Raw genomic sequence first — 72,089 nt, forward strand, 5'->3', positions numbered from 1 at the left:
CCTTCCGTTCTCAATGATGCAAATGCCCAGCTCCTATGGGAGCATCACCACAGTCTTCACCTCTTTGCCTCATCTCCTCTCATTGTCCCTCCCCACATCCTATGCCTGGGACCTGTGTCTGCAGCTCCCCTTGCCTGCTCTGGCCTGGGGCCTGAACTCATTCTTCCCCAGTTTCCCTCCTTTATCATGATTCAACCCACTTCTGTGGAAGCCACCCTGAGCATTACTCCCAATCCCACACATATTTCCATTGTTAAGAGAGCCTGGATACCAGAAGCCCTTGGAGATGAGATCCATCAGAGGAGGACGTGATGAGGATCGTGACCCAAATGTCAAGTCAACCCACTTGCTTCCATCTGCTTCTTCACCGAGAGACTTTCTAGGATGTTTCCCAGCACCTGCTGACTGGCTGCCGTTCCCGCTGGGTTTCCTCCTCTCCCTGGAAGGTAAGAGACCGTGGAATGGAGCTTTGGTGGCTTGGGCAGGGATCTGATCAACCGTCTGCCATTTCCTTGTCCTCGCTCACCTCTGGTCATCAGTCAGGAGCATCGTGGGGCAAATGGTCACAGATACGGAGAGGGTCTTGATCCCCGAGTCTCTGTATATCTCAATGCTTACCAGAAGCATCACCCAGGCCATTACCTGTCACCTGACCCATTTTCAGTAGAAAACTTATTTCAGCTGAATGAATTATTGGGGTCTTTGCTGTTGGCTTTGGAGCTGGTTTGGGGAGGACGCTTTGTTAAGAAAAGAGAGGCAGCACAGAGTATTACCTAAGAGTGGAGAATCTGGAGTCAGAGTGCTTGTTTCCGATCCAGGCTCAGCTTCCACGTGGCACCACTGTTGGAGGAGGATTGGGATGCAATCTAGAGCCAAATAAACCACCTGAGCATTGCTCATCGCTGGTGAGGAGTCTGCCCTAGAGATGTCACACAGAGAATGCTGGTCCATCTTGCCCTTGCCTTGAATCTAGGCTTAGCACACTGCCACCCACTCTTGCCTCTCTCGTCCCCCATGCAACACGACACGCAAACACACACACAACCTCGACTTACAAAGCATTTAAAAAGAAATTTAAAAATTGTAAATAGTGGTAAAATACACGTAATGTAAAACTTAGCATAATAGCATCCAGGTCAGTGATGTTAAGCACATCCACGTGGCTGTGCAACTCTGCGTTGTTGTTCCATGTCCAGAACTCTTTTTTTATCTTGTGAAACTGAAACTCTGTGTACCCTTTAAACAACGACTCCCCATTCTTCCCCCACCTCCACTTTAACCTCTGGCAACCACCAATCTACTTTCTGTTTCTATGGATTTGAATATTCTAGGTACCTCAAATAAGTGGAATCTTGCAATATTTGTCTTGTTGTGACTGCCTCATTTCACTTACCATGACATCCTTAAGCTTCATCCATGTCGCGGCATGTGTTAGAATTTCTTTCTTTTTAAGACTGAATAATACACAGCATATGGATAGACTGCATTTTGTTTATCTGTTCGCCCACGGATGGACCTTCACATTGTTTCCACCTTTTGGCCATGTGCTATGAATGTCGGTGTGCAAATGTCTCCTTTTGATTCTGCTTTCAATCCTTTTAGGTATGTACCAGTGGAATTGCTGGACCATAAGGTAATTCCTTGTTCAATTTTTTGAAAAGTTGTCATACTGTTTTCCATAACAGCAATACCACTTTATATTCCTGACACAAGTGAACAAGGGTTCCCAATTTCCCCACATTTTGATACATTTTGTAGACTTTTACCAACCTATTTCAGTATTGGAGATTGGAGGAAGGTGGTTACATTCCATATTATACCACAAATGTTTCTAATAATTTTCTTTTTTAAAATTAATTTTTATCAAAGTATGATTGATTTGCAATGTTGTGTTAGTTTCTGCTATACAGCAAAGTGAATCAGTTACACGTATACATATATCTATTCTTTCTTATATTCTTTTCCCATATAGATCATTACAGAATATTGAGTAGAATTCTTGTTACTATACAGTAGATTCCTTAGTTGTCTATTTTATATACAGTAGTCTCAAAATGCTCTTTAAGCATATCCCTCTTTCCCTGGGATTCTCTTTTTCACTAGTTGGAACTGACTCCTGAAGTCTTATCATTCTTTTCATTATTTACTTTTCCAAGTATTTTCTTCTGACTTAAAAAAGACTCTTTTTTTTTTTAGAGCAATTTGAGGTTCATGGCAAAATTGTGAAGGATGTACAGATTCTCCTGCCCCTCCCTGCCCCCCACAACCACAGCCTGCCTCATTATCAACATGCCCCACCAGATGGTACATTTGTTACAAGAGATGAACCTTCAGTGACTTACCACAATCCCCGAGTTCATAGTTGACACTCATGGTGTTGTATATATTTTACCATGCTATGCTCATGCTAAGTTGCTTTAGTCACGTCCAACTCTTTGTGACCCCATGGTCTGTAGCCCACCAGGCTCCTCTGTTCATGGGATTCTCCAGGCAAGAATACTGGAGTAGGTTGCCATTTCCTTCTCCTTGATTTGAACAAATATAAAATGACACGTATCCATCATTATAATATTATACAGAGTATTTTTACAGCCCTGAAATTCCTCTGTGCTTCTTGATTAGGTATTTCCTCATGTGGTTTAACATTAAAACATTCAAAAGTCTCCCTTCCAGACAGTCCCATAGCCACCCAATTCCATTCCACCCAGAGACCACCTATGTGTTACTTTCTTGAATACACATTTGGAGATATTTTATACACATAATATGGGAGAGCAAATTGATGAGAGGTAAAGTGAAGCATGGAATATAAAAGTAATAACAGGTTGGCACCAAAAACAGAACTGAAAGACACACACAGGGAAAAATCAGATAGGTTTGCTTAATGCCAGCTGAGCTCAGGAGATATAATGTAAAGCAACCACCTGGCTCTTTGCATGATTTGGGTCACAGATGCACAAGGTAGGCTGCACACATCTGGAAGGAAAGCAGTTTGCATCAGAGCCATCACCAAGGTAGGGCCATGGCCTGTGTGTGGGTGGGAGGTCCAGGATCCCTAAAGGAGATCTTGAGTAGTATTTTGGGGCAGACTCAACAGAGAGAGTGAAGATGATGGGAGGGATGGTATTTGGACAAATACATAAATTCAAGAATGTGTATTTGGGCATCTGGGGTATTGAGGTTTTCAATCAGTTGACAATGTGGACATTCTGGCTTTGGAAGTATCATGTGTTTCCCTGCATTACCCCCTGGTCTCTTGGTCCCATCTAGGGGATGGGCTGCAGCCAGGGCAGGAGTGGGCCCCCTCCTTTGGTTGTGTTTGTGAATATCTGTTCCCCTCTTCTCCTCTGGTGCATGGCCTGTCCCTCCATTAAGTGGAGGGAGTGATACTGCCGTGCACAGAGTGTACTTTATTCCAGTGAAGCCAACCTCCGCTCAGAAAGAGCCCCGTCCTTAACCTCTATACTCTACTGCCTTCTCTCGGTTGCCTCTATGCATATATTCATCATTAAAGAATAAGTATTTATTCTTCAGTCCATCATTGAGGATATTTTTTTAAAATGCCCTCAAAATGCCATTGAGGATATTAAAAAAAAAACTGATGGGATGATGGCTCCATCCATGGTGTAGGACTGTAGCTTGAGCTGTGTCTTGAACCCTCTTAAATCTATTTAAAGACACTTCTCTCCTCTTCCAAGAGACCATGCAAATAGTCATTATTCACATTAGCAGATGGAACGCCAGTTCCTGGTGGGTCTTCAGAAGTACCGGTAGCCTATACTAATTTAGGATTAAACAACATTTTGCAACTCTGAATTGACAAGTGTGTGTCTGTGCTGATTCACTTCAGTCGTGTCCAACTCTTTGCAGCTCTATGGACTATAGCCCACCAGGCTCCTCTGTCCATGGACTTTTCCAGGCCAGAATACTGGAGTGGGTTGCCATGCCCTCCTCCAGGGGATCTTCCTGACCCGGGGATCAAATGAGCGTTTCTTATACCTCCTGCACTGGCAGGTAGGTTCTTTACCATTAGTGCCACCCGGGAAGCCCCTGAATTGACATATTATCACATAAAATCTTCACTAAATATTGACTCCAGCTGTAGGGCGATGGAGTCTTGAGTTGCCATGCTGTGTGATTGGCTCACAGCATCTCATCCTCTCCACCCCACTCCCACCCTCTGCTCCCATCCCAGCCTCCTCTCCGCATCCCTTGCCCAGCAGTCAGATGAGACCCATCTTATTGTAGGTCGTTATCATTATCACATCTGTGATGAACAACAATCAAAACCCAAATAGAATTTCTCAGATCTTCCCTCTGGTTAAAAAAAAAAAACCTCTAATGATGTTTCAAGGTCAGGGCTAATAGTAGTACAAAAGTACTGTATTCGTTAACGTGTATGCATGTATTGAATGTACATGCTTTGTTCTGACTGTCAAATTTAACAAAATGGGTAAAACTGTGAATATAAATATGCTTTTCATGAATTCAGGCTTCTGGCAAAGTATTTAAAGGGTAGAAACACTAAGGATTGTTCTTTCAGCACGTGAAGGACAGAATAAGTAATCCCCTTGGGGGCAGGGTATTGGGGCAAGTGCGTGTGTGTTTTCTAGATGATTAGAGAGTCCTTCTGAAGCTGAAATCATGCGAATGAACCTTTCTTGGTATCTTCAGATGATATTGGGTTGATTTGTCTTCACAACACCCTTTCACCTGTCTTGTTCCTACTGTGAAGTTCTGCAGGTCGGTTTCATGCCCTGGGTGACCTCTTCCTGCACTCTGCAGAAACAGGGGACCACGGTTGACATTGCTCTCTATTTCCTTGCAATTAAGCACCAATCAAAAGTTGTCAGTGAGGTTATAAAACTGATACAGGTAGGATTCCAGAAAGAAAATCCATGTGAGTAAAGCAAAGATTCTTGAAGTGACACTTTGACAAGCCTGGTTCATTTGTCGCAAAATGTCCAGGATCCCTTTTTAAGCTTCCCATGAAAACCTGTGTACTTTGAGATTCAAAGTCCCATGAATCTTTGCCTGGCAGAAATGTAAATGTTTTGAGAAGGCTGAGTCTTTGCAAGTTTGAGCCACAGCAGATGCTGAGGGACCTGCGGATGAAGGATGGATGATGTAGGCTGGTGTTCTGGGCAGTTTCTATCTCTGACAAGACACAGGTCCCTCTCTCACGCCCCTACCCCCATATCTCCTGTCACCTTCAGTAGACACCCGGGTTTGGGACTGTGGAGAGAACGGTCCCTTCTCCCAGATTTGGGCCCATTATGACAAGAGGATGAGGGCTAAGGAGACCCCGAATTTAAACCCAAGCCATAGTTTATACCATGATTATTCCTTTGCCATTTTCACGTGTAGATGGGGAGCATTGGAGCTGACCCAGGCTGCTTTGTGAATTTTAAACTCTGTGTCTGACACCAATGGGCAGCCTGGAAGTGTCCTCAGAACAGAGCAGCCATCGGATGCCTGAGACTAAGAAGGAAGAAAAGAATGGAGAGAACCGAGCCTAACTGTGGCTGCCCTGTGTTGGATGTCAATGCAATCTGGCTGAACCCCTGTTCAGCAAAACGGAGGAGAAACAGTACTTCTTTATAACCAAATCACTGTGCTGTACCCCTGAAATGAACACAATATTTAAATCAACTATATTTCAATAAAAACAGGAAAAGAGAAAAACAAGGGCTTCCTGCCTTTCTTTCTCTCTCTTTTTTGAAGTACAGTTAATTTACAATGTTGTGTTCATTTCAGGTGTACAACAAAGTGATTCAGTTACACAGATACTTGCATCCACTCTTTTTTAGATTATTTTCCTATATAGGTCATTCCAGGGTATTGAGTAGAGTTCCCTGTGCTATATTCTACTGCAGGTCCTTGTTGGTTATCTATTTTATGTACAGTAGCATGTATATGTTAGGACTCACTGACACCAGCAGGTTGAAATTCTACCCTTGGCCGCTGTTATTCAGTGCCCTGTAGCTGCACCTTGGGGGTGAGGTGGAGCTGCTGAATGGACCCCTGGGCTTAGTATCAGGAGACTGGGTCCAGTTCAGCTACTTGTTAGTCCTGTGGCCTCTAGAAAGCTGTTTGTTTTCTTCTAGGGCTGGTTGTCATATGGGGACCTGTCATCGAGGTGTGGGGATGTAGAGAGATTCGAGTGAGGATGAAAGTGAAGGTGTTAGTCGCTCACTCAAGTCCGACTCTTTGCGACCCCACAAACTGTAGCCTGCCAGGCTCCTCTGTCCATGGGATTCTCCAGACAAGAATACTTGAGTGGGTAGCCATTCCCTTCTCCAGCGGATCTTCCTGACCCAGGGATCAAACCCAGGCCTCCTGCACTGCAGGCAGATTCTTTACCATCTGTGTCCTCAGGGAAGCCCTGGTTGAGTGAGGATGGTGACTGGTAACTGAAGACCAGCCACACGCAAGTGAGGTTGGTTCTGAGGCTGTGGTATGAAGAGTTGAGCAGAAATGTGCAGGTCCAGCTAATCACAGACTTTTAGTAAGTTAGAGCTGGATGGGAATGGAGCAAATATTTCCTCTAGCTCTTCCACTGGACAGATAAGAAAACTGAATCTTGGAGATAGAGAATCACTGGGAGGGTTTTCTTGGGCTATTTGAATAGCCTCAGAGGTCTGTAGCCATACCACCTCCCACCCAGTGAGATACTGCTAGGGTCCCAGGGAGTCTTAACAATTCCTAGATGAGGAGCAGCTCACCAGGCCAAAGCCATGGAGACTCTTGCCTGTTCAAATAGTAGAACTGATGATCTGAAAGACAGACATAGGACTAACCTTACATAATGAACAAAGGCCAAGGGCGTGATCAAGGCAAGAACCAGAGGGTTTTTTAAATTTTTAAATATTTTCTTTAAAACAATTTTATTGAAGTGATTTACAATGTTGTATTATTTTCAGGTGTACCGCAAAGTGATTAAGTTGTCCATATACTCATTCTTTTTCAGATTCTTTCCTCATACAGGTTATCACAGAATATTGAGTAGTGTTCTCTGTGCTATACAATAGGTCCTTGTTGGCTTTCTGTCTTATATTTAGTAGTGTGTCTCTGTTAAGCTGAAGCTCCTGATTTATCCCTTCCCCCGCTACATTTCTCCTTTGGTAGCCATAAATTTGTTTTCAGTAAGTCTTTTCTGTTTTGTAAATAAGTTCCTTTGTATCCTTTTAAAAATTGGATTCCACTGATGAGTGATATCATATGATGTCTTTCTCTGCCTGACTTACTTCACTTAGCATGGTCATCTCTGGCCCTATCTATGTTGCTGCAAATGGCATTATTTCATTCTTTTTTATGGCTGAGTAATATTCCATTGTATTTATGGACCACATCTTCTCTATCCATTCCCACTGACACAAAGTTCTACTGCTTCCATTCATTGTGAAAAGTCCCTTGACCTTAGGAACATGGATAAGCTCAGTCACCTCTTCCACATCCCACAGAATCAAACACGCCTGTTCACTGAGGTCCCTCTTGGGTGGGCAGGGCCACGAGAAGCTGTGACTCATGGCTGCTTCCTCGAGGGCTCTTTCTCCACAGCAAATTGCTCTGATGGAGAATCGTAGGTGTGGACGAGAGTAACGTTAAAGGCTATAGCTTTATAGGGCATGAATAAAGGTTGATGCATGATGCCGACTAACAAAATAAGGGGCCATGTAAGCTCTTGACCACACCCAGAGAGGCCTTGACTTGCTCTCTGGGGCCAGGGCCGCTGGTTCACTCAAAATGGAGAAGGCAGAACATGGGAGCAAAGGAGAAACCCAGGCGCCAGTCCAGGAGAACACAGCCTTCTTCTTTACAGAGATTTGCATACAAGCGGGGCCCAGGGCAATCTTTGCTTTGAGACAACCAACCTCTGCAACTCCAGTCACACAGGGAAATGGAGGAGGGACAGCTGCATCCTTGCTACCTCTGGAATGTTGGAAACACTGCCCAGGGAAGTGAAACAGTCTCCCACACTCTCCTGTTCTCTATCTCCACCTTCCTTCAAAACCTGCCAGGCTCATGATCCACTCTAGCAAGAAGTCTGTACTTGCTCTCTTTTCCTTGACGCTGCTGATGTGGTGAAACCTACAGATAAATGACAGCAGGGCAGGGGCTCTAGTGTCTTCACTGGGAGATAAGCATTTCTCTCTCTGTTTCTCTGGGCCACTGGATATAGCATGGGCCTGATGCAGAAAGACGGAGAAATGCCCGACACAGGTGGCAGGGGAGACCAGGGCTCCAGGAGCAGCGAGCATCATTTACGCATTTGCTGGGGACCTGGGCACCCAAGAGATGTGGTGCAGAGGGTTCTGAGGTCTGTTCCTCAGAACAGACTGTGAAGGGGATGGTTGCACTCTTTCCAGAAGCAGGGCTTGTAAGGGTTTGGACTTTCTCTAGAGCTTTTCCCTAAGGACGGCCTGCAGCTCTTGCAGTGAGGGGGGACCCCCGTGATCCTCTGAACCGAGTCGATTTGGGGAGCTGAGGGACTGGCATTGCTCCCCCTGGAGTGTGGCCAGGGCATGAGGGGGACTTTTCTAAAAACAAGCCATTCATGTTTGGACGCTGTGCTTCTGTTTCCACAGCAATCAGACACATAGTGCCAGGCTACATGCCCTGTGATGCCCTGTGCCAGTGGAGGCCAGGACTGAGTTGGGAAAGAGATTCTCTGGTCTATTTTTCTGCCAAGTAGGGTGTGATGGATGGAACCTGTGGAATATGCTCAGGCTTGAGCCCCTCCAAGGTTATCAGTGGGGTCTGCTTTCCCCAGGGGCTGTCTCTCTGGGCCTCTCTTAGGAAACCCCCCTCCCAGAAGCCAGGCTGACCCATGGCATGGGTCCCACCAAACACCAACGCTCCTTTCCAGCTATCAGTGGGGGTGGGGGAGGCAAGCAGCTTTACCCAAGATGAAAAAACACTATTATTAGTTTTAAATGAAAAAGTAAGGTGTAGTCATTATTTTTTTTTAATCAAGCATAAAAATAAAAGTAGAAAGAAGAAATGAAGGCATCACCTATGATCTCCCTCTTCCATAACTTTCTAGAGGAAATGTATGTATTTTTCTATACAAATATGCACATTAAGCTGAATATTTTTTCCTTTTATAAGAATGGGGTGAAATCAACCTTTGCCAACTGATTTTCTTACTTAGTCATATATTATAACAATTTTCCAGAGCCATAATTATAGATTTATGTAGTCATTTTAATAGTTGCATATAACTGCATATAGAAGAATCATAATTTAACTTAGGGGTCAGCAAACTTTCTGCAAAGGACTGGACAATAAATATTGTTGGTCTTGTGGACCAGATGGACTCTGTTGCAACTACTCGAGTCTGCAATTAGGGCTCCCAAGTGGTCAAAGATAATATGTAAAATATATAAGTGAAATGGCTATATTCCAATAAAACTTTGTTGACAAAACCAGCCAGGTCCTGGGCTGGTTTTGGCATGTGCATGCATGCACGCACATATATGCACACAAAATCCAGAGGTAGATATATATGTGTACACACACATACATACACACGCATATATATACACACACACACAAACCTAGATAGTGTGTTGAAAAGCAGAGACATTACTCTGCCGACAAGGGTCCATATAGTCAAAGCTATGTGGTCTTCCCAGCAGTGTGAGATCTGGACTATAAAGAAGGAAGAATGCAAAAGAATTGATGCCTTTGAATTGTGGTGCTGGAGAAGCCCCCTGAAAGTCCCTTGGATAGCAACGGGAGCAAAGCAGTCAATCTTAAGGGAAATCAACCTTGAATACTCATTGGAAGGACTGATGCTGAGGCTGAAGCTCCTCAACCTCAGCTCCTCAGTATTTTGGTCATCTGATGTGAATAGCAGATTCATTGGAAAAGTCCCTAATGCTGGATGGCATCACTGATGCAATGGATATGAACTTGGGCAAACTTAGGGAGATGGTGAGGGACAGGGAGGCCTGGCATGCTGCAGTCCATGGCGTTGTAAAGAGCTGGACACGACTGGGTGACTGAACAACAATAAATACACACATATGCCTGTGTGTGCATGTACCTGTGTGCACGCACAAGAACAAAGTGTGCACGCATATGCCACATGCATGTGTGTGCATACATGTAATCATGTGTACATGCAAGCATATGCCTGTGTGTATACAAAAACATAGTTCTCCTATTTGCAGGGCAGGAATAGAGACACAAACCTAGAGAACAGACTTGTGGACACAGCGGGGGAAGGAGAAGTTGGGACAATTTGAGAGAGTAGTGTTGAAACATACGCATCACCGTGTGTAAAACAGCGAGCCAGTGGGAAGATTCTGTATAACACAGGGAGCTCCGCCAGGGGCTCTGTTATGACCTAGAGGGGTGGAGTGAGGTATGGGTGGGAGGGAAGCTCAAGAGGGAAGGGACATATATATACATACCTAAAGCTGAATCACATCGTTATACAGCAGAAACCTCAACAACATTGTAAAAAAATTATCCTCTAATTGAAAATAAATAAAAAACCATAGTTCTCTAGGTGTATGATCAATAGGCATGAGGCATGCACGCCAGTCCCTGTGCGTGGGACTGTTCCTGTGTGTCTGTTCTCTGTCCAACACACCTGTGATGGCCTGGGACATGAGACAGGTGCTGGGTGGCGTGGGGCTGAGGCCAGAAAGGGGATGTAGGGCTGAAAGGGTCTCTGTGGTTCAGTTCACCCTGGGAACCGGTGGGCCCAGCTTTGAAGGCTTCCAGGGCCCATTCCAGATAAAACTCAGTCCCAGGAGGGAGAAAGGCAGACCAGGGACCGCACATGCAGACAGAGGAGCAGGTGGCCTTGGACCCACCCCATGGCTCACACACTGGGAGTGGGAAGCGCTGGAGGTGGGGGCTGGGGGACGAGGCTACAGAGAGACAGGACCAACAGACTGGGCTCATGTCTCGGAAAGGTGTTGTCTGTTCAAGGGCACATCGCAGTCCATTTTCTGGGCCTCTGGAAGGGCCGCCAGAGACATGCCAGCGGCACAGCCCCTGAGGAGCCCTCCAAATGAGGCAGAAAGACGAAGGGGCAGTGACTTAGTCTGGAGCTAATCTCAGCATCCGCAGGTGCTGTTTAGAGAAACATAGCGTATGCTGACGCAGGGCCATGCTCCGAAGGGAAGCAGCCCTTTGGAGAGGGGATTCAGTGGGTGCGCCCTTGCTCATATCACGGATGATTTCGCTGGCATGAATTCACAGCTGTGCCCGTCACCTCAGGCTTCCGTGTGGGGAATGTGGACACAGGTGTGGGGGAGAGTGGTCAGGAGGGTCCGCCCAGGCTCCAGGGCAGAGGTGATGGGGTGCATGAGTAGAAGATTCTGAAGCTGCTGGAGCCGCCCTAGGTGACATGAGGCACGAAGGGGAGGAAGCCAGTCCATGATGATGGGCCTGCTTTTCCCTGAAGAGGAGACTCATTTTGAGGAATGGGGGTGTCTGAGTCTGAAGCTCCGGGCGTGAGGTTGAGGCTGGAGAGACAAACTTGAAGATCATCAGGGAAACATGACATTTAAGACCCCAGAGTGAAAGCATTTGGCCCCAAGATTGCTCCCAAGGCTCATTTGAGGGCTTTTGCTACAAAGGCAAGCTGATTCAACATTGCTAATCATCAGAGAAATGCAAAGCAAAACCCCAGTGAGATATTACCTCACACCTGTCAGAATGGCTATCATCAAAAAAGACTGCAAATAACAAATGTTGTCAAGGAGCAGGAGAAATCGGAACCCTTGTAGGCAGCTGATGCGAATGTAAATTGCTGTCGCCACTGTGAAGAACTGTCTGCTGCTGCAGCTGCTGCTAAGTCGCTTCAGTCGTGTCCGACTCTGTGCAACCCCAGAGATGGCAGCCCACCAGGCTCCCCCGTCCCTGGGATTCTCCAGGCAAGAACACGAGTGGGTTGCCATTTCCTTCTCCAATGCATGAAAGTGAAAAGTGAAAGTGAAGTCGCTCAGTCATGTCCGACTCCTAGTGACCCCATGGACTGCAGCCTACCAGGGTCCTCCGTCCATGGGATTTTCCAGGCAAGAGTACTGGAGTGGGGTGCCATTGCCTTCTCCGGAAGAACTGTATGGACGGTGCTCAAAAAACTGAAAAAATAGAACTACCATATGATCCAGCAATTCCACTGCTGGGGATATATCTGAAAAGAAAAAAGATTGGAAAAGATACATGGACCTCAGTGTTCATAGCAGCATTATTTACAGTGGGCAAGACATGTAAGCAATCAAGCACCCATCAACAGACAAGTGAATTAAGAAGATATGGCAGAGATACACAATGGAATATTACTCAACCACGGTAAAGAATGAAATACCACCATCTGTGGCAATGTGGATGGATCCAGAGAATATTATGCTTGGAGAAAGAAGTTAGAGAAAGATAAATACTCTATTTTATCACTTATATGTGGAATCTAAAAAATAAAACGAATGAATAAAACAGAAACAGAATCACAGGTATAGAGAACGAGCTAGTGGTTACCAGTGGGGAGAGAGAAAATGGGAGGGACAAAAGGGGGTAAAGGATTAAGAATTACAAATTAGTGTGATTAAATAACCATCAAGGATATAACGTACAGCACAGGGAAATATAGCCATCAATTTGTAATAACTTTAAATGGAGATGGTGAAGGACAGAGAAGCCTCGTGTGCTGCAGTCCATGGCATTGCAAAGAGTTGGACACGACCGAGCAACTGAACAACAACTTTAAATGGAGCATAATCTGTAAAAATATTGAATCACTATGTTGTATACCTGAAACTAATACAGTATTGTTAATCAACCATACTTTAATTGAAAAAAAAAAGGGAAAGCAGAGAAATGCTTTCTCCCCGGCTCCCGACCCCACCTACCTGCCCAGCACTCAGCTGGATATACTGCCTCCCTGAGGGCGGGGGCACTGGGGCGCCCCTCCCTGCTCCGCCCATGCTCACAACTTCTGCTGTCTCTGCACTTTTCACCCTGTTTTGGGATTTCTTCCTGGAATGCCTGCATCTTGCAACCCCCACTGCCCAAGGCACTGGAATGGATCAGGATTCGGGATGATGAGCCAGAAGGGAGCACAGCCATGGAGGGGCTCTGTGAACATGCTTTAAATACATGAATGCCAAGTCCTCCTGGATTGTTTTTGTCTGCCATGGCACTGGTTTCAGAACCCATTTTAGAAAATCAGTCCTGGCATGATCCCATCTCTCCACAGACCAGGGTCAGTCTTGTCTCTTGGTTACTCAACACTGTAATCCGGAGATATGTCACCAGGAGTTTTAATCAGGGGCAGACCCTGTGAGCTGTGTAACCTCAAGCCAGCTATGGAACCTCCACGACCCTTGGTTTTTACATCAGTCAAAGAGCTGCTCTTTTTCTGCCTCATGGATGTGTGGTATCTCCTGCTCAGTTCTGAAGCAGAAACATGGGTGTGTGGATTCACGACTCTATATGGGCTCCAAAATAAAGGCACAATCAATGAGTTTCTCAGAGAAGAGCTGGTTAGTATGTGTATACGGAGGGGAATACAGATTTAGTCTCTCAATAGTCTTTATTCAGAACTGTGAATTAAAAAAAACTTAATGAAAAGTATGCTTAAGTTGTGGCTCAGATGGTAAAGAATCCGCCTCCAAGGCAGGAGACCTGGGTTCAGTCCCTGGGTTGGGAAGATCCTCTGGAGGAGGGAATGGTAACCCACTTTAGTAATCTTGCCTGGGAATTCCCATGGACAGTGAAGCCTGGCAGGTCTATGGGGGTGTAAAGACTCGGACATGAGTGAGCAACTTTCACATGCTTAGGTTGTGGCAAAATATACATAACATAAAATTTACCATCTTAGCCATTTCTATTTTTTTGGTGGGTTTGCTGACTTTTTAAATTGAAATATAGTTGATTTACAATGTTGTGAGTATGGTTTCAGTGTGTCTGCCCTCTGATGCCCTCTTGCAACATCTAGCGTCTTACTTGGGTTTCTCTTACCTTGGACGAGGGGAATCTCCTCACTGATGCCCCTCCTGACCTTGAACGTGGAGTAGCTCCTCTTGGCCCACCTGCACACACATGTACATCACTGGATGGTCAACATCAAAATCAGATTGATTATATTCTTTGCACCCAAAGATGGAGAAGCTCTATACAGTCAGCAAAAACAAGACCAGGAGCTGACTGTGGCTCAGATCATGAACTCCTTATTGCCAAATTCAGACTTAAATTGAAGAAAGTAGGGAAAACCACTAGACCATTCAGGTATGACCTAAATCAAATCCCTTATGATTATACAGTGGAAGTGAGAAATAGATTTAAGGGCCTAGATCTGATAGAGTGCCTGATGAACTATGGATGGAGGTTTGTGACATTGTACAGGAGACAGGGATCAAGACCATCGCCATGGAAAAGAAATGCAAAAAGGCAAAATGACTGTCTGGGGAGGCCTTACAAATAGCTGTGAAAAGAAGAGAAGCAAAAAGCAAAAGAGAAAAGGAAAGATATAAGAATCTGAATGCAGAGTTCCAAAGAATAGCAAGAACAGACAAGAAAGCCTTCCTCAGTGATCAATGCAAAGAAATAGAGGAAAACAACAGAATGGGAAAGACTAGAGATTTCTTCAAGAAATTAGAGATACAAGGGAACATTTCATGCAAAGATGGGCTCAATAAAGGACAGAAATTGTATGGACCTAACAGAAGCAGAAGATATTAAGAAAAGGTGGTAAGAATACACAGAAGAACTGTACAAAAAAGAGCTTCATGACCCAGATAATCACGATGGTGTGATAACTCACCTAGAGCCAGACATCTTGGGATGTGAAGTCAGTGGGCCCTTAGAAAGCATCACTACCTACAAAGCTAGTGGAGGTGATGGAATTCCAGTGGAGCTGTTTCAAATTCTGAAAGATTATGCTGTGAAAGTGCTGCACTCAGTATGCCAGCAAATTTGGAAAACTCAGCAGTGGCCACAAGACTGGAAAAGGTCAGTTTTCATTCCAATCCCAAAGACAGGCAATGCCAAAGAATGCTCAAACTACCGCACAATTGCACTCATCTCACACTCTAGTAAAGTAATGCTCAAAATTCTCCAAGCCAGGCTTTGGCAGTACGTGAACCATGAACTTCCAGATGTTCAAGCTGGTTTTAGAAAAGGCAGAGGAACCAGAGATCAAATTGCCAACATCCGCTGGATCATGGAAAAAGCAAGAGAGTTCCAGAAAAACATCTATTTCTGCTTTATTGACTATGCCAAAGTCTTTGACTGTGTGGATCACAATAAACTGTGGAAAATTCTGAGAGAGATGGGAATACCAGACCACCTAACCTGCCTCTTGAGAAACCTATATGCAGGTCAGGAAGCAACAGTTAGAACTGGACATGGAACAACAGACTGGTTCCAAATAGGAAAAGGAGTACGTCAAGGCTGTCTATTGTCACCTGCAGAGTACATCATGAGAAACACTGGGCTGGAAGAAGCACAAGCTGGAATCAAGATTGCCAGGAGAAATATCAATCATCTCAGATATGCAGATGACACCACTCTTATGGCAGAAAGTGAAGAAGAACTAAAGAGCATCTTGATGAAAGTGAAAGAGGAGAGTGAAAAAGTTGGCTTAAAGCTCAACATTCAGAAAACGAAGATCATGGTATCTGGTCCCATCACTTCATGGGGAAATAGATGGGGAAACAGTGGAAACAGTGTCAGACTTTATTTTTTTGGGCTTCAAAATCACTGTAGAAGGTGATTGCAGCCATGAAATTAAGACGCTTACTCCTTGGAAGAAAAGTTATGACCAATCTAGATAGCATATTGCAAAGCAGAGACATTACTTTGCTCACAAAGGTCCATCTAGTCATGTATGGATGCGAGAGTTGGACTGTGAAGGAAGGTAAGTGCCGAAGAATGGATGCTTTTGAACTGTGGTGTTGGAGAAGACTCTTGAGAGTCCCTTGGACTGCAAGGAGATCCAACCAGTCCATTCTGAAGGAGATCAGCCCTGGGATTTCTTTGGAAGGAATGATGCTAAAGCTGAAGCTCCAGTACTTTGGCCCCCTCATGCGAAGAGTTGACTCATTGGAAAAGACTCTGATGCTGGGAGGGATTGGGGGCAGGAGGAGAAGGGGACGACAGAGGATGAGATGGATGGCATCATGGACTCGATGGACGTGAGTCTGAATGATCTCCGGAAGATGGTGATGGACAGGGAGGCCTGGCGTGCTGCAATTTATGGGGTCGCAAAGAGTTGGACATGACTGAGCAACTGAACTGAACTGAACTACAATGTTGTATTAATTTCTGTTGTTCAGCAAAGTGATCCAGCTTTATATATATATATATATACATACACACACACATACATGTATCGGAGAAGGCAATGGCACCCCACTCCAGTACTCTTGCCTGGAAAATCTCATGGACGGAGGGGCCTGGTAGGCTGCAGTCCATGGGGTCACTAAGGGTCGGACACGACTGAACGACTTCACTTTCACTTTTCACTTTCATGCATTGGAGAAGGAAATGGCACCCCACTCCAGTGTTCTTGCCTGGAGAATCCCAGGGACGGGGGAGCCTTGTGGGCTGCCGTCTATGGGGTGACACAGAGTCGGACACGACTGCAGCAGCTTAGCACCAGCAGCAGCAGGGACCTCGAGGACTCAGACAGTCCTTGGTCTTCTTTTGACTGGTTCAGTTCATGTAGCGTTTATTGTTGTTTTTTATTTGCTAAGTTGTTTATTTGCTTTGTTGTATTTGGCTACGTCTGACTCTTTGTGACCTGATCGTCTGTAGCCCACCAAGTTCCTCTGTCTGTGGAATTCTCCAGGCAAGAATCCTGGAGTGAGTTGCCATTCCCATCTCCAGGGGATCTTTCCCGACCCAGGGATTGAACTCAGGTCTCCTGCACTACAGGAAGATTCTATACCATCTGAGTCACCAGGGAAGCCCTCATCTACATAATGTCCTCGAAATTCACCCATGTTGTAGGCTGTGTCAGAACTTTCCTTGTTTTAAGGGTTGAATAATATTCCATTTATATTCCAAGTCGTTTTTCTCTTTTCACCTCCTGATGGACACGTGGGTTGCTTCTGCGTGTGTGCGTGCTAAGTCGCTTCAGTCCTGTCCTACTGTTTGTGACCCTCAGGACTATAGCCCTCCAGGCTCCTCTGTTCATGGATTCTCCAGGCAAGAATTCTGGAGCAGGCTGCCACGCCCTTCTCCATGAGCTGCTTCTACTCCTTGGCTAATAAGAATAATGCTGTTATGAATATGGGTGTACTAGCAGAACTCTGAATTGTATATTATAGCTTGACTCACATTCATTCTATCACCATCCTTGGTTTTCTTGGTCCAGTGGTTGATTAATCTAAAGCTATAAGAAACCTGAAATCATTTGAGCTGTTGTTCCTGCATAGTCTGTTTTAAACTAATAAAAAAAAAAAAATTCCACGAGGTTTTTGTTGAGGGAGTTAAACATTAGATAACTTACAGTTTTATGGTTTGGGAGACAGTTACTTTTTTTTTTTTTTTCCTGAAGAATCATCTGTTTTATCTCCACTTGACTTTTTTAAAATGCTGGAACAGTTTTTTGATTGAACATGAAGCTTTTCTTTCTTTCTTTTTCCTGTGACGTTTCTATGACCAAAGGTGGAAAAATAAGACCTTTGCTTATTAACAGAATGAATCAATCTCTTTCCCTCCTGGGAAATTGAAAACAATTTGGAGAAGAGAGTAAACTTCAGATTTCCTGTGATATGAATTGGGTGGACCTTTCCTCGAGGTAGGATTTAAGGTGGACCTAGCTGGGCTTGACAGACACTGATGGAACCAGGTGTTACCATATTACATTCCAACTGGATCATTCTTTTCAACTGGAACCACCTGGCTCTCAACACTGGTACAGCCTCTTACAGCATCCCCAGAGAGAGCACAGACAGAGACTGTCACTTTGTTAGCAAAGGTCACCCAGGGAGATATCTCAGCCCAGAGCCTTTCATGAGGCTACGGTGGACACCTGCTCCCACAGCAAATTCTTGAAGGCAGTGGTGGTTTACTGTTTGGTTCTTTCTTCCTTTTTTCTTTGTATGTGTTAGATGTGTTTGGGGAAACTCCCCCCAAGACTGGCACATGGTTCACACATCCTTTGACTGTTTCACACGTTCTCCCTCTGGAGCTGGTGGCTGGGAGTTTCCAGCCAGCCTGAACTGGAGCCATTGGCCAGGGCATGCTGTCCATGGCTGGAGTTGTATCTAGTAGCATCTGGTACTTGCCCAGAAGTGGGACACAAAGAATAAACAAAGCAAAGAGACTGCCTTGGAAACTGGACTGCAGAACTGAGAAGATACTTAGAAAAGTGGCTTCAGGCCAACTCCTACTCTCTCCAAATATGCCAGGAATGCAGGGCCCAGAGGAAGGGGACAAAACAGTGGAAAGAAGGAAAAACCACAGCCCATCACCAAGGGCACCCTTCCAGCTCCTTGTCTAGCTGTCCAAACAAAGCAAAAGGATGCGCCTCACCCCAAATAAAAGTGTATCGGAACTGAAAAACAATTGTTAGTACAGTTTGCATTTATATTGGGCAAGCATCTCCCCAAACAGATCTCTGAATCTTTTTAGCATCCCCTTTTTGGGTGAGGACCAGTAAGAGTGAGGATTTATAGAAGAACCTACAGGGAGCGAGCAGGGCTGAGATAGAAAATTTTAGTTGCCAGGGAACTGCTTGGAGCTGGAGATTCTTTCTCAGTTTGAAATGAAGATCAAGACAAAGGACAAAAGGCCAAAGGGGGGTTGGTTAGAGAACAAAACAAAAACAGGAAGTGGCCGACTCAGGGATTTTCCATGGAAGGTTAGGAAGCATATCCGGATATAAAGAGAAAAAGGAAGGAAAAGGGCACCTCTGAATCTCCTGGAAGCCACTTGAGATGTTGGGAAATTGGGTTTTCAGCAGACCCCAGCTTGATGGAGGCACAGCTGGCGATCAGGACACCAGACGGGAAGCCAGAGCCCTAGACTCAGAGCCGGCTCATCCTTGGCATGTCCCCAGGTCTCTGACTGCCTTTGTTCTTCTCTTCTAAGGAGGCTTCTTCACCTCTTGAGTTCCTTAGAGCTGTTCCTGTGTGTCCTAATGAAGTGTGAAAACAGTCTAGAATAACCCAGAAGCACATCCTCACCTCTAAGCAAGCATTCCCAAAGGATATTTGGCACACAGATGGAAAAACATACGTGTTACCTGCCTGTTGCTGTTAGGACTATATGACTCAGTCCTTTTGCTACCACATTTAGAAGAGGCTGTGTGATGTGGGGGGAGGGGAGGTGCAGTCTGCTGTCCTTTTCATCTTGAACTCTGCCCTTCCCTTCCTCCCTAGTCAGGGCAGAAGCAGGCTTCTTAGACCTGGCTCTTTCTCCATCTCTGCTTTCTCAGAAGTCAATGGGCGAGGGTCTGTGGGGCAGGGGAATGACCCATCTTGACTGAGGGTCCAATAGAGAAAATGTCTCTGTTGCTGTCAGTAAATCTCATCTTTTGTACAAGAGCAGGGATGTCCTGGATCCAGACTGTCCTCTGGGCAGTGGTCCTTGAAGGGCCCCACTTAGCACCATGAGGGAGATGTTGATTTGAGTTGAAGAGGGTTTTTTTTTTTTTTTTTTTTGGCCAAGACGGGAGGAGACAGGGAATCTCCGGTTCCCGCCTGGGCTTGTTTTGTCTTGAGATCTTGTTTCACTCCCTAGTAGATCAAGGAAGTCAGAATTTTATCTGAGAAGAGAAGAAGGTGCCAGAGGGTTTCTAACACCCTTTATGCAAATGAGCCAGGAAAGTAGATTGCAGGCAGCCATCAGAGGTCAAAGGTCACGCTCCACAATTCAACAATTATTTTGCTCCAAATGAAGGAGGGCAGGAGAACTGCAGGAAATGAGTTGCAACTACCTCAATTCATGTGTGAAAGTTTCCAATTAGGAATTCAAAGGACTTGTTGTTTAATGAAAAAGTGAAGCAAATTCCTTTTATGTGTTTCCCAACTTCCTTGGTGGTCTCTGTTGAAGAGCTGGATCCCACTGCAGGAATCCTTTGGTTCCTGACCAGAAGCAGAATCTGAAATAAAGGAAAGGTCATTGATTACTTGGATTCTGTTGCGAGCAGGGTGGGGTGGGGGTGGGAGGTGGGTAGGCATGGTGTTGGCACCCTACTGCCTGGGCCAAATCTGTCCCACAGCCTGATTTTGTCAATAAAGTTTTATTGGAACTCAACTTCACCCATTTGTTGGTAGATGATCTGTGATTGGTTTCAGAGTACAAGGGCAGAGTTGAGTAGCTGGGACAGAGTTCATACAGTCTGCAGAGTCAAAATATTTACTTTCTGTAAAGCTAGCTTGGAATGCTCAAACTACTGCACAATTACACTCATCTCACATGCTAGTAAAGTAATGCTCAAAATTCTCCAAGAAAGGCTTCAGCAATACGTGAACCATGAACTTCCTGATGTTCAAGCTGGTTTTAGAAAAGGCAGAGGAAACAGAGATCAAATTGCCAACATCCGCTGGATCATGGAAAAAGCAAGAAAGTTCCAGAAAAACATCTATTTCTGCTTTATTGACTATGCCAAAGCCTTTGACTGTGTGGATCACAATAAACTGTGGAAAATTCTGAAAGAGATGGGAATACCAGACCACCTGACCTGCCTCTTAAGAAATCTGTATGTAGGTCAGGAAGCAACAGTTAGAACTGGACATGGAACAACAGACTGGTTCCAAATAGGAAAAGGAGTACATCAAGGCTGTCTATTGTCACCCTGCTTATTTAACTTATGTGCAGAGTACATCATGAGAAACGCTGGACTGGAAGAAACACAAGCTGGAATCAAGATTGCCGGGAGAAATATCAATCACCTCAGATATGCAGATGACGCCACCCTTATGGCAGAAAGTGAAGAGGAACTCAAAAGCCTCTTGATGAAAGTGAAAGAGAAGAGTGAAAAGGTTGGCTTAAAGCTCAACATTCAGAAAACAAAGATCATGGCATCTGGTCCCATCACTTCTTGGGAAATAGATGGGGAAACAGTGGAAAGAGTGTCAGACTTTATTTTGGGGGGCTCCAAAATCACTGCAGATGGTGATTGCAGCCATGAAATTAAAAGACACTTACTCCTTGGAAGAAAAGTTATGACCAACCTAGATAGTATATTCAAAAGCAGAGACATTACTTTGCCGACTAAGGTCCGTCTAGTCAAGGCTATGGTTTTTCCTGTGGTCATGTATGGATGTGAGAGTTGGACTGTGAAGAAAGCTGAGCGCCGAAGAATTGATGCTTTTGAACTGTGGTGTTGGAGAAGACTCTTGAGAGTCCCTGGGACTGCAAGGAGATCCAACCAGTCCATTCTGAAGGAAATCAGCCCTGGGATTTCTTTGGAAGGAATGATGCTAAAGCTGAAACTCCAGTACTTTGGCCACCTCATGTGAAGAATTGACTCATTGGAAAAGACTGATGCTGGGAGGGATTGTGGGCAGGAGGAGAAGGGGACGACAGAGGATGAGATGGCTGGATGGCATCACGGACTCGATGGACGTGAGTCTGAGTGAACTCCAGGAGTTGGTGATGGACAGGGAGGCCTGGCGGGCTGTGATTCATGGGGTTGCAAAGAGTTGGACACGACTGAGCGACTGAACTGAACTGAACTGAAAGCTAGTTTACAACCCATATTCTCATTCACTGGTTCTTCTAGCCACCCCCTCCCCGTCATTCACTGGCTCTTAATTTTTGATCTGCAATGGGTCCCTTTGGAAATATATGAAAGTTCTATAATCCCATTTTAGAAAAATATTAATACATGATCTCTTGGTTAAAAATACCTAGATGTGGGACTTCTCTGGTGGTCAGTAGTTGGGACTCTGTGCTTCCACTGCAGAGGGCACAGGTTCGATCCCTGGTGGGGAACTCAGATCCCTCATACTGCATGGCATGGCCAAAACAAAAAAAAGGTAACATGGGGGACCCAGTTCAACTCTTCAGAATTCAAGAGAAACAATTCAGAGCCCAAAGCCCCCTGGCAGAATGGTGCACAGTCCACCTTCTACCAGAAAGAGGACATGCAATTTATCTTGGCCAGATACAGCTTGTCAGGGACATAGGCTTACTTTTGGGCTTACTTACTTTTATCTTACTTTCAGTTTTAAAATGAAAACAGATACATAATTTTCTCTGATCATAAAAATGCTTTGTGTTTCTTAGCAACAATTTTAAGAAGTACAGAAAATATGGAAAAGGTAAAAATCACCTTGAAATCCACCTCCACAGAGATGAGCAGTGCTAACAACTTGATAAACCTTTCAGGTGTCTCTTTTAGGCCTACACTCCATCAACAAGTCCACAGATGGGCTGCACATATTCTGTTTCCTGCTGCTACTTCTATCAAAATCATCCAGGCGAATATTATTATTATTAGGGACTTCCTAGGTGGTGCTAGTGGCAAAGAACCTGCCTGCCAATGCAGGTAAACTTAAGAGACCCAGGTAGAGACCTGGGTTCGATCCCTGGGTCAGGAAGATCCCCTGGAAGAGGGCCTGGCAACCCACTCCAGTATTCTTGCCTATCCTATGACAGAGGAAGCTGGGGAGTCCGTAGGGTCACACAGAGTCGGACAAGACTGATGATCCATGCGAATATTGTTCTATGGCTTTGCATGTACACGTCCAACAACAAAGTTGCACAGTACTTTTATTTATTTATTTATTTACAATAAATATTTATTTATTTGGTTTTGCTGGGTCTTAGTTGCGGCACACAGACTCTTTTAGTTGTGGCATGTGGGATCTAGTTCCCTGACCAGGGACTGAATCCAGCTTCCCTGCTTTGGGAGCATGGAGTCTTAGCATCTTAGTCTTAGTCTCCCGTTGGGAGGTCCCAACGATTACATAGCATTAATAGTTTATTAAGTGGGGTATAATTCACTGGCTCAATCACATCTAGGTTGTTTCCTGTTTTCTTGGTTTTGTTTTGTATTTATTTACCACACAGTCATGTGACTTTCTTTGTACTTACATTTTTGTGCATTTTCCTGATCGTTCAGCTGAGGCTAAATGTCTAGCCTTGAAATGAAGGAGTCAATGTTACTCATTAATAATGGTAATACACAGGATCAAACTGCCTCCAGAAAATGTGTAACACTCCACATCCACCAACAGTATAGGGCAGTGCTCGTTTCTCACTCTCTGGCCACTGTTAATATTTAAGGTTTTAGTCAATCTGATAGGTTAAAACTGACGCAGTATTGTCATATTGATTTGCGTTTCTTAGGTTGTTTTACATTTTTTTTAGCCGTGCCTCTCGGCACTCAGGATCTTAGTTCCCTGACCAGGGACCAAGCCTGCACTTCCTGCAGCGGGAGCTCAGAATTGTAACCACTAGGATCTCCAGGGAAGTCCTAAGATTGCTTTACTTTCAAGTAGCATTGTCTATGATTGAATAGAGGCAAAAATAATGACTTCAAATTAGGTTCTCCTTATTACACGAGAACACTGGCACAAAAGCAGAGTTACTATTCAGAGGGGCCAGTTGCCTAGCACAGGACAGTTTGAAGCTCTTTGAGGACGATACTCTTTCATTGATTGATTTATTCATAGGATCACTGGTGACTACTTTCGGGTGCTTACTGAATGGCATCTGGAAGGCCACATGGTGTCGGTCAACAAGAGGCTTGGATGACAGGGATGACCTTTGTAACATTCTTGCAAGACTGCTTGCAGGCAGAGAGCCGACTCCATGTTCACTCCACTCTGCTGCATCCCTATTTCAGCTTCCCCGACTTGTTTGGCTGCTCAGGCACTTTGTTTCAGCACAAGGACTTTGTCAGTTGCAGCGCACAGGCTTAGTTGCCCTGCAGCATGTGGGATCCTACTTTCCAGACCAGGGATCGAATCCGGGTCCCCTGCACTGGAAGGTGGATTCTTAACTACTGGACCACCAGGGAAGTCCCAGCTCCCTGGGTCTTGAATGGATCTGCCCATTTCTCTCCCTCCCAGCACGGGAAGATGACAGCTTCACGTTAGCCAACACAACCAAGAAAGCCGTAAGAACAAAGTCAGAAATGCTGCCTGGAACTCAGGGCAAGGGTGGATCAGAGAGTGGAGGACAGCCGTGGCAGACAATGGAGGAGAATGAGTCCCCAGAGTGGCAGCTCCGTCCCCTAGTCTTTATGGTGGCCTCGGGATGCCCAGGCGCACCAGAGTCAGCTGCAGGATTGCGGTTCCTTCTAGGTCTGCCCCTCCGTGGTTTCCTGCCCGGCTGAATGGCCGTTGCTCCGTGGTGATGATTCACGGCATTTGGAAAGTGTGGCTGTGTTCTGAACAGGGAAGTGAAAAATAACCCAGCCAAGGGCAGCACAGGACAGGAACGGGGCTGTCACAAGACGTGAAGCTTTACTTTGGAAAACGCAGCGGGCGGGGTGGGGGGCGCACCTCGGGGAAGTGGGTCTTGGTGGTTCGGCCCTGCTAGCCCTTCTGCAGAGCCTCAGCTTTTCCGAGCACTGGTCACCGAGCTGCCCCTTGGAAGTGGCTGCTGGTCTTGGCCCAGCGGCTGTGGGTAGAAGGAAGTGGACGGGTGATTCAGTGACTGTCGGCTTCCTCTCTGACTCAAGATTGGATCCGTTTTTTAGGGTGGTGCCGGGGCCCTGGGCTGCTTTAGCTAAAATCTTTGGAGTCAGAACAGAGGCGCTGACCCCTGTGGTTGCTGGCTTTCCTCCGACCCTTTGGGATGGGTAAGGGGATTAGGCTGAACTCTCTGCCTCCCTCCTCGTTGGGTAAGCCCTTCTGACTTGAGGCCTGCCTGTGCTTCCAGCTGAGAGAGACGAGTGAGCTGGGGAGCAGAAGCCACTCTAGGTCTGTGGCCATCTAGGGAGCTTCCTTGATTTGGGGGTCATATTTGGAAGAACATTTGGGCTCCGAGGGGCTCGGCTTTGGCAGGTGTCAGACGTGCTGAACTAACTTGCATGGAGTCCATCTGTCCATCATGGTACACAGGGGCCTTGCCGTGAGCAGAGTCATAATCACCTCCATCCTCTGTGTGCTGCTTACACACCATCACCACCATCACTGAATCCTGTACTAAGAAACACTTTAGCTATCCAGATAATGACCTCTGCCTGAGAGTGTCCAATCCTGAAAGTACTGACTTGATAAAGACGTGAAATCCTCTCAAGAGTAGCAACAGGGGTTCTGTATTTCAGCGTCCTAAACAAACTTGGATGATGGTCCCTTCTCTCCTTTCCCTCCTGTTCCCATGGCCAAAGCTGAGGACAGCTGGTCTTGCTTGGGCAGGATGGCCAGAGTCCACTCACTGGTGAGTTTCATGGGGAAGCTATTATTCAGTTCAGTTCAGTTCAGTCACTCAGTCGTGTCTGACTCTTTGTGACCCCGTGAATTGCAGCACGCCAGGCCTCCCTGTCCATCACCAACTCCTGGAGTTCACTCAGACTCACGTCCATCGAGTCTGTGATGCCATCCAGCCATCTCATCCTCTGTCGTCCCCTTCTCCTCCTGCCCCCAATCTCTCCCAGCATCAGAGTCTTTTCCAATGAGTCAACTCTTCGCATGAGGTGGCCAAAGTACTGGAGTTTCAGCTTTAGCATCATTCCTTCCAAAGAAATCCCAGGGCTGATTAGCCACACGAAAGAGAAATGTGACCCAGATCACTCAGGGCTTCAAAAAGGGACTCTTAAGTATGCCTGAAATGGGACCTGACCCTGCCAGGCGCTCTCATCACTTACTCAATCTTGGTCTCATCTACCCCGATATGGATGTCAATCTCTTTGATAAGCTTTCTCTACATGGCAGGGAATGTACAGGACAGCAGCTTCTGCTTATCACACCTCCCAGCTTCACTGCTGGAGAGGGGGCCGAGAGTTCAAAAGTTCCACCTGATGGCCTTTGCGGGGGTCAGACGATAGTTCCCGGTTCCATCTCTGTGGTCAGGGGACGATCTCTGAGCAGGAGGCTGCCCACATTTGGTTGCTATGATCAGTTCAGGGGTGGCAGTATTTTTCAAAGAAGGGGGCGCCCATCTTAGGTAGACAAACAGTAGGTCCGCTAACCCTGGGCACTGTAGGCTGGGGTCCTGGCCGCCTCACTTCTGCTTGTGGGGGCTGCAGTGAGTGGCCTGGCCAAGGGGAGGAGGTGCCTTTTGAACCCTCAGAAACCATCATTTTACTGCTTGAAAATCCATAAAAGATGGGGGTTTCCTCAACCATCTTTTTTTGGGGGGATACATGTTTGAGACCACAGCTGTGTGTGATCTTCTGAGGGGACGGCCTTGGAGGCTCAGAGCAGAGTGAAAAGAACAAAGGAAATGTTCTGAGAAGCATGGCAAAAATGAAACCAAATAAAAACCCCATAAAAATCCCTCTGAGGGCAGAGGAAATACCAACCCAAGGCTTCTGAGCCACAGATTCAGTAGTAAAAATTGAAGGACAGGCTACTCGGAGGCGATCCCTTTGGGGCCAAAGGGAGAATGTACTGGAACACAATGAAAGGGAATCATCCGAGCAGAGAAGGACCGCTGAGGTGTGTGTCTGTGTGCTGTAATTCAGGAACTAACTGATGACCAGGGTTCACGGGGAGCCTGACAGACATAGGCCACAGGAACAGGTTCAAACTGTGCTTGCAGCGGCCTCGATTGGGTGATGGACAGCTGGCCTGCCCCCTGCAGGCTCTGACTGATGGTCCTGGGAACTCTGACCTCTACTAGGCCACAAAAAGACCTGTTTAGAAATCTCTTTGAAGACTGATTAAGTAAACAGCCACAGGGCAGATAATAATAATAATTGTGTGACGTGGCTGGTGTGCTTGCAGTCAGGAGCAACACGTGTTAATAATGACTGGGGCAGGAATCTTGCCTTTCTGTTCCTCTTCATTGACTTCCTGGCTCCTGGTGTCAGTTCTAGGCTCAGAGTATTTGCAGGGGATGGAGTTGAGGGTGTGGACACTTTCACTCATTTCACGGGTGTCGACATCCCAGGGATGGTACCCCACCTGTCACTGCATGGCAGCTGGTGGGCAGGTGGTCCTCCTTCCTGCCCTGGCTAACCTGAGATGCTGCTCCTGGTGCCTTTCCATCTGATTTGTGGCCCTGGGGCCACTGGAATCATAGCAGGAATGTCTCCCCAGGTCTCCACCGGAGTAGTAGGCTAAGCATGAAGAAAAGTCTGGTTTTCATCTGCAAGCATCTCCGAGCACACTGATCCTGTTTAGTTTTAGCCAAGAGCTGGTCAGACTCCCCTGGACAGGGAATAGAAACCCCTTTGCCACTTTGCTTCTCTAATGATCTCTGAGATCCCTTTGTAGATGGAGGTGGGAGTGGGCTGCTGGCTCTGGACTCAGCTATGCTCTGGACTCAGTATGGTTATGTCTAATCAGCTCTCTGGGCTCCAGCAGCAGTTTTGATGTTTGTTCATCCCATTCATTCATCATCGATCCATCCACTGACTCACTTGCTAGGACTGTCATTTTAGTCATTCAGCCACAATGAGACTGTATCTTCTTATCTTTGGTCTCTGCTGTCTGGCATGGCTCCAAGCCCATGGTACCGGCTCTGTGCATTTGCTAACTTCCTTCCTGGCCTCAGTTTTGTGGAAATTCTAACTTTTGGGACCTCAGAATGTGGCTGTATTTGGATGCAGTGTCTTTAAAGAGGGGATTAAGTAAAAATGAGGCTGCTTTCAGTTAAAAATGAGGCTCTGATTCAATCTGGTTGGTGTCTGTATACAAAGAAGAGATTAAGGGACTCCCCTGGTGGTTGGATGGCATCACTGACTCAACAGACATGAGTTTGAGCAAACTCTGGGAGACAATGAAGGACAAGGAAGCCTGGTGTGCTGCAGTCCATGGGATTGCAAAGAGTTGGACATGACTGAGTGACTGAACAACCACAATAACCTGGTGGTCTAGTGGTTAAGACTCTGCCTTCTACTGCAGGGGATGCAGGTTCGGTTCCTGATCGGGAAAGTAAGATCCCACATGCTGCAGGGCAGCTAAGCCCATGTGCCACAACTAGGGAGGACCCCGAAGAGCCCATGCATTGAAACTAAGACCTGACACAGCCGAAAATAAATAAAAACTTTTTTTAAAAGAAGAGATTTAGACCCAGACACACACAGCGGAAAGACGGTGTGAAGACACAGAATACAGCTGTCTACAAGCCCAGGAGAGAGGCCTGGCACAGATCCTTCCTTCATGGTCTCTAGAAGGAACCAACCTTGCTGACTCCTCGATCGTGGACTTCCAGCATCCAGCCCTGGGAAGACATACATGTTTTCTGTTTAAGCTACCAGGCTGTGGTTCTTTGTTCTGGCAGCCCCAGCAAACTGGTACAAGCTTTCAACACATTCACCAAGCACAGGACCACATGCAAGGTGTTCTAGGAGGTCTGGAGACAAAGCAGAGAAATAGATACAGGGAAAGAGGAACAGCTAGGGATCCATCTTCTCTATACATTTTCTCCTCCCAAACCCCTCTCTACTCGGCCTCTCCTTCCCTCTACCTCCAACAGAAAGAGGAAACACAGGGGGAAATGAAACAGAGGGTTCCCCAGCAAAAGGACTGGCACCCTACAGAAGCTCTGTAGTAGAATGCATATAGAATCAGAAGCACTTGTCTCTTTGTTTTTTACACAATAAAGAAGTTTACTTCCATCTCATATCAAAGGAGTCTAGCAGTAGATAGCCTAGGGCTGATTTAGTGGTTCTGCATTCGTCAGTATTCCAGGTTCCTTTCTTTCTATTCTTAGAATTTGGCATCTATTGCAAAGAACACCTCATGGTCCAAAATGGCTGTTTAGCTCTAGCCATCATATTCTCATTCCAAGCCACAAAGGATAAGGCAGGTAAATAAGTCATCTTTGCTGGGTTAACTCCCTTTAAGCACTCATCCAAAAAGTATTTTCCATGTGTATTTGCAGAAGTGCGTGTTTTTTTCCCCTGGCTACCTCTGTCTCCACCATCTTTACTTGGTGCATGTATGTATATGTGCACGGCCAGCCTGAATGTGTGTGTGCACCTGAGCAAGGCCCGGGAAAGGGTTCACAGCTGTTGTGTACACATTGTGAGCGTTCAGCTGGCAGGGCCTTCCCCAGGGTGCTTGCCAGCCCCAGTTTTATGATACATGGTGGCTGGAAAGGGCCACAATCAAACCTTTCTCGGGATCATGAAGTACATCCCTTGTTGTGCTTTTTGACTAAATATGATGCCAATGTTGTGTCTCCATGCAACTGCTACAGGAGAAATGTCCTTTGGTTTATGGCCCTGGCCAGTGGTCGTGGGGCTGTGACCTCCTTGTCTCCAGGAATCAGGAGCTCTTGCCATCATGCAATAATCTTGTGATCTCTGGCAACATCTCTGAGCCTTCAGACCTAGCCTATTAAGAAACTAAGTCCATTTGCAAATGCGCCTGAGATATAAGTCTTGATACTTCTGGTTCTTCCACGGTGTCCACCACTTTTCAATCAAAGACATTTTGCACCACACAGCTCAGTAATAATCCTGTCCCCTCATGGGTCTCTTTTGCAATCCTAGCTTAGCTCATCGATTTTAAAGGGAACTGGAATTCCAGGAGCTCAGTGTTGACCAACCTGTCGCATGTTGCGTAGTGCTGGGTACCCAGTGGACTTTGGCAGCGATGTTACTGCCCCTGTGGTTGCAATCAGCTTCTGTGTACATGTTGGGGGTGAAGTTTGCAACACGGTCACTTGTACTGATCGTGGCGTTTCTGAAGCATGGTGCCAATTTCTTCATTTAACGTTGATGTGAAAGAAGCTTCCTTTCTTTTTTTTTTTCAAACTTTAAACTCGTTATTTCGTATTGGGGAATAGCTGATTAGCAATGTTGTGGCAGTCTCAGGTGAACAGCAAAGGGACTCAGCCATACATATACATGTATCCATTCTCCCTCAAGCCCCTTCCCATCCAGGCTGGCACATAACATTGAGCAGAGTTCCATGTGCTATACAGTAGGTCCTTGTTGATTATTCATTCTGAATACAGCAGTGTGTATATGACCTTTCCAGACCCCTACCTATCCCTTCCCTGCCGGCAGCCATGAGTTTGTTTTCTAAGTCTGTGGGTCTCTTTCTGATTTTTAAGTCCATTTGTATCATTTCCACAAATAAGGGATTCCATACAATATTTCTCCCTCTCTGTCTGACTTGGTATGACACTCTTTAGGTCCATCCACGTTGCTGCACATGACATTATTTCATTCCTTTTACGGCTGGGTAATATTCCATTGTATACATGTACCGCATCTTTATCCATTTCTCTGTCGATGGGCATTTAGGTTGAAGCTGCTTTTCTTTTCTGCATACAGACAAATGAACATCTTCCAGAACAGAGACGTCCTGCATGTGCTGGGCTCTCCCCAGCACACTTCCTCCTGCAGTGCCCTCCTTGCTTGGCTTGCCCGCCATCCTTGCCCTCTTTTTCTTGCTTCCTGATTCTCACCAAGCATAATCCCCCTACTTGATAAACGTCAGGTTTTATCAAGAGGCAACTCCAGAGGTTATCTATATTTTAGATTTTTTTGATGTCTCTTTTAAAGTCTTTATTGTTGTTACAATATTGTTTCTCTTTTATGTTTTGATTTTTTTTTTTTTTTTTGGCTGAGAAGGTATATAGGATCTTAGCTCCCTGACCAGGAAATTGAACCCTCACCCTCTGCATTGGAAGGCGAAGTCTTAACCACTGGACCACCAGGGAAGTCCCAGAGGTTACTGGCATTTTAAATGAGTGATTCATGAACAACTAAGCTTTCAAAACCCAAAGAAATGATCTTCCATTGCTTGAATGGAGCCAAGGGTTTCTATCTGGACTGGTTGTGCACACAGGTCTACTTTGCTTATTCAAATATCCAAGCTGGGGCTTGGTGGTCCAGTGATTAACATGCAGGGGACCTGGGTTTGATCCCTGGTCTGGAAGGATCCCATAGGCTGCAGGGCAACTAAGTCTGTGCACCAAAACTACTGAGCTGGTGCTCTGGAGTCTGTGCTCTGCAACAGGAGAAGCTACTGCAATGAGAAGCCTGCATACCAAAACCAAGAGTAGCCCTTGCTCATCGCAACTAGAGAAAGCCTGCACACAGCAACAGAGATTAATAAATAAATAACCTTAAAAAACCCTCAAATATCTAAGACTGTGGCCAGTCTCCCTCTAAGCCAAGTGGCACCACCTTCCTTGGTGTGTGTCTGTGTCTTGCATGATGCAGGTGACTTTTCCAGCCATGGCTTTGATGCCACTCAGGCTATTTATCACATATCTTGCTGCAAGCAGAGGCTGACTTGTGTCTTGGTGCCATCTCTTTGCCACTGACCCCTAGACCCAGAGCTATATTTATTAGTTAGCAGATTAAAAAAAAAAAAAAAAGACATCCCTTTACGTTTTTAGGGCTTCCCCAGTGGCTCAGTGGTAAAGAATCTGCCTACAAAGCAGGAAATGCAGGTTTGATCTCTAGGTTGGGAAGATCCCCTGGAGGAGGGCATGTCAACCCACTCCAGTATTCTTGCCTGGAGAATCCCATGGACTAAGGAGCCTGGCGGGCTACAGTCCACGGGGTCTCAGAGTCAGATATGACTGAGCGACTGAGCACAGAATATGCTTTTAAACTCACATCCTCTCCTCCCAGGCTTCAATTTCATAAATTTTGGTTCTTCCAGAGAACTGAACAGGGCCTGCAATCCTGCATGTACTTTTCAATAATCCCATGACTAGTCAGTGAGGATGGAGCAGTGACCCCAAGATAGAAGACTTCATTCGGCATGACTCATCCTTGGAGACAGCCAGGTCTCCTGGCGTGTGTTGTTAAGTGCCTGGTTCTGTAAATATTGACAGTTAGAAACCATCCTGAGAGCTACGAAGCGATGACCTTGCTTCATAGGAAGGTAATGTATATGAATATGCCCCGTGATTAGGCAACACTCGTTATTTGCTCCGATTTAGTCACTGATAAATATCACTGCACTCTCTCTCTTCCTAATAGTGGCTCCTCTGTTCATGTGTGACTCAGAGTTGATATATTATGGGGTCTGATTCAGCAAGGAAAGTTTGGTCTGCCACAGCAAAGAACAACATCCAAGGCCACTTCGGTTTCCAGGATACTGGTTTCTTAACAAGTGTGGCATTGCCAAGAAGGAAAAGCTCAGAAGGAGTCTCCATATTTGAGAAACTGAATCGGGTGTGGAGGGATAAAGAGCAGAAGAGTGCTTTAAAAAAATAAAATTTATTTATTTTAAAAAGTATTTTGGCTCAACTTGAGGCATGTGGGATCTTAGTTCCCTCACCAGGGATCGAACCTGTGGCCCCTGTACAGGAGGCTCAGCGTCTCAATCACTGGACCAGGAGGGAAGTCCCCAGAAGGGTGCTGTTCATCATTCTGAGCCTGTGTGTTAAAAAATGCTTGTCCCTTAGGCACATTTCCAGTGTATTTCACCCACTGGCTCCCCAGGGGGTGACCTCTCTATTCAAGCCAACCCTTTCAGGCTTGTGAGCACTGCCCTCAGAGAAGGGGTGAGGATGCCCATGCAGAAACTGGGTTTACCTCTTGCTCTCCCTTTCTAATAACTTAAAATTAATGGATCATTACCAACGTTTTCTGAGGGCTTTGGTTGTTTGGTTTCTGAAGTTTTATTCCTGTGAAGGAATTTCTCATTTGAATTGCAGTTCAGTGCTTTTGAATGGCCCTTGTTTATTTCCTATACTTTTTCAGGGCCTGTCCTGCCAAAGCAGAGATGAGCTTTTCAATAGGTGGGATTTGAACATGGGCTTTTGGCAGACCAGTATGCAGGCTAAAAGTGTGGCCCTTGGCCAAGGGCACGTGCACGCACACATGCACACACACACGTGCAAGGCTGCAGCCCTCTGCATAATCACTTGGCACTTACTCCGTGTTGTCTTGTAAAGAGAGCAGAGCTCGGCTTGTGCTAACTGCATCAAGAGGCAGCACAGCCCTGTGAAGGGACCATGCTTTGGGTCTGGCAATGAAGCACCGATTACCTCAATGTTAGATATTTCTTTACCGCTGACTGTGTGACTTTGGGCAAGTGTCTTAACTTCTCTGAGCCTCAGAATCCTTATTTGTAAAATGAGGATCCTAACACCTACCCAACTAGCAGGCCTAGTGTGAGTCGAGATGAGATAATGCATGGAACACACCTGGTTCATAAAAACTGCTTTGTCCACAGTGGCTATGTTATTGTCTTTAGCACAAAGCCAATGTGAAAACTGCTGCTGCTGACAATTTGGGATTGTTCTGGATTCAAGTTATGAAGTGCTTACTCTGAGTCTAAAGTTTTATATGCATTGGCTCAGCCCCTCAAGGAGGTATTACTAGCTTCACTTTACAGAAGAGGAGCTTGAGGCTCAGGAGTGAGTACAGCTTGCTGGAATTGGAGCCAGGCATCTCTGGCTGTGGGGCTTCCTAGGTGGAGCTAGTGGTAAAGAGAATACCTGCTAAGACATAAGAGATGCGGGTTCAATCCCTGGGTGGGGAAGATCCCCTGGTAGAGGGCACAGCAACCCACTCCAGTATTTTTGCCTGGAGAATCCATAGAGAGGAGCCTGGCAGGTTACGCTCCATAGGATCACAAAGAGTCGGACACGACTAAAATAATGTAGCGCGCATGCATGCATGTCTGGCTGTGGGGAGCCTGCACTGATCATGAGATGGGCCATCTTTTCAGGGACACTGGAGGTCACGAGTGTGTGTTTATGTGTGTGGGTGTGTGTATTTAGCAGAGGCTGGCAACTTGCTGTGTCAGGAGGACACTAGAGCACCTGCTTCATCTTTGCCCCATTACATGAGCACAGGTCGGTCTGTGTGCTGTTAGCCAAACAGCTTTGCAAAGCCCTTGCTTAGCCACCTCACAGTGGCTGGGCGTTCTGTCCTTTTGTTCAGGTAGATCCCACACCTGCTGAGTTATGACGCAGTGTTCTGGAACCTGTTGTTAGTCCCAATTTTTAATGGAATGTCAATGGGTGGGTGACAGGCATCCTAGCCTTTGGCTGGGGGTGGGTGGTGGTGGGTTCTAGGATGCTGGAGGAGATGGAAACTCAGAGTGACAGTCACCTTGCTTGTCTGGGTGACCAGAAGGAAACGGATGGTTTAAGTTCCTCCTCCAACCCCCCTCCCTCAGGGAAACATTTTACCTGAAATGATGAGATTTCAAATTATGCCCTCTCAGGGCTGCTTTCTGGAGGAGGGAATGGCACCCCACTCCAGTATTCTTGCCTGGAGAATCCCATGGACAGAGAAGCCTGGCAGGCTACAGTCCATGAGGTCACCAAGAGTCGGACACGACTGAAGCGGCTGAGCACACACGTACACAGGGCTGTCTCTCTGGTACCAGGACTATACAGCATGTTTGGAAGAAAAGAGAAGCGGTCAGTAGGGCAACGTACAGACCATGAATAAAGGAGACTTCCCTTGAAGTGGCCCCAAATGAAGAAGGTGTGTTTTCTGAGCGGAAATGTGAGGTAAAGGATCCTTGTGATGACTTGAATGGAAAGCCTGTTTCTAAGTCATAAACAAGAACTTCTAGGCATGATCGCTTCAACTGGATGAAACCTATGTTTCTTGTTCCTCTCTCAAAGGTGAAAGGTCTCCCGAGGCCCCCAAGGAGAGACCTTCTACTTACCTGGGTCCCTAAAGTTCCCAGGAGGTGGGAAGGTGCTTCCCTCAGGGCCCAGAGGTCACCCAGCAGGTCAGGGCCTTGATGAAGGGGTGTTGAAGGGGTGTTCCCGGAGGAAGCATCAGATGCATCTGTGGAAGGTCTGGCATTTCTGAGAGAAGGAAGGAGCAGTAGAGTGGAGGCAGGGAGGCTGGGTTTGGCTGCCTGGAGATCAGATCTCATTCCTTTCTGAGGGGTCTCTGCTCCGTGAGTCAGCAGGGGAGCAGGGATCCTCTCTCAGTGATGGCTGGTGGAGGCAGAAACAAGAAACAGTGGAGGCAAGACTAGGCAGGCAGGTTGGACAGACTTTAAAGATACACATGGGTTGCTCTGTATTGACTAGATCTGCTTCCAGTCCTTCTAAATCTTTCAGTTCCAGGAATCTCTTCCTTGGTGCCCCAAAGAGCTGACAGACCCTCCAGCTGGTTTCCACCTCTGGAGGGTGCCACAAAGACTGAGCCGGTGGTGCCAGGTAAGACGTAACATCTGGTACATAGGATGTGTTGAGCACAAGTCGTCTAATGTTACTGTTACTTGTCATTATGTCAGACTCCATTTTGTGTTTACACTTTAAAACTTTATTTTCAATTTTTTTTGGTCGTGCTGTGTGGCATGTGGGATCTTAGTTCCCTGACCAGGGATCGAACCTGTGCCCACTGCATTGGAAGGGTGGAGTCTTAACCACTGGAAGGCAGGAAAATCCCTGTGTTTTACACTTTAGAAGTCTGTTCTTCAAACAGAATGGTTCTTTCTGGCAGACATGCCCCAGCCCATCCGCCTTACCTCCCAGAAACTGTGGGCTCCTTTGTGCTTCCTTTGTGTTCCAGGTCATTTCTTATATTCATCCCCTTGCTCATTCATTGGTCCTCCCAACACTTATGCTAAAGAGATCGTGGTCCGTGCCCTTGCTGAAGAGGTGTCACCCAACCCACTTATGACACTCCCTCGCACCACCCCACCCTCTGCAAATACATACGATGAATTCTTTAGTCTTTCTGGTTCCACGTCTAATTTCTGAATAGATGCAAGTGACCTCCATTTTGTGTGAGTGTATTTTTTCAATGCCAGTAGACTTTTCAGGGGAACTCAGTGCCCGCAAAGAGCATCTGGAGGCTCTGATTTAGAAAGCGCTCCCTGTTCCAAGGTCCTCTGAGGCTCTTGCTGTCTAGATCAGAGAAAGGATGAGGGAGGAGGGAGAAGTCACCAGAGACTGATGGAAAAAACCAGGCCCACGTGTACCCTGGGCTGCTCCTTAGCCTACCCTGACTGGAACCATACTCCCTAAGGTGACATCTGGATACAGATGTCTGCTTTTCAAGAGCTGCCTGGGTAAAGAATAGGAGTCAGGTTACTTTAGAAACTAAGTAGTCTTCTTTTTTTGCATCAGAATCTACTTTTTTTTCATTTTATGTTTTTAAAATGGAAGTATAGTTGATTTACAATGTTGTAGAAACCAAGCAGTCTCGCTGAGCTACATGACAATTACTAGCCGCATAGAGAACTGCCGGCCCCACCAACACTCATCATGTGACTGTGGGCGGGACGCTGCCGTGGAGTGACCACAGCGGTCCTTGTTGAAACAACTGGGCCCCAAAATCAACTTAAAGGGGAAATAAAAAGATAGCAGGGTCAGGCTACAAATGCTTACGTATATAGCCGTGGAACGCTCATTCGAGATCGTTCTATGTCAACATGGGGGCAGCTGTTGCTCCCTTGCGTGAGGATAGGAAAAACAACTGGGTGGGGAGAGGTGCGGGGGGCGAGGGTGCTGGAGAATTCAATGCACAGCAGAGGGGGCTGCCTCCCCCCTTCCCCGGGTGCAGCAGCAGGGCGGCGGGTGCATGCTCTCCAGGATTCTATTTCAAGCCGACTGGAGGCAAGAATGTGTTCTTTGCCACAGGAAGAATGTTCCCTCAGACAGAACTGCTAATCAGGCGAGAGGATAGGAGGAACGTACAGCCAGTGGTGGCGGCTGCTGGGTTTTTTTTAGCAGCCTCTCCCCTCCTGGCCTGAGTCGCATGATTTTTGGCCGGCTGAGACAGTGGCTGAAGATCTATACCCCTCCTCACCCCGCCGCCCCTCCAACCTCCTGGCCTTTGTTTTTGAAAATATAGGAATTTTCTGAGCCTGCGAGCTCCGTTGCACAACTCTCAGCGATTTTCCAGAGCTTCCCTATGTCATCTGTCTCCGTGACAGCAAGAGGGAAGGAGGAGGGAGGAAAAAGACCAGGGTGCACACGGGCCGAGGAGGGAAAAGCAAGGGAAAGGCGGCGGGGGGCGGTCAGTGGAGAAACATTTTGGTGACGTCAAAGAAGACCACACTCCCCAGCATAACATTACTTGGTACCTCATCCGCCCACTCTCTAATTTACTAGAAACCAAACAGCCTGTTTGGAAACCTGTAGCCTACAGTCTTTTTTTTGTTGTTTGTGTTTTATATTTTTTGTTATTCTCCCTGGACCCAAAGGGCCATTCATTGTTGGGAGTTTGAAAGCTACCTGATTTCCTGAAACAGAGGGGATTTCCACGAGTAATAATTCAGCCCGTGCTGGTGCGAGGCGCTGGAGCTCGAGTAAATTGATCCAGCTGCTCACAGGCTGATGGAAAAGTGCCCGGGGGAGGGGACGGCATCTGCAGCTGGGGCCGCAGCGGGCGCGGTCACGTGGCCAGGCCGGCATCCGCGGAGCTGACTCGGGCTCGCCCCCGCCCCGCCCGCATCCTCCGACCCCGCCCCGCCTCCCCGCGCGCGCCCGCCCCCCCGCGCGCCCCCGCCCGCCCCCCTCGCGCGCCCTCGCCTCCCCCCGCGCGCCCGTCCCCCTGCAAGCGGCCCCCGACCCCGGCGCGCGTCCGCGCTCGCTCCTGACTGTGCTCTATTCTCTGCGCCTAGACCCCGCCTTTCAGCCCGCGCTGGTCTCGCTGGAGGAAGGCAGTTTCTGGGCCATGTGGCAACCTCTTTCTTGGGAAATGCGAGACGCCAAGGATGGTGGGGGGCGGCCGTACGTCCTAAGCTTCCCCAGAGAGTCACCCTTTTGGCTCCGTTGACTGTGCTTCCCAGAAGCCTCCCCCATTTCTGTTGTCTGGACAGTCAAGGCCTATTGACAAAATCGCAGCTGGCAGCGGTAACCTGGATGAAACCCGAGGCTAAAGAAATACCGTTTCCAATACCCAGATGGTAGAGTTCAATCTGTTTTCTGGCCAAGGCCGGGCAAGTTAATTTTTATCCTAGTAAAAATAATAAACGGCATTAGCAACTAAATGTTTATCAATTTGCAGTTCATTTCCAGCCAGTCTGTTTCACTCCCGCATGCTTTTACTGTTAGCTGATGAACTGGAGTGCTTTACATGAAACCGTATGTGACTAGTTAAGTCCTAGCCCCTACAGCATTTCTATGGTGCTTTTCACCTTAATTGGTTAATGTTATTTGGCTGTTTCAGCCATGGTCTTCCAATATAGCCTTTTAATGATAAACTTCAGTGGAGAAAGGTTAAATGACTTGCTGGAGATCACCCCACAGTTGAGGAGTGGTGCCGGTAAGGATGTCCTGGTTGGGAATATGTCTTATTAAATGGGCAAAAAGCAAGGAGAGCTCAGAGAGACGATGATAAATACTTGTGAGCATCTGGTCACCCAGAAGCCAAGCCTTTCTGCAAATGCTGTGACTGGTTTTGTTGTCTTAGCGGAATTCACAAGCCCATTTGGTGGTGTCATCTATTGTTTATCCACCAACTATTATATTCGGAAACAATTTCAGCCATGACAAAATGGAGTGATGGCTATACTGTGAATCACACAGGCAGGGAACCCTTCTCTCAGCCTCCCAGTTTTCCTTCATTGAATATATAATAGAAATCTTGATATTGCCACATGGTTCAACTCAGATCTAAAGTGGTTACTTAGAGAAAGGGAGAGAAGAAAGAATTTATGAGGTAGCGGTGTAGAAAGAACTAAGTCAGACCTACGCCTATGTTCCATCTTTTTCTTCTTGGGAGAATAACTGACTTTCTTGAAGCTTCAGTTTTCTTCCCAGTGAAAACATGGGGCTGGCAGGATGCTCTTGGAGGGCTTCTGCTGCTGCTAAGTCGCTTCGGTCGTGTCCGACTCTGTGTGACCCCATAGATGGCAGCCCACCAGGCTCCCCCGTCCCTGGGATTCTCCAGGCAATGTATTCAGGGCTTGGCACTGTGCTTGGAGTCTAGTAGAGGCTAGTAGGAATCCTTTCCTTAGGAAGAATAGTCTTGGCAGGGCTGGCAGGCAATGGGTTGAGGACACCATATATGCAACTCCAAATATGAGGCAATACCCCATTTCCCAACGAGCAAGTCTTACAAAAGTCTTCTGTGTGTGCACCCATGTGTGTTTTTCTTTTCTTGGGTGGGTTGAATATGTACACTTTTAATGATGCAAGTGGAATAGTCAAAATTCTAGTTATAAAATTTAATTTATCGGTTTCAGTACATGCCTATTTAAAATTATAGGTGTAAATATATGTATTTAGAATCTTGCCCTTTTGAACTCATTATCCAGACTCTTCATCATCACCTGTCTTTGTCATCACTTGAGCCCCTCTTTTGAGTGATCTCACTCCATCTTCCAGAACTTGCTTCTGCCCACATATTTTTGAGTTTGTATTTGCAGTCATTGGAAATGTTATCTCAAGCTTAATATCCACATGCTACTTATGATATCCCTAAAGTAACTTCTTCTTGTCCTGCTTAAAAATCTTAACAGGGGTAAGATCTTAACCCATTAAAGATCTTAACAGGGTTGTGCCTAGGTTAGGAAATAATATTGATGCATTTTCACGATGCATACTCAGATACCAAAGCGTGAAATGACGTGAGGTTTGGGATTTTCCTTGAGACAATTCAGCAAAGAGAAAAAGATAAAAGACAAAAAAAAAAAAAAAGAAGGCCCAGTGAAGCAAATGTGGAAAAAATCTGGGTAATTAGTAATCTGGAGAGAGAGTATATCATCATACTATATGCTCTTCTTTCGATTACAAATTTTCATAATAAGTTTATAAAAAATGAGCTTTAAAAAACATGCTTACATTTTCTGTTACTTGCAGTTAGAGGCACACCTTCAAGAATAACTACAAAAACTCCTATCTTACTTTGATTAAAAAAATGCAACTGTTCTTCGGACCTGTGGACACAGGATTTGGGGGAAGGAAAGGGTGGGATGAACGGAGAAAGTAGCCTTGACATGTATACATGACCATGTGGAAAATAGATAGCTAGTGGGAAGCTGCCGTATAGCACAGGGAGCTCAGCTTGGTGCTCTGTGATGACCTACAGTGGTGTGATGAAGGGAAGTTGGGAGAGAAGCTCAAGAGGGAGGAGATAAATGTATACTTATAGCTGATTCATATTGATGTACAGCAGAAACTAATGCAACATTGTAAAGCAATTATACTGCAATAAAAAATTTTTAAAAATTGTAAAAAGCAAAAACACCCACAACTGTTCTAGGAAACCTCTATGAACATCTTAAACTTGTATCGATTGAATGCCTTTAAGGGCATTTTGTTATTCAAAAATAAAGAAACTGAGTGAGCACTCTATAACATGAGGAACTTTGGATAGACACACTTTTAAGGTGACATCTTACATTTGCTCATATGAGTTATTTTCCTTGTTGATCTGAGTGAATGGGGATTGGTGATGACCCGAAATAGAGAACTCCCATAAGTGATGTGGAAAGACCTCCTGCAATGTCCTTTGTCAAAAATACCCATTACCTAGTGCCCTCATTGGCATCTGAGCTCGAAAGCCCAGGATAGTAGGGAACATACAGTGCTGGAGGCAGGCCTGGTGACACCTGCCTGGGGATGGGGTGTCAGTGGTGATGTAAAAGGCGAGAGGCAACATTTTCCTCATTGGGCAATGTTTATCCCCTGGGGAGAGGACACAGAGCCGTGGTCCATGCAGCCAGAGTGAGAGGCTGGTTGGGTAACTGTCCAGCAGGTTCCAAGTCAGGCAAGACTGTTTAGGCCAGTGCCTAGTCACACTCAGTCCTTTCTGTCTCTTTTTGACACCATGGACTGTAGCCCGCCAGGCTCCTCTGTCCATGGGATTCTCCAGGCAAGAATGCTGGACCAGGTAGCCATTTCCTTCTCCAGGGCATCTTCCCAACCCAGGATAGAACCTAGGTCTCCTGTACTGCAGGCAGATTCTGTACTGACTGAACTGAACCAGGGAAGCCCATTTTGCCTAAGAGTCCTAAACTACCACTTTCAGAAGGGATTGGAAAACTGTTCAACGTTTATGTTTGTTTTATAGCAATGGGTTTTCCAGAGGACGAAAGAAAAAGTGATTATTTTAAAAACATTTTTGAAGAATAGGATGCTTTCCGTAAAATGAAGTAGACTACTTGCCAATGAGGATTATAATTAAAAATATCTTCTTGATCTGGGTGGAAAGTCTCCAGAATTCTTTGATTTTTTACTGTTTTTTCCCCTGAGGATACATCATGCTAGGCCACGGTAGACCTGTCATCATTGTTGAGAGATTTACTTCTGACACTTTTCTTCATCTCCTTGTTCACACTCAGCATTTCACAAGAGAGGATTTTTAGTATTTTGAAGGAATCCTCTCTCAAACATAAAAATCACAACATCCTGGCTTTCCAGCGTCTATCTCAACATTTTAGTGCAAGCAGATTGATTGGAATGCAGAAAAACAAAAGAAGATCAACAAAACACCAGCATGCTCAAACTGAGAGCGGGTTCTTTTTGGACAGTGTGTGTTTTTTTGATGAGCTAAGTGTTGATTCTAACCCAAAAAGACTGAGAAGTGTGAGGTTAGATAAGTGTCTGCTAGATTCATTATTGCCATGTGGATTCTGTGGAGTCAGCTTAGAGTCACTGGGTGTAGCTGCAGAATAAAAGTTTTTCTGGTTTACCTTCGCTCTGATTGGATAGTTACTGAGAGCAGGGACTTGCAACACCTTCCGGAAGCTCTCTGGTAACTTCAGGTCTGCGCCCAGAGGGTGGACGCCTCTAGCAAGGTAGTGCAGGATGGATTCTGCAGGCGTTGCTTGAGCAACGCCAAGTGGCCCCCGGCCAGGGTAGGAGTTAAACCAGGAGATGGCTATCAAGGGCAGTTGTTAGGTTTGGCGCTTGTCTCTTGAGCTGCTGTGCTGAGCAGGAAAGAGAGACGTTTGTTTGTGGATTTAGCTCATCGCGCTATAGTGCACTCTGTAATCTGAGTCTTTCTCTTTGCTCCAGAGAAAAACAAGTCTGACTTGCAAACCATGGAGGATTTAGATTGGCCAGTTTACATCTTTCACCCAGGTTGCTCGGAGCCCACTCCCCACGCTTTTCTACGTTCATTTCCTAGCAATCTGGACAGCAGCCTCATTTGGTGGTTTGGGACGTAGTTAACATTTTCCAGTAGATGTGCTGCACATCCTGGGATGAATATAATCGTTTTCCATGAACCATGATTTCTGACACTACCTTTGCCCCCGTGTGTATGTGTTCGCATGAAAAACAGTATGGCTGTACTATGGATCAGTGATCTGACTGCAGAGCAGTTATTGTTGGGTTTTCTTCAGGGTGGTTATCCTCCTTCTGGTCAGTGGATAAATGGTGTTTGGATAGGACCTGGCACAGATACTCTAACCGTTCAGCTTAATGTATAACTACTATGTTTTTCTTCTGTGTCAGCAGTTGGCAGCATGATCCTGTAAGTACCGATGCTGGTGAATAAGTGGATGTCTGTGGAGTGAGGGGAGGGCAGGGCTGGAGGAGGCAGTTTTGAAATCCATGCCAGTGGTTGCTGCAAGTGATAAGATCATTTGAGTAACCTGTAAGACCTGTGGATTCACGGGTTTCAAAAACAGGAAAGTCTCTTGTTCAAAAACCCTCTAAAGCAACATGTGGGCTCAGAAAAGAAGCTGGCTTGTGGTTTGGTGATTGTAGTTCCTTATTGATATAATGGCCAGTGACGCAAGGCCTCCTGGGATTGCAGTGCTGTGACCGCAGGTGACAGTTACCCTGACAGGGTTCTGAAACAGGCCCGGGGCTTTCTGGACGGATGAGAAGTCTAAAAATTTCCCTTTTCATTTCCTCTCTTGTGTGACTTTGTCATTAAAAAAAAAAAAAAAACAAAACTGGTACTTGACAAGGGAATTTTGCCCCAGCTCTTCAGGAGTTTAACTGGGTGACTTCTCTCCCACTTCCCAAAAATCCCTCCCTGAAAACCCCAAGCTAAAAAAAAATGTCTGGTCTATTCTTGCAGATTTTTCAGTGGGTCTATGTTTGATCAATTAGCTTTGAGGCCAGATTGATAACAAGCAGATTTCAAATATATTTTATGATTTGGAAAAAAGACCATCAGGAACATCTCTATATCCTGAGTCTTCTGGGAATTTTAAGCCTTGAGTAAATGCTATGCTGTTCTGGAAACCAAAGCCTCTCATAAGGAGAGGGAGGCTTGGAGAGACAGATGCTTCCAGGACCCCTGCTTGTGTTCTGAAATAAATGAAAACAGGTGCCATTCCTTCGTCACACAGCTAACTGACCGCCACACAAACAATTCTGTTGGCTGGATGTGTGGGGCTATCTTGGCGTGAAAAACATTCTGCTTTAGAAATAAACTTCAGAATGGGGCTTCTGATCCCCTGACTGCTCGGGAGGGGATTCAGGTGTGACAGTTTGGTGGGATGAATCTACTTTTAGAAGGCTACTTCTGTACTTTGCCTGCAGTGGGGAGAGAGGCCAACCTGGGGGAAGCCACCTCCACACCCCAATTCCTCCCAAAGTCCTTGTGAACACTTGGTATGCTTGTATGTAGGTATATATGTCTCTGTGTGTACATGCCTGTATGTGTATTACCTATGTTGTTGGACACAACCCGCAAATTCCTTTTATTTTTCGGTGAATTCAGAGGACATAACATTTGGAAGAAGGGTATGCACCAGTGTTCCAGCAAATTATCAGTCAAGTATGCCGATCCTTACTAAATGAACCCATCTTGGTGATTCCTCTGTGGTGGACCTGATGACTTGCCTGGCATTATTGCACATCAGAATTTTCTGCCCATCCTCTCTCTTTCTCTCTCTCTGATAAGCCCAATAAGTCTGCCCCAGTCACGTCACTGAGGTCATAGGCAAATGTGATCCTGCCAAGAGTGGGAGCTCAGGAGAACCGCCAAGAGCCGAAGGTTACATTGAGAGCAAGAACCACTTTCTGGGTTATGCATGTGTGCATGGGTGTTGTGTGTGTGTGAACTGCTTGTGCATTTGTGTTCTGTGGAACTGCAGGAGCGCTGGGCATATGTGGAGTGGGTGTGTGTATTGTCTCTGTGTACCTGCACACACGTGCGTGTCCGCTGTGTGCGACACATGGAATATCACAGACCTCTGGGGGCAGTTACGGGAAGGATGCTGGTGTGTGTTAGCCTGCTTGGGAAGAAGAGGTCAATCACTTTAGTACAAAGTGCTTTTCTTCTCATTTGCTCCCCTTTCTCCTGTCAGCAACGTGTATGGAGATCGCAGAAACCTTAAAGGCAAGCAAAGGATCTATGACATTTCTCCTGCCTGCCTGCCTCTCAGATGAGTTCTACTTAAACCCCTGTTGTCTTCAGCCTAAGGAAAAAGGAGAGAGTTTTACAATTGAGAAGAGGGAGCAAGGATTCAATAGGACGCTGGTCTTTTTCATTGTGTTTTGAGTGTATGTTTCCTGTACATCCAAAAGGACAGGAGAAGGGATAAAAGAGGGGGGGGACCAGGGAATCAGATGGGACAGATTGTCCGATTTTGGATCTGTAAAGTAAAATTTCTATCCTTCTACTCAGGACTCTGCCCCAGTTTCCTGTCTCTAACCTCCGAGTCTGACCCATTTCTGGCTATTTTTATTTGTTTCCTTGAAAATGCTCCCTGTGTGATTAGAGTTGACTCTTTGCCAACTTTGTTCTTATCCTCCCTGCCATCTGAGTCCAAAAGTGCAGCCCTTCCCACCTCACTCCCAGCAATTATGGGTGAGTTCAGAGTCAAAGAACGGCAGGGTTTCATTGGTGATGTGACAAAGGGTTGACTTCTTTTCTCTCCATGAGACACAAAGACAAGCAGCTGCTACCTGCATGCAGAGCTTTGCACCCACAGCATCACCTTTGGTCTGATTTTCCTCGCTAAGGGAGCAGGCTCCTGTGGGGACAACGGTTCCATCTCCAGCATCCCTGGGGGCACACAGATGCTGGAACACTCACCCCAGGCACTTATCTCGAATTACAGCCTGAGTCAGCAGGGGAACCGGGAAGTGGACTCCAGGTCCATTGTGGTATGGAAAGTTGGGTGTATTTACTTTTCTCTTAAAGCAAACTTTGATTTACTCTTTAATAAGTTACCACGAAGGATATGGTGCTGGAGAAATTTGACTTGGCACCTAAATCTAAGTCATATATTGATAAAGGAGGAGAGGGAACTAGGAGTCTTTTGCGTTTTTCTGGCTTTATCATTAACCCAAAGTTTGGAAATCTATTTGCTTTTAGAAGCATCAGTTTCCAAGTCTTCAAGAAGGTGTTAATTCTCTACTGATGAGGTATTTTGGCATCTTTAGCTGAAAGGTGTGATAACCGGGGTGACCTGTGACGCTGTGGAAACCCTAGAGGGGCTGTGTGACCAAGTGAAGACTAACCTTGACTACAGGTTGAATTCTTGATCCTGTCACTTCCAGTTCCACTGGGGAAAATCGATTCATTTCTTTGGCCTCAATCGCCTCATCTGTAAAATGGGGGTAGGGGGAAATCCTATCTCCCTCTGAAGGGATTCAAAAGAGAGATGTGAAGAGCCATGTGGGAGACTGGAAGGTGGTGTTTCACTTAGCCTACAAAATGTCAGGGTTAGAGGTCTTTAGTCACTTTATTGGGTGGGAAAAAACATCTGTTATCTCTTTCCAGAAGTTTCTGCAGGAAGTCACCTGTACAAGGTAAAAAACGTGATTGCATCCTCCACGCTTTTTCTACTTGTTTCTACCCGAGTGGATGGAGCCACCCTGTAGAGCAGTGATGCTCTCGCCTCACTGCTGATAGGGGATGCAGACCCTGAGAGTAGCCAGGATGAAGGTTTCCTATTTTTGTTGACAGCGCTTCCTCATTAAATGCAGCCATCTGCAAAAAGGGAAAGAAGAAGAGGAAGAAAAAAAAACACTCAAGAAGGGAAAGGTGGCACCAAGGCCCCTTCTCAGGCTTCTCTGGTGATCTCTGGGGAGAAATTGTCTCTTTGTCCGAAGGGCCTGGCATAACTTCTTCTCTGGAGTTCTCTCTCCCCATGGCTCCAAGAGTGGAGACTTAGCACCTTTTGTAACCAAAGCAGAGCTTCCCAGATGGCACTAGTGGTAAAGAACCTGCCTGCCAATGCAGGAGGCACAAGAGACGTGGGTTCGATTCCTGGGTCGGGACGATCCCCTGGAGGAGGAAATGGCAGCCCACTCCAGTATTCTTGCCTGGAGAATTCCATGGACGGAGGAGCGTGGCGGGCTACAGTCCATGGGGTCACAAAGAGTCAGACACGACTGAAGCGACTTAGCATGTGTACATGTGATAAAAGCATCAGCAGAGAAAGAGAGCAGGGTGTCATTCAGGAGATGAGAGTGCCGGGTGGGCAGACCTTAAGTGTGGTCATGAGGGGTGCGCTGTCTCTAGAGTTTTCTGCTTTAAAATTTTTTGATTGCTGGGTACTAGTCATTCTACACAAACTTAGTGATAAAATACTCCCTTCCTCGGGCAGCTGCTGCTGCTCTGTGTGCCCTGGGTGAGCATGTAGAAAGTAGACAGTGTAACCAGAACTCAAAGCAACCTGAGATGTTTCTTTCCCCTAAAACGGGCTGGAGGAGCCAACTGCTCAGGCAACGCTGGGCATCCAAAGGGTAATGAAAGAGAGGGAGAGAGAGGTGACCCTAGCTTGGAGAGATGCGTCCAGCTGGTTCTCCTCCCTCCCTGACATGTCCAGAGGCAAGGCCTGGGAGTGGAGCCCATGATGGGGCCGTGCTGGGCTGGAGAAGTGGGCATGGGAGAACACTTTAGAGAGAATCTGGTAATGAGCCTCCCAGCAAAGCAGATGGCCTGGAGAGTGTGACAGAGAATGGCAGCGTTCCAGCATGCAGAGACCCCCTCCTTCCGCCCCCACCTGGAAGCAGGTACTTCTGCCCGGCTGTGCTTCTGCCTTTTCTGGTGCAAATAGCTCTAAAGACTCCTGCTTACACTTAGCAGGTGGGCTTATTGAACCACCATAACCAGCTGGTGAAGTGCATGTAATCATGTCCTTTTTAAAGAGGAGGAAACTGAGGCTCAGAAAGGGACAGGAACCTGAGTCTGCCTCCTGTTCCCAAAGGCTGAGAGCAATCATTTCTTCCCAGGGCCTTGTGTCATACGGAAGCCCTTTCAGGTGGAAATACACAGAACTCCCCTTCAGCTCAGTGGGCCAAACTTACTGCAATGCCACAGAATGAAAAGGCATTACCTCTGAGGGTCCTTGATGGGCACAGCGCCAAACAAACAGGCAGCCCCACCTTGAGCATGAGCTATTTCCAGAGCGACTGGTTTTCCCTCAGTGGCAGACCTGTGATTTTTAGAGACCAGTTTGCTTTGAAGGTGGCCCTGGGGCACGTGTTCTCTGTGGGATCCTGGAATCCTTGCTCGCTCAGAGGCAGCCTGCTTGCGGGGACCCATGGGTTGAAGTGCTTCCTTGGGCTTTTTTGATCCAGAGGATTTAAAAGAGCCTTTCACCTCCACCCCAAAGCTCAAGGTTGGCTCCTCTCTGCCCACCGACCTCTCAAGCAAAGAAGAAACCTCAGAATATGGGATACAAAGGGACTTCTCCGTTGTTCCCGTGGTTAAGACTTCGCCTGCCGATGCCGGGGTTGCGGGTTCAATCCCTGGCTGTGGTGCTAAGACCCCATCTACCTTGAGGCCAAAAAACCAAAACATAAAAACAGAAGCAATATTGTAACAAATTCAGTGAAGACTTTTTAAAAATGGTCCATATTAAAAAATCTTAAAAAAAAGAAATGGGGAAAAAATCTTAAGTGGAGTCCAGCTAATGTGACATAACCTGGTGTAATGCAAGACCCCTTGTCATGACTCATCATGGCCCGAATCTACCAGGTTCCCTGAGTCACGGGCACCCGAGGGGCCACCCTGTTCTTGGGATCCCGGGCAGTAGTGGGCCAGTCTGAAGGATGGGTCAGCTGGAGGCTTCAACCAGAGCTCAGGGCTGGGCCAGGAGGAAGAGACCAAGAGCCCACAGGCCCTAGGCCTCAAGGGATTCAGGTGCCGGCAGAGGTCTGCCTTCCCGCCCTGCCTCCCTCAGGATTTGAACTCTTCCGAACTGGAGAGAGAGAAATCTGGAATTAGAGAAGGAAGACCCGGCCTGTCCAGGTTATTTATGTGTGTGTGGATCCGCCTTTGTTCTACAGAGCAGTGAGCATGAAAGGCTGGCCGGGTGGGAAGCAGTGTCCATCAGTAACTTGTACAGGAAATTGGAAATTGGAAACCTGAGGGTCTACCCCTGCCCTACCTCTGACTCATGCTTAAACAAACCCATCACCCGCCCTGACCTTTGCTCCCTGCATCTGGGGCAGCTGGACCTGCCAGCAGCTCACTCTCCCCATCAGTGGTGGGCTCTTGAACGCGCAGCCTCTGGGCCACTTCCTGTGGGAGAGAATCCTTTAGGCCCAAAGCAATGCCATAGAGGCATGGTTTTTTTTTTTTGTCTTCCACAAAGTGAATTCTTCAATTTTTTTTTCTCTTTAAATTTTCATCCATTATATTCATCAACGCAGAGAGATGGAACATTTGGCAAAATTATTTTAAGTAGCACTTCAACCTGTGATCATAATTTTAAATCAAGGAATTTGCCGAGCAGCTGTGGGAAGAACAAAGGCCCAGGCAGTGATTTAGGGGCTGGGGGAGGGGAGGCTGCATGGTTGGTGCAGAAGCAGTTGCGGGGGGCAGTTTGTTTGCCTACCCAGGGGGAGTCAGCCTTCTCAGCCCCGCCGTCTGTCTCCGTGGGGCGATGCTGTGGTTTCCGTCTGCTGAACTCACCACACATAGCACTCTGTGTCCACGGAGAGGAGGACTGAAATTCAGCTTCAAATGGTGGCTGAGAACTTCGGCTCAGGAGTGGGACAGACCTGGCCTTGAATCTTGGCTCTGTCCCTCGCCAGCCTCAGTTGAGTCCTCTGTAAAATGGGGATTATCATAGTAATCATGTCTTAGAATCGAGAGCAATTACTAGCACGTGTTAAGTTTGTTTGGCCAGGTTTCTAGCACACAGTACGTCTTCAAAATGCTCTTATTTTTGCCAGTTGGCAGAAATGGACCATTTACGTGTTTTGCCTTTACAACTGATTCATTCAACAAACATCTAATGAACACCTATTATGTTCCAGGAGCAGGGCTGAGTGAGGCAGGGCTACAAACATGTAAAGCATAGAAACTCCTGTTATTAGATAAATAGAAATGTTCCTTTGAGTTAAATAACGACTCCCAAGAATATTTCATTAATTTATAAAGCACTTTTCTTAGCAGAGGGTCTATTACAAATGATTTGAAAAACGTAAAAAATTTTAAACAGGGGAACTATCTTGTTTCTAATTAATTTTGAATTCATTGCTTTTCAATAAAACTATTACCTAAATTAACTTAATTTCTTAAAATAAGCCGTGCTTCAGATCTGAGAACTTCAATCAGCTGATTTGCAGATAATCAGAACTATTGGCAAAAATTTGGTTGGTCTAAGTGCCTTTAAGATTCGTGACATGTGGATACTCAGAAAAAAATATCATTTGTCATAAGGACATCATTATCCAGTTCTGTTAAATTACAGTTGGAAGAATGAGAAGTGAGCTAGTCCAATCTCTCATCCTTGTAGTGGAGTTTCTGATAGATAATAGCTGGGCCTCTGCCCCAACTCTGCTAGGAGCAGAAAGCTCACTACAAAAGGTAGGTACCTGTGGGGTTGAATAACTCTAAATATTCAAGGTGTGCTAATTAATGGAGATACATCAGACTGAATTTGCATAGAGCACATGGAAAGTGCCAGTGGCCTTGTTGTTTTTCCTTTTATCTTGCCGTCTATCTCTGTAGTTTGGTCTTTCTTTGACTGCCTGTCCATCTTTCCCCTTTTATGCTGAGCCTGTCCTCTGCCCAGAGGGGAACAGCAATGGCCCCAGTCACTGTTGGGTGGCCAAGCATCCCAGGCCTTGGAGAGCCAGCCTTCAGTTCCTGGGCTCCTCGCCCTGTTCTCTGGGGTGGCTCAACCAGGTCCTGCTTTCTTGGAAAACAACAGTGAACTTTGTTCAGTCAAAGCCATATTTCCCAAATTCTGATATTTGCTTGCTGGCCCTCCTCCCTCCAGCTGTTCCCAACTGCTGACCACTTCTTATGCGCCCTGCTAGCTGCTTCCGATGTTCCAGCACTTCTTGGAAGCCAGCCACCAGGGCTGAGGCAGATGCAGAGCGCCGCTATTGCCTGTGGCCTTGGCTTGTGGTTGGAATCCACCGCTGGGTCACTGGGAAAGAGCGGGTGTGCGCCTCCCTTGGAAACCAGTGGGCTTAAGCCAGGATGAACAAAGCAGCTTCACAGAAACCTACGGTTGCTTTATTTTTTTCCCCATTTCTGGTTGCTTGTAGAATTGTTAGTGTTTTGTTTTGTTTTTTAAAGGCAAGTCGAGAGCAAGTAAAAAGAGAAAAGTGATAAAAGGCAAAGGTTTATTTTTGGAGCTCTTGCAGTCCAAAACTGTCTCTCTCACTTCTTCTAACTCAGCTCTTTGTTCTCCTGGGGGCTTTGAGTCTCTGATCTCTCTGGAGACTCTGAGTGCAGAGGCCCTTCTGGCATCCTGGATCTTGGTGTGAACCCTTTCAATGAGGTCTGCCCTTGATTTCCTGTCCCTCTTTTGTTCTTCTGTTTTCTGGCATTCTTAGTCACCACTTCTGCCACTGGCTGATGGGTGGCTATCGAACCATGCTGGAGAAAGCCACGCCCCTGGGGTGACTGGTCCCTCGAACTCTGAGTGCTTCACCCAGAGGCCTTAAACCCCAAGGACCTCATCTGGAAGAGAAAATGGGTTTTGTTTGACCTGAACAATATTTATAGTAGTTTGATTTTGTTATCAACAATGAAGACACAGGGGATTATAAGAAAATCCAGATATTTTGCTATTCTTGAAAAGTTGGTGAGCTGGCAGGCCTGGATCTTTGCTGACTCTGGCACTGAGAGGCAGTGGCTCCCCTGACGTGTGGCACATACGCTCTACTTTGTCACCATCTCTGCAACAACAGTGAGGATCTTTCCGGACACACATACAGAGTATGAGACGCTCATGATCAATGCGCTTCTCTCTGCCTCCTCCCCGCCAATGTACCTCACTCATGGAGGACCCGCCTGATTCTTCCAGGCCTTGGAATCTTCCTGATCATTCCCTCCCTCTTCCCTTCATCCTTTCTTTCTCTCTCTTTCAACACTTAAAAAATTATAAAATAAAATGTGCCTTTGAAAGAGTGCTCAAATCCAAGATCAATAGATCAATGATTTATTATAGTCAACATCAGTGTCCTTACCAGGCAGGCCAGGCAGGACAACAAATATAACCATGCCATACTCTGGAAGCTCTAAGCACTCCCTCTTTTTTTTTTTTTTTTAAGATTTTTGGGGATGTTGACCATTTTTTTTAAGGTTTTCATTGAAGTTGTTACAATATTGCTTCTGTTTCATGTTTTGGTTTTATGGCCTTGAGGTATGTGGGATCTTAGCTGCCAGGGGGATCAAACCTTGCCTCCTACATTGGAAAGCAAAGTCTTAACCACTGGACCACCAGGTAAGTCCCTCCCCACTGCCTCTTCTTGCTTCCCCCATTCCCTCCCTGCCACAGGTAACCTCTATTCTGATTTTCATGGTAAAAGGTCCTTGATTTTTTTCTTTGTTGTTTTACCATCAAAATACAATGCAGTCCTTAAAAGCTAAAGTTTTGTTTTGCCTGTTTTTACAACTTCATATAAACATGACTACAGAGTATGTAGTCTATTACACATGATGCCCTTCATCCATTATACTTGTGAAATTCAGCTGTGTTGTGTTCAGCTTTAGTCTGTATGTTTCATCATTGGGTAGTATTACATTTTATAAATGTGACATGATATGCTTATCTGTCTACTCCTGTGCATTTGGGTTGTTCCCAAATGTTCCAGGGCTAGTGCAAATAGTGCTGCTGGGATCATTCTTGTGTTTGTACACTGGTGCGTGAGTGCATGCACTTCTGAGGGTATTACCTCCAGACCTGGGGTTTTCTTTGTGGAAAGGTTTTAAATTAGGGATGCAATTTCCATGAAGTTAAAAGACACTTGCTCCTTGGATGAAAAGCAATGACAAACTTAGACCATGTATTAAAAAGCAGAGACATCACTTTGCTGGCAAAGGTCCATCTAGTCAAAGCTATGGTTTTTCTGGTAGTCACGTACAGATGTGAAAGTTGGACCATAAAGAAGGCTGAGCTCCAAATAATTGATGCTTTCAAATTGTGGTGCTGGAGAAGACTTCTTGAGAGTTCTTTGGACAGCAAGGAGATCAAGCCAGTCAATCCTAAAAGAAATCAACCCTGAATATTCATCGGAAGGACTGATGCTAAAGCTCCAATTTTTTGGCCACCTAATGCAAAGAGCTGACTCATTGAAAAAGACCCTAATGCTGGGAAAGATTGCGGGCAGGAAGAGAAGGGGACGACAGAGGATGAAATGGTTGGATGGCATTACTAACTCAATGGACATGAGTTTGAGCAAACTCCGGGGGATAGTGAAGGATGGGGAAGCCTGGCACACTGCAGTCCATGGGGTCACAAAGAGCCAGACACGACTGAGTGACTGAACAACAGCAATCCAACTGGGTGGGCCCTGGATTCTAACCCTGATCCTCTAGTCACGGGACGCAGTGAAAGGCACTACTTGGCCTCTCAGCCTCTTTCCTGCTTGATCTGGAGCTGAAGAACAGTCCAGAGGAAGAGCAGCTTCAGATTCCAGCTGCAGGTCTCCTCTGCCCTCATTTCCCCCAGTTCCTGGCTTGCTAATTCTTCACTGTGGTGAAGACTATCCGATGCCTCTAGAAAGATGATTTTTATATTTGTGTAACTAGTATGTTTGTCCTCTTTGGGAAAATTGGGAGAAAATTGCCTGGTCTGCCATGGTCCTCCATCTTTAATTTCTCTTCATTGTCAGACTTTTTTTCTTTTTTTCACATCTTCTCAAAAGCAAGCCCTTACTTGTGTGATCTTTCTCTCTGTACGTGTCTAGAATGATAAAGCATCTTCACTTTCTCCCTTCATATTAGGCCTTTCCTTACAAACACGGTCAACCGATCTCTACACAAACAAACAAAACCGTGAAAAACCTGAACTGTGGTTCTTTCCAATCACCAGCCTATGTAGTACTATTTGGGTGGCAATTCTTGCTAGAACAGTTCATCAACTCCTTTTTTCTCCTGTAATAACATTGACAATTTGCTCACGGTTAGTGTTCCCATTTTTTTCCCCCTTTGGTAGAATGGTCTTTCCGTTTCTTCTTAAATTTATTATTCTTATTTTTTTGTCCATGCTGTGGACAAAAAAATCCCCAACTAGGGATTAAACTGGTCCCCTGTGCATTGGGAGTGTAGAGTCTTAGCCGCTGGACCACCAGGGAAGTTCCTAATTTAATTTTTTCTTGAAGTATGGTTGATTTACAATGCTGTACCAATCTCTGCTGTAGAGTGAAGAGACTCAGTTATACACATATAGACACTCTTTTTAAATATTCTTTTCCATTATGGTTTATCACAGGACATTGAATATAGTTCCCTGGGCTTTACAGTAGGACCTTGGTGTTTATCTGTCCTATATATAATAGTTTATGTGTATTCCCATCTTGACTGATGGCTTGATTTAATGTCACAAGTCTGCTAAGATGGCTGAAATAGTCATGGGCCTTTAGAAGCATCATAGCCTCTGTCTGTTTTTGCTCTCACAGTGTAGTGAAATTTAAGTAATTATCTAGTGGCTTATATGGTAGAACTGGCTTTGGCTGGAAAGGTCCCCAAATCCCATTACTTCTTTTTATTTTTTCTCAATTTATCCCGATAATTGCATCAACTCATGACTTCTCTAGATCTTTGTTAAATCACCTGTTGGGTCCAGGCAGTCATCTGTTCCTACTCTTATTTCTCTCTTTGACCTTCTCTTTTCCTCCTTGGACTTATAGGTAGGGAAGGCTGGCTGTAATTGTCCTGGAAAACCAGCCCTCAACTGGGAAGTGGCCCTTTTCTGAAAGTGCCTCAGGTTCAATACATGTTTCTTCCAGGATGGACATGTCAAGCACTGGTCTGCCTCTTGGCCTATCAGATACAGTTGAATAAATGTGGCTGAAGCTCCTTCAAGTTGGTTATTTATCTTCTGCTTTCAGTTGAGTGTAGTTTTCATTATGGTCCAACTCTCACATCCATACATGACTACTGGAAAAACCATAGCCTTGGGTAGACAGAACTTTTTTGGCAAAGTAATGTCTCTGCTTTTTAATATGTTGTCTAAGTTGGTCATAACTTTCCTTCCAAGGAGTGTCTTTTAATTTCATGGCTGCAATCACCATCTGCAGTGATTTTGGAGCCCAGAAAAATAAAGTCAGCCGCTGTTTCCACTGTTTCCCCGTCTATTTCCCATGAAGTGATGGGATCAGATGCCATGATCTTCGTTTTCTGAATGTTGAGCTTTAAGCCAACTTTTCACTCTCCACTTTCACTTTCTTCAAGAGGCTTTTGAGTTCCTCTTCACTTTCTGCCATAAGGGTGGTGTCGTCTGCATATCTGAGGTGACTGATATTTCTCCTGGCAATCTTGATTCCAGCTTGTGCTTCTTCCAGCCCAGCGTTTCTCATGATGTACTCTGCATAGAAGTTAAATAAGCCAGGTGACAATATACAGCCTTGACGTACTCCTTTTGCTATTTGGAACCAGTCTGTTGTTCCATGTCCAGTTCTAACTTTTGCTTCCTGACCTGCATACAGGTTTCTCAAGAGGCAGGTCAGGTGTTCTGGTATTCCCATCTCTCTCAGAATTTTCCACAGTTTATTGTGATCCACACAGTCAAAGGCTTTGGCATAGTCAATAAAGCAGAAATAGATCTTTTTCTGGAACTCTGGAACTCTCTTGCTTTTTCCATGATCCAGCGGATGTTGGCAATTTGATCTCTGGTTCCTCTGCCTTTTCTAAAACCAGCTTGAACATCTGGAAGTTCACAGTTCATGTATTGCTGAAGCCTGGCTTGGAGAAGCCAGCATTTGAGATGAGTGCAATTGTGTGGTAGTTTGATGATTCTTTGGCATTACCTTTCTTTGGGATGGGAATGAAAACTGACCTTCTCCAGTCCTGTGGCCACTGCTGAGCTTTCCAAATTTGCTGGCATATTGAGGGCAGCACTTTCACAGCATCATCTTTCAGGATTTGAAATAGCTCAACTGGGATTCCATTGCCTCCACTAGCTTTGTTCATAGTGATGCTTCCTAAGGCCCACCTGACTTCACATTCCAGGATGTCTGGCTCTAGGTGAGTGGGAGTGATCACACCTTCATGATTATCTGGGTTATGAAGATCTTTTTTGTACAGTTCTTCTGTGTATTCTTGCCACTTCTTCTTAATATCTTCTGCTTCTATTAAGTCCATACCATTTCTGTCCTTTATTGAGCCCATCTTTGCATGAAATGTTCCCTTGGTATCTCTAATTTTCTTGAAGAGATCTCTAGTCTTTCCCATTCTATTGTTTTCCTCTATTTCTTTGTATTGATCTCTGAGGAAGGCTTTCTTATCTCTCCTTGCTATTCTTTGGAACTCTGCATTCAAATTCTTTCCCCTTATATATATATTCATATATATAAATATAAATATATTCTTTTTTGTATTCTTTTCCCTAATAGTTTATTACAAAATATTGAGTTTAGTTCCCTGTGTTATACAGCAAGTTGTTGTTGGTTATCTATCTTATATGTAGAAGTGTGTTTGTTAATCCCAAACTCCCGATTTATCCCTCCCTGCCCTTTCCCTGAATCCATGGCTTCTAATGCAAGCAACTGCTATGTGCTAAGCACTGCTTAAGCAAATAGGACAGAGTTGTTGCACTAAGGAAGTTAATTTTCTCATGATTATAGATAGCAAGTTCATTAAGAGACCCAATAATTTCACATACAGGTATGTGCTACATAGAAGATTAAATGGAGTAATGAGGCTAGGGTGGAGTGTTGGAGGCTTTATTTATTTATTTTTTTTTGGAGGCTTTAATTAGAATGGTCAGAAAGGGTCTATTGGTGTGACATTTTTGTTAAGTTTTGAATGATAAAGAGGCAGCCATGCAAAAGCCTGGGAATAGTGTTTCAAGAGGAGGGAACAGGATGTGCAAAGGCCTGGAGAGAGGAATCCCTTGGCAGCTTCAAGGGAGAAAAAGAAGCCACTTGTGGCTGGACTGGGGTGGATGGAAGAAGAAAAGAGGGAGAAAGGGTTATAAACTGGGCAAGCATGAGGTGTTGAAGACCTTACAGAAGCTTGGATTTTATTTTTGTTATAACAGGAAGTCACTGGAAAGCTTTAAGCAGGGAAGTTGTAGTAAGTTGAAGAGTATCCTCAAAAACTCATGTCTGCTGGGACTTCCCTGGCAGTCCAGTAATTAAGACTCTGTGCTTCCAGTGCAGGGGTGAGAGTTTGATCCTTGGTCAGGGAACTAAGATCCCACATGCCATGCTGTGCAGCCAAAAAAAAGTTCATGTCTGCTAGGAACCTCAGAATGTGACCTTCCTTGAGAATTGAGTCTTTGCAGATATAGCGAAGGGAAGGATTAAGACGAACTCATCTTGGATTAGGGTAGGCCCTAAATCCCCTGAGAGTATCTGTATGGGAGACAGAAACAGGGTGACTCGGAACAAAGACAATGGGAAGATGGAGGCAGAGACTGGGGTGATGTATCTACCAGCCAAGAACTCAAAGGACTGCTGGTAACCACTGGAAGCTAGGGGAGAGACATGGCACAGGGAGGGCCTAGGACAGCTTCTCCCTGAGTCTTTAGAAGGAACCAACCCTGCCGATACCTTAATTTTGGACTTCTGGTCTTCTCAGCTATGAGAGAATACATTTCTGTCATTCTGAGCCACCTGGTTTATGGAAATTTTTTCATGGCAGCTATAGGAAACTAATAGAGGAGTAGTGTGCTCTACGGAGAAGGCAATGGCACCCCACTCCAGTACTCTTGCCTGGAACATCCCATGGACAGAGGAGCCTGGTAGGCTGCAGTCAATGGGGTCGCTAGGAGTCGGACACGACTGAGCGACGTCACTTTCACTTTTCACTTTCATGCACTGGAGAAGGAAATGGCAACCCACTCCAGTGTTCTTGCCTGGAGGATCCCAGGGACAGTGGAGCCTGGTGGGCTGCTGTCTATGGGGTCCCACAGAGTCGGACATGACTGAAGTGACTTAGCAGCAGCAGCAGTGTGCTCTAATTACTGCTGTGAAAGATCACTCTGGCAGCTGATTGTCTGGGTGTTTCAGTGGTCCAGGTCAAAGATGATGTAGCTTGGTCTAGGGTAGTGTCTGGGTAGATGGTGAGAAGCTTTCAGTTTCAGGATATTTTAGAGAACTCCTATGGGCTTTGCTCTTTGACTGGCTGTTGGGGGATGGCTGGGAGACAAAAAAGAACAGTTAATGTGACTCTTAGGTTCACGGCCCATACAACCAGCGTGGTTTATTTTTATTTTAAAAATTCATTTATTTTATTTATTTTTTTGACTGAACTAGACCTTCACTGCTGTGCACAGGCTTTCTCTAGGTGCAGTGAGTGGGAGCTACTCTCTTGTCCAGCACAGGCTGTAGAGCATGGGCTCAGTAGTCGTGGCACATGGCCTTAGTTGCCCTGAGGCTTGTGGGATCTTAGTTCTTTGACCAGGGATCGAACCTGTGTACCCTGAATTGGCAGATGGATTCTTAACCACTGGATTACCAGGGAAGTCCAGAATAGTTTATTGAGATGAGAAAGTTTGGGGATCTGAGTTAGGATCTAGACTTGGTCATGCTAAGCTTGGATGACTATTTGAAACCTAAGCGTTGATGCTGAGCTAGGCGATTTACCAGTCTAGGGTGTTAGGGAGAAATGGGCACAGGGATAAAATAAAAAAATCATCAAAGTATAGATGATATTTAAAGTGTTGAGACTAGGTAGAAGAGAGAAGAGCAGATTGGGATATTCAAAGACTATATAGAGATTGGGCAGAGACAAAGGAGCCTGAGAATGAGGAGTGTGTGGGAGAAACATTAGCTGTAGGTGGGATTGTAGAAGTCATCTGAAAAAGTGCTTCTGGGAGGGAGTTATTGACCATGAATGCTGTAGAGGGTTTGGGAAAGAGGAAGACAGCACTGAGCAAGCCCATGGTGTGATGGGGGGTCTCTGGTGCCCTATTTTAGGAAGGAGGTAGAGATGAGAGCTTGACCTGGGCAGTTGGAAGAGAGAAGCAGGGGTGCCGGAGATCAAAGAGGTGGTAATGGTGAGTCTATACAACTCTTCAGAGAAGTTAGCCTTCTGAAAGGAAGGATGGAAGTGGTTGGGTACTGGTGGGGGAGGTGGAATCAGGGAGACTGGGGGTCATGGCAGAAGTGTGCTTGAGGAGATGGGGAAGATTCAGAGGATGAGTGATGGTGTTGGCCGTTGATGGTTAGGGACACTCTCTATGCTGGATTTCAGAAGGTAAGGTAGAGTGTGTGTACAGGGCCAACAGGGCTGTGCCAGCTGGTACAGAGCGCTGATGGTTGGTAGAAGGAGTGGTGGAAATTGAGCTCAAAGCCCAGTGATGACTGCTGGAGCCTCTGCCATCAGGACTCTTGTGGGAAGTCACCCCTTTCTCAAAGGTGGTTTGTTTAATTCACATCAGCAATGTCCAGATGACAGGAACCCAGGGCTCTGTGTCAAAGAATTAAACAACAAGTATCCCTTTTCCCTTGAGGATCTAGAACCACTGCTTTGCTTTCTTCCCATCACCCCTTGTCCCCCACCCCAGCGAATTCTGCAGGGGCAGAGTTTCTCTGTCCCAATAGTCTGATTATATTCCCTGTCTCTAGAATAATCTTGCTCCTCCTTTTCAAAATAAAGCTAATGAAGTTATTTCTCTTTTTATTCTCTTTGTCTGAGACTGTGGGACCTTCACTCTGCCCCCCTCCCCGACCTTTTTTTTAAATTAGAGTTCTCTCTGACATCCATTCTTTTTTGTTTTTCTTGTCCCAGCCTTCTTTTGGGGCTTCTCTCATGGAATTGGAACTTCATTTTTTCCCTAAAAAAAGGAAAAGCCTTCATACATTAAACCCTAGCTAACTAATAATATGGTTTGACTGGTTGTCCTTTTATCTGCTAGGGCAGTTTTTTCCAGTTTTCTGTAGACCACTAGTCCTGGGAAATATTCTGCCCCTCCAAGAATTTCTTGGTTAAACCAACTTTGGACATTGTGCATATTAAAGGTTCAGAGAAATCCTGCAGTTAAAAATTTACATAATTCTGCTTCATCCAACATTTCTCAAACGTATTTGGCCATGCAAAACATATTTGGCATGTGTTCTGCAGAACATATATTGAGAAACTTCTACCTATGCAGTCTTCGTGTACTGGAAAAGACAGTTGTCCCTGCCTAACATCTGAATTGATGCTTTTGAACTGTGGTGTTGGAGAAGACTCTTGAGAGTCCCTTGGACTGCAAGGAGATCCAACCAGTCCATTCTGAAGGAGATCATCCCTGGGATTTCTTTGGAAGGAATGATGCTAAAGCTGAAACTCCAGTACTTTGGCCACCTCATGCGAAGAGTTGACTCATTGGAAAAGACTCTGATGCTGGGAGGGATTGTGGGCAGGAGGAGAAGGGGACGACAGAGGATGAGATGGCTGGATGGCATGACTCGATGGACGTGAGTCTGAGCGAACTCCGGGAGTTGGTGATGGACAGGGAGGCCTGGCGTGCTGCAATTCATGGGGTTGCAAAGAGTTGGACACAATTGAGCGACTGAACTGAACTAAACTGAACATCTGGATCCAATGGAACCTTTAAAACATATTTTTCAGTCATTGTACAAATAATCTGTAGAAATAAGAGCAGAAAACAACTCTATTAGATATTTGGACACTAGAATTGAACACAAAAAGTCTACATCTTTCTTCCATATTTTCCTGATTTTTTAATGTAATACCCTTTGAATGCAGTTCATTGCCCTTCAGCTGCTGCGTATCATTGTAGAACATGGTCCTGTAAATACTGACTCAGAATTCAAACACATCTCTAGGAAGTTCTAGCTTCTCACTGTTTCTGCATCTTCTTGCACTTGCATCATCAAAATATGAGAAAAAAAAATTGGGACCTTTGATAGCACATGATTTTGAGGAAGAGATGATGGCCATCTTCTTTGCTTCATAACTGCACAGACTTTTCATTTTTAGATTTATAAACAGATTAAGATGATCAGTCTAACAAGTTTCTCTATTGCCTTCCCATCACCTCTGTATATACATCTGCTTTCACCATTTGCCCACTCAAGTAAATTCCCCGTGCCTAGACATCATAAAAGATGAAAGAGCACTTCCAAACATCCTTTTAGCAATGCAATGGTCCAGGCTCCTGTGACAAAACATTGCATGATGAAGTCTGTCTGGTTTGCATAGCTGATTGAATGAGAACACCATATTTCCATATTTCCTTCTTGTCCAGAAGAATATGTAATTCACCCATCAAATTTTGAGTTTGAGAAAATCCATCAAGGATATTGCTATCTGAAGACTTATTGTCCGAGGTTTCATGCATATGATCAATTTCATCATTGTCATTAGAGCACGGAGAACTGCCGCCTCTGTCTTCATCTTTTGATTCATCAAGGAATTGTGAAACATCGTCCTTTAGTTTTTTCTCTATGCCATTATAAACAGAAAGTAAAAAAGATGCTCAGTTTTCAAGTGTGTTCATGCAAGCTCCAGAGATGAGGTGTCTACTCTTCTTTTATAATTCTTAAGATGATGCCATGCTTTTGGCAATGCAATAGGAAAACCAAGAATGATGCAAGTGTGATGATTTATCTCATAGTTGCATTATCTTCTTAACCTAGGTCGTTCCATCATTTTTTCTTCTACTCCTTTTTTTCCCACATTGTTCAGAATAATTGTGACTAATGATGAAACAGCAAACGTGTTTCAAGATATGAGAAAAATAAGCAAGCTAAGATCTGCAAAAGTAACTTAGGTGTATAAAAGGGTCTTAGGGATGGTATGATCATCCTTTTTTCTACTTGTGGTGAGTGGTGACTGCTCTCTACTTACAGTGCTTGGGCTTCTCATTGCAGTGACTTCTCTTGTTGCAGAGCATGGGCTCGAGTGTGTGCAGGCTTCCATAGTTGCAGAATGTGGGCTCAACAGTTGTGGCGCACAGGTTTAGTTGCTCCAAGGCACATGGAATCTTCCAGGACCAAGGATCAAATCCATGTCCCCTGCATTGGCAGGCAGATTCTTAATTGCTGGACCACCCAGGAAGTCCAAGAAGTAATCTTAATCTTTTAAGAAAAATAGTAATTACTTCTTTTTTCCCTTTGGAGAACCCTTAATAAAGAATAGTAACATCAATCCTTACCAAAAAAATAGAACTGCTCAAAAAAACAAAATACCTCCAAAATTAAAATTGAATCTAACACAGAGGAGCCAGGTTGGGCACCAGTCTGTCCAGGATGGCTTGGGGAGGGGGAAGCTGAAGCCCTACCCCCAGCCCCCCGGGAAGAACTGGCTGATCAGGCTATGAGGTCACAGGTGCCACAGCCTGGCTGGTAAGACCCTGGCTGGGAGTCACCAACTGAGGCTCTGAGGGGCTGTGGGGAGCCCACACCCAGCACCAGAATACAGAGCCTCTCAAAGATTTAGAACACCTTGGGTCTCAAGCTTTTATCTTCCACACCCCATCAGGGAAAGAAAGAGTGAGAGGAAGCCAACAGTTAAGAGACTTCGTGCTGTTGTGTGTGGCTGTTGGGGCAGCAGTCCCTAGAAAGGACTGGTTTGTCCTGTTAAGATTTCTCTCTCCTGTCCCCGTTGGACACAGGAAGTCAGGGAGTGAAGAAATAATATCACTTTCTCCTCACTCTTCAAAGCTCAGTTCTAGTTCTAGCCTTGAAGTCACCCAGACTCTCCAACTCCTAGCAACACAGCTGCCCACCCTCCTACACCCCTGGAAAGCACACAGCCCCTCTTCCTCTGCCTTCTACATCAAACAGTGACTGACTGACCACACCAAGGCGACCTGCCACCAGGCAGGGTCAGCGCTCTGTGTGTCCTCAGGCCCTGGCACAGTCCCTGGGCCCGGTTAGGGCCTGCGCATGGATATGGAGGGCATGGACGTGGCTGTGCTCTTGCACACAGGGTGTGGGGTGCGGTGGTCTGTGCACACGTGGGTCACTGTCTTGCCCCAAGGAGCTGACTTATTACTTGAGGAGATATAGCCCCATGAAAGAAAAATTCGTAGTATGGTAAATGACATTTGGAGAGATGAACCCTTCTCTTCTTATTCCTCCCAAACCCATCTGGGGGTTTCTGAAAGATCCCATTGCCTCCTGGCTGGCATCGTCACTGGGTGGGTGAGGGCAGAGGGCAGAAGAGAGACCTAGGAGGGAATATTCCCAGCTTTATTTCCCAAGTGTCCAAGCTATATTCTTGTGGATTCTCTTCTGCCTACTGTTAACCCACAGTTTCCTTTTGGGTAGATAAATAACGATTCTCTGTCATCACCCAACATTCCCTGCCCCTCTCCCCAACACCCATGCTCCCTGAATGTTTTCCAGTTCTTTTTTTTTTTAAAAATTTATATATTTATTTTAATTGGAGGCTAATGACTTTACAATATTGTAGTGGTTTTTGCCATACATTGACATGGATCAGCCATGGGTGTACGTGTGTCCCCCATCCTGAACCACCCTCCCAGCTCCCTTCCCACCCCATCCCTCAGGGTTGTCCCAGTGCACTGGCTTTGAGTGCCCTATTTCATGCATTGAACTTGGACTGGTGATCTATTTCACATATGGTAATATACACTCCCTGCTCCAAAAATCCATTTAATATATGTGAAGGCCACCCTTTAGGATTCTAAGAGAAACCTCCTAGTTCTTAATACAGCTTGACTTTTGAAAATCAAAAGCACTTTGGTTTTCAGAGTCTTGTTTCAGCCAAAGGGGGACAACTAAGAACCTTGAGAACTGGAGAACTAAGAACTTGAACTTGAAGCGGACAGTGTCAGGAAAGCCATCCTGCCCCTGAGTTGGGGAGGGGCCAGCAGGCCACCACCCAGGGGTGGGGAAGGTCAGCTTGGGTGGTCCTAGGGTCCACCACTCATCATAGACTTTACAGATGTTCTGTGTCTACTGTGACAGTGATCTAAGGGTAGCGTTTTAAGGAAGGAAAAATTTTTGTGAATTTGAAAATAAGCCGGTGGAGGGAAGAACAGGAAACAGTAATGTCTTAATGCCTTACAATACCACCCCAATGTCCTCATGCGAAGTGTGAGACACACCGGCAGTGAGAGCCATGGGGGTTCAGGGAGAGGAGAGAGCGTGGTTGGAGACTGGGAGGGTTACAGAGGGCAATGCACTGGAACTGGGGTTTGAAGAGGAACCAAGGGACTTCCCTGCTGGTCCAGTGGCTAAGACTCTGCGCTCCCAATGCAGGAGGCCCCAGTTCAATCCTTGGTCAGGGAACTAGATCCTACCGGACACAACTAAAAGATTCTGCGTACTGTCGCTAAGACCTGGCACAGCCAAATAAAGAACTATCTAAACAAACAAACCTCAAAAAAAAAAAAAAAAAAGAGGACCCGAGTAGGCAGATTAGAGGGAGAGGAATGTCTAGGTGAGGTTATGACATAGACAAAAGGGTGAGGGGAGAGATGCTCCCAGAGCAAGCGAGGATGCTGAGGCTTTGGTGTTGGGAGGATGCAAGAGAAGCTCGGGAAAGTGGTTTGGGGTGGGGAGGGTGGGGCTGGGGAGGCCCTGAAGGCCAGGCTAGAGACAAGGTCACTGGAGTGGGTGGTGCAGGAGGGCAGCCTTCAGACAGGAGGCCCTTCTGGGATGACCCTGGGTCAACACAAGGCATCGCATCGATGGAGCAGGAAGGTCTGACAGCAGGGTCTCTCTGAGGTAGGATAGGAAGGTGTCTACGGCTGTGGGAGAGGCTAAACTGTGACAGGAATGGGGAGGCCAGAGGGGAGCCGTCAGTGGGGCCTGAAGGGGCTGATCCCCAGTGGGCAGCTGGTATCAGGCCTTTTGAGGACAGCTGAGTGGTCAGGACATGTCCAAGGGGCGCTTGCACAGAGGTGGCCCTGCCCTGGGGCGAGGCTGGGGGAGGAGGGGACCTCAGCAGGAGACCAGAGCCGTCTGGGAAAGCCCACGGTGGGCGGTCACCTCACACGCACCCAGAACATTTTTCAGATTTGAAGTGGTCGGTATGCACAACTCGGAGCTTGTGGAAGGGGCTGCTGATTTCTCATTGTTCTGTGATGGTGGTTTCAGTTTTGCAATGAGTGTTCATGAAAAAAAAAAAAAAAAAAGAAAGAAAGAAAACCTGGCACAGTGAACATCCCAGGGGCCTAATCTCTCTTTCAGGGTTGCCGATTGACCTTGAACTCTGTGTCTCCGCCTCCGCGGCCCTGACACCCGCACCTGGGCCTCTCTGACCTCTAGGAGGGCCTCACACCCCGGCTGGAGATTTTCCACGCAGCTTTGGTGATTTACATTTTTGGTATCATAGATTTTTGAACGAGCGATCTGGAGATGGTGATTTTGGGGGGTGCGCCCCCCCCCCGGCAATGGTTGTCTTTCTGGCCTGATGAGTCAAGATGACTGAGCGGGTGGCGGATGAGATGATGTCCTTTTTTTGGCATGAGATGTCTTCCAAGTGAATGAATAGGCTACTTTGAAAAACACTGCAGTGGGAGGAATGGGTGCACACGCGTCTGCTCCAGGCACTGGGGTTTCTGTGCATCCTCACCACCATCTCCACGCACTTGTGTTTCCCCTCAGCGGCCCGTTCTCCCAGATCTGTCTCCCCACCCCGGGATCTGATTGTGAGAACAATGAAAAGCGTCAGCCACAGACTGAACCAGGCTTCCTTCCCTGAGCGATTCCGACAGCCAGCAAAAATCAATAAATTAGGATAAAAAAATGACATTTGGCTTTGTCTGGGCTCCCCCACCAGTGTGTTACTACCGCCGTGGTGTTGAATGGAAATTCTGTTTCCTACCCCCTCTAAATTTACAGACTGCGTTTCCTGCTTTCCTGTTAAGGCCTACTCTCACTTAGACACTTCTGACACTTACGGATCGACCTTTTTTTTTTTAAAACCACAGATTTGAAAAGTTAAACACATATAGATACACATACTCACAGGGGGAAAAAAAAAATACAAAACAACAAACCCTCTTTAAGAGCTGACTAAGCACCAAGGCTGGCCCTCCAAAAGCAAGGGGCCATGACAAAAATTCTCAGCTTAGCTGACTTACACAGCTTGAATTTTTAATAGTTCACAACTCAAGGAAAGCAATTAGCACTTTGTTGTCCAGAGGATGGATAGATACCTCATGTGGTTCTTCCATTAAGACATACCACTGCCGTTTGAGAGAAAAGCAAACACTTGTTTGCAGGAAAGATGGGTCAGGTGGCCAAGTGGGTTGGTACCCAAATCGGATAGCACAGGGCCAGGCATATGGGCATGGCTTTGGATCGCTGGAGTGGATCATCTTGAGCCTTTCTCCCCGCCTTTCTGTTTACCCTGATGGTCACTAAATGCTCAGAGCAGGAGAACAAAACATCTTTGCAGTCATCTTGAGTGCACATCCCAAGACTACTGTTAGCACCATCCTGGCAGAAGTGTGAAGTTTTCTCCTGGTGGGATATTTGATTTGAGATGAAGCAGTGCTGCCTAAGGGCTTCCTGGGTGGCTCAGCAGCAAAAGAATCTGCCTGCAACGCAGAAGCTGTGGGAGACACGGGTTCGATTCCTGGGTTGGGAAGATCCCCTGGAGGAGGGCATGGCAACCCACTCCAGTATCCTTCCCTGGAGAATCCCGTGGACAGAGGAGCCTGGTGGGCTACAGTCCATGAGGTCTCAGAGAGCTGGACGTGACTGAAGCAACTCAGCATGCACATGTACAAGTTAAAGGTGGTAGTGAGGTGGGGTCCCCATACAACCGGTCTCACTTCTTAATGAGAACTTTGGTTTCTGCTTCTGGGCCTTGGGATTTGCTCCACTAGCCCAAACACCATTAGAGCTCTGGTTGAGCTCATGCTGTAAGGTACTGATCCCAAGAATGAGCTGCCAGATTTATAGAGACCACTGGTACCCACTGGATTTTGTGCTGCATTTGCTCAGAGGAAAATGTGCAAACTTGTTAGATAATGAGCAGTGATTCTTACCCATGGGTGAGACCAATTCCACAGAACTTCTGTACCTTGAGAACACATATGCTCATCGTTCAGCAGTGGACTGGGGACTTGTCCCTGGCGGACAAGGCCAGAGTCTGCCTTCTAGGGGCCTACTGCCTCAGGCAGGGCTATGGACATTTCTGCAAAGGGCAAGTATTTCCTGCTGTGAAGACCATGTGTCTCTGAGGCAACTACTTGGTCACTGTTGGGTGAAGGTAGCTTGGTTGTGGTTGTATCTCAATAAAACTTTATTTACAAAACAAGTACTGGCTGGGTTTGGCCCATTTGTTAACTGCCTAGATTTTTCCTCTGAGTTTCTGAAGTACAGGAACAAGTTCTATTTTAATGTTATTGAACTATAGTTGATTTACAATGTTGTGTAAATTTCTGCTGTACAGCAAAGTGATTCAGGTATATATACTTTCTCATGATGATTTGTCATAGGATATTGAGTATAGTTTCCTGTGCTATCCAGTAGGACCTTGCTGTTTATCCATTCTATATATAATAATTTGCATCTACTAATCCCAAGCTCCCAATCCTCCCCTCCTCATCCCCCTCCCCCTTGGCAACCACAAGTCCGAGGAACAAGTTCTTATTCATGTTTGTCTAGCTAGAGCCTGGTGCAGGGCCTGATTTTCAGACTGAGAGCTGATACTTTTAGAAACGAATGCACACATGCACATATATAAGATCGATGGCAGCAGCACTATTTTCATTAGCCCTAAACTGGGAACAGCCCAATGTCCATCATGAGCAGAACAGATGAGACCCTCAGGGGCGTGTGCTGAGTAATACACCATGAAGATCTTCCAAGGAAAATGCCGTGGATCTCTAGGTATATTTATAATTCCCACCTTGAGCTGCCTTCGAGTCATGATACTAGACTATTTAAAATAAAAGACTCAGCATATCACATACACACAGGCACACACACAGGCAGTTATGTTACAATTAACCTTTCAGGTGTATGGATAGCTTATATTTCAGTTCTGTTGTCCTTCCAACTCCCTCCTTTTCTTATTCCTCTCTCTTTCTCCCCCTTTTCCTCTTCTCCCTTCTCTCACCTCTTTGCTTAAATATTTATTATTCATCTTCTATGTACCAGGCACTATGCTAGGGTCTAGATAACAAAGAGCAACCAAGACATAACATCTGCATGCAGGGAAATTATAGTCCAGATGCATTGGAGAAGGAAATGGCAACCCACTCCAGTGTTCTTGCCTGGAGAATCCCAGGGACAGGGGAGCCTGGTGGGCTGCCATCTATGGGGTCGCACAGAGTTGGACACGACTGAAGTGACTTAGCAGCTGCTGCTGAGGATGAGATGGTTGGATGGCATCACCAGCTCAATGGACACAAGTTTGAACAAACTCCAGGAGATGGTGAAGGACAGTGAAGCCTGGCATGCTGCAGTCCATGGGATCCCAAAGAGTCAGACACAACTTAGCAACTGAACAGCAACAACAAAAGCTGAACCCAAAGAAAGGAAAAATAAAGGCAGAATTTAATAAACTAAGACATAAATGTAAAATAGGGATTATCAATAAAACCCAAAGTTGGATTCTTTGGAAAAATAATAAAATTTATTTTAAAAGTCAATAATTTTAGCAAGATTGAGCAAGAGGAAAAAAGAAGGTAAAAATAATCAATGTCAGGCATGATAAGGAGACATCATAACAGAACCCACATTCATTAAAGACCATAAGAAGTTGTTATGAACAATCTTATGCCCATATATTCGAAAATTTAGATAAATGGGTATATTCCTAAAAAATATAATTTACCAAAACTGACAAAGAGTATGAATCTTAAATCTTCCAATATCTATTAAATAGATTAAACCCTTAATTAAAAAAAAAACCTTTCCACAAAGAAAACCCCAGGCTCAGAGGCTTTTAGAAAGGCTCATACTTTTAGAAATGAATGGGTGCAAAATTTGGAAAACTCAGCAGTGGCCACGGGGTCCTTTTCCAAGGACTGGAAAAGGTCAGTTTTCATTCCAATCCCCAAGAAAGGCAATGCCAAAGAATGCTCAAACTACCACACAGTTGCACTCATCTCACACTCTAGTAAAGTAATGATCAAAATTCTCCAAGCCAGGCTTCAGCAATACGTGAACCGTGAACTTCCAGATGTTCAAGCTGGTTTTAGAAAAGGCAGAGGAACCAGACAACAAATTGCCAACATCTGCTGCATCATGGAAAAAGCAAGAGAGTTCCAGAAAAAGATCTATTTCTGCTTTATTGACTATGCCAAAGCCTTTGACTGTGTGGATCACAATAAACTGTGGAAAATTCTGAGAGAGATGGGAATACCAGACCACCTGACCTGCCTCTTGAGAAATCTGTATGCAGGTCAGGAAGCAACAGTTAGAACTGGACAGGGAACAACAGACTGGTTTCAAATAGAAAAAGGAGTACGTCAAGGCTGTTTATTGTCACCCTGCTTATTTAACTTCTATGCAGAGTACATCATGAGAAACGCTGGACTGGAAGAAACCCAAGCTGGAATCAAGATTGCCAGGAGAAATATCAATCACCTCAGATATGGAGATGACACCACCCTTATGGCAGAAAGTGAAGAGGAACTCAAAAGCCGCTTGATGAAAGTGAAAGAGGAGAGTGAAAAAGTTGGCTTAAAGCTCAACATTCAGAAAACGAAGATCATGGCATCTGGTCCCATCACTTCATGGGAAATAGCTGGGGAAACAGTGGAAACAGTGTCAGACTTTATTTTTGGGGGCTCCAAAATCACTGCAGATGGTGACTGCAGCCATGAAATTAAAAGGCACTTACTCCTTGGAGGAAAAGTTATGACCAACCTAGATAGCATATTCAAAAGCAAAGACATTACTTTGCTGACTAAGGTCTGTCTAGTCAAGGCTATGGTTTTTCCTGTGATCATGTATGGATGTGAGAGTTGGACTGTGAAGAAGGCTGAGCGCCGAAGAATTGATGCTTTTGAACTGTGGTGTTGGAGAAGACTCTTGAGGGTCCCTTGGACTGCAAGGAGATCCAACCAGTCCATTCTGAAGGAGATCAGCCCTGCGATTTCTTTGGAGGGAATGATGCTGAAGCTGAAGCTCCAGTACTTTGGCCACCTCATGCGAAGAGTTGACTCATTGGAAAAGACTCTGATGCTGGGAGGGATTGGGGGCAGGAGGAGAAGGGGATGACAGAGGATGAGATGGCTGGATGGCATCACGGACTCGATGGACGTGAGTCTTAGTGAACTCCGGGAGATGGTGATGGACAGGGAGGCCTGGCGTTCTGCGATTCATGGGGTTGCAAAGAGTCGGATACGACTGAGCAACTGAACTGAACTGAACATATATAACAGTGATGGCAGCAACAGTGTTTGCACTAGCCCTAAAGTGGGAACAATGCAAATGTCCTTCAGCAGCAGAACAGATGAGGAAAAATCAAAGCCACAAAATATTTGGAAACTTGCCCTGAAGCAGTGTATGCAGATGGTTGCTCTGTGGTGCTGGAAAAGATTTTCAAGGGAGAGGTTCTCTTGTCTGGAGGCTTGAGAGAAAGAGCAGATTCCTGCTGGTGGATTTGTTAGGAGGGTGGGGAGGGAGCAACATACCCTATGTGTTTGGGAAGGACAGGCACTTAGGGAGCTGGAAATTTGGAGCAAGGAGGAAGGGCTGGAGGTGATTCTCGGTGGGCCAAGGAGAGCCATTGAGGGGTTTAAGCTGAGAAATAATAGAACCAGAGCCTTCTGTTTTAGAGGGATACTCTGGAGGCTTTACTCTGAAGGCTGAATGGAAACTGAGCGCAGAGGGAGTATTGGAGAGATGCACAAGGTCAGCTAAGAGGGGGTGAAGCAGGGGATGGGGCCACTGCAGCAGAGGGTAGAGAGGAAGGAGTGGAAACAAAAGCACTACTGGATTGACTCTGTAGGACTTGGGCAGGGAGCACATTCAGGGGTGAAGGGGAGAGAGAGGAGTCCAGGACAGCCCTCAGGTTGGGTTTGGGGGGACAGGTAGCTAAAAATCCTGTCCTCTGGGGGAGAGGTCAGGGAATAGGAGGAGTTAGGTTTGAGGCATATTGAGCTGGAGAATCCAGTAGGAAGTTGGGCATTTGGATGCAGGGCTCAGAGGCAAAACTGCGCTGGACATCAGTTCATTCGCTCAGTTGTGTCTGACTCTTTGCGACCCCATGGACTGCAGCACGCCAGGCTTCCCTGTCCATCACCAGCATAGCAGCTGTCAAAAGGTGATCGGAGGCTTCCCTTGTAGTCCTGTGGTTAAAAATTTGCCTGCTAGTGCAGGATATGGGTTCGATCTCTGGTCCAGGAAGATTCCACCTGTGTGGGGCAACTAAGCCCACATGCCACAGCTACTGAGTCTGTGCTCTAGAGCCCGTGCTCTGCAACAAGAGAAGCTTGTGCGTGCAAGGAAGAGTAGCCCCTGCGTGCTGCAACTAGAGACAGACTGTGTGTAGCAATGAAGACCCAGCACAACCAAAAATAAGATACATAAATTTTTTTAAAAAGGTGGAGGGAGAAGATACTTTGGCCAGCACCCACGTATCTGACAGTCATGGGCTGTGGTGGGAAGGTTTCTACTGCAAAGAAAGCGCAGAGCCTTCCTTTGAGGTTGTCTGCATATGCTGGGACAGAAGTTGTCACACTGGCTGAGCGAGGGCTCCCGTGGGATGGGGACCCAAGGAAAACAAGCCCTTAGATGCCCTTAGATGCTGCCTCCTTCCAGCAGCAACTCCTGGTCTCCATTAACATTTGCCTCCCTCCAGGAGGCTTTTTGCTTCCTTAAACAATAAGGAATTAGGGCCATTGGTTCTGGATGTTGAAACAAAGCAAGCGTTTTTTTTTATATTATCAGTCCCATAAGGAATGAGAAGTTTCAGAAAGGCTTGTCTTGTCTGGGAATGGCACTGTTCATGGGGGCTCCTTTCCTTCAACTAAGGAGTAACTTGACAGTTTTGAGAGTTGTCTCAGCCTCAAAGCCACAGATTCGGTTTGAAAACCATTCTGCACATAAGCAGTCCTGCATGATTTAGCATAGAGGCAGGAATGTGTGCCTATTGTTTTGATGAGCTTTATGATCAAAGTCTATGGAGTTGGTCGTAGATATTTTGAAGGCAAAGAGGAAGCAAGTTCTCATCTGGGGGACAGAAAACTAAGCTAAATGGACAATTTGAAAATGGAAGGACCGTACCCACGGAGACTGGATAAGACAACTTTGGAAAAATATAATGCAGACTCAACCTTTGCTTAAATAAATCTTATCAAGGGACCCAATAGGGCTTCCTGGGTGGTGCTAGTGGTAAAGAACCTGCCTGCCGATGCAGGAGAGGTAAGAGACGAAGGTTCAATCCCTGGGTTGGGAAGATCCCCTGAAGGAGGACATGGCAACCCACTCCAGTGTTCTTGCCTAGAGAATCCCATGGTCAGAGGAGCCTGGCGGGCTACAGTCCATGGGACCGCACAGAGTCAGACACAACTGAAGCAACTCAGCATGCATCAGGGACCCAATAACTCACACGGGTCAGTGCTGAGCTGCTTGGGGCTTTGGAGCCCACCCCTGAAGGTGTCGCATCCTCTTTGTCCACCACCCCCTGCTCCCCAGGCTTCACTCTTGGAGCACGGCTACCATGGTCTGTGTCTGTCCTGCTAAATTTACCCCACACTCCCTGGGCAGTGTCTCTCATGTAGCCACGCACATCTCTCCATCGGGAAGACCTGACTCACAGCCTGTTCATCTGCATGCTGTTCTTGTCTGGTCCTTCTGCCACAGGGAGGCCACTGGCTCTTTTGTTTCCCAAAAACTATTCCAGCCCATGGAGTTTTTCACCTGGGGCTTGGTCACAAGGCTTCTGGCTTGAGTGGAACTGACATCTTGTGTCTGAAGGGGGACAATCAGCTCTGGGCTTTGAGAGGAAAGAAACCCAGAGGTGTGTGCATGGTAGGCATACG

The 72,089-nt window shown here is 46.0% G+C and overlaps 1 long non-coding RNA gene across 1 annotated transcript; it reads right to left on the minus strand.

Moving 5' to 3' along the window:
• Nucleotides 1–19,692: 19,692 nt before the first annotated feature.
• On the minus strand, nucleotides 19,693–32,279 carry LOC120865426. The gene is made up of 2 exons (XR_005721396.1): nucleotides 28,219–32,279; nucleotides 19,693–20,071 (listed from the first exon to the last, which is right to left on the minus strand). It is a non-coding gene; the product is annotated as an uncharacterized LOC120865426 (long non-coding RNA).
• Between the last annotated feature and the right edge of the window lie 39,810 nt (nucleotides 32,280–72,089).

The sequence above is a fragment of the Oryx dammah genome, unplaced genomic scaffold (assembly GCF_014754425.2).
Source record: "Oryx dammah isolate SB20612 unplaced genomic scaffold, SCBI_Odam_1.1 HiC_scaffold_6, whole genome shotgun sequence".
Taxonomy (NCBI): Eukaryota; Metazoa; Chordata; class Mammalia; order Artiodactyla; family Bovidae; genus Oryx; species Oryx dammah.